This window comes from Arachis hypogaea, chromosome 20 (genome assembly GCF_003086295.3).
Source record: "Arachis hypogaea cultivar Tifrunner chromosome 20, arahy.Tifrunner.gnm2.J5K5, whole genome shotgun sequence".
In the NCBI taxonomy this organism is placed as follows: domain Eukaryota; kingdom Viridiplantae; phylum Streptophyta; class Magnoliopsida; order Fabales; family Fabaceae; genus Arachis; species Arachis hypogaea.
The window spans coordinates 10,574,673-10,643,706 of NC_092055.1; the positions used below are offsets into that span (position 1 = coordinate 10,574,673).

At 32.2% G+C, this 69,034-nt stretch overlaps 8 protein-coding genes across 9 annotated transcripts; 4 read left to right on the top strand and 4 right to left on the bottom strand.

Moving 5' to 3' along the window:
• Positions 1-1,107: 1,107 nt before the first annotated feature.
• LOC112785408 (replication protein A 70 kDa DNA-binding subunit B-like) lies at positions 1,108-3,679 on the bottom strand. Its single transcript, XM_072230918.1, has 12 exons — positions 3,530-3,679; positions 3,322-3,438; positions 3,168-3,225; positions 2,973-3,072; positions 2,630-2,839; positions 2,435-2,522; positions 2,163-2,323; positions 1,916-2,024; positions 1,639-1,827; positions 1,455-1,535; positions 1,202-1,341; positions 1,108-1,129 (listed from the first exon to the last, which is right to left on the bottom strand). The coding sequence occupies exons 1-12, from the start codon at positions 3,677-3,679 to the stop codon at positions 1,108-1,110; spliced, it is 1,425 nt and encodes a 474-aa protein (XP_072087019.1).
• Positions 3,680-16,622: 12,943 nt separating this feature from the next.
• LOC112782356 (uncharacterized) lies at positions 16,623-18,964 on the top strand. The gene is made up of 4 exons (XM_025824709.2): positions 16,623-16,919; positions 16,994-17,054; positions 17,357-17,501; positions 18,551-18,964. The coding sequence occupies exons 1-4, from the start codon at positions 16,736-16,738 to the stop codon at positions 18,809-18,811; spliced, it is 651 nt and encodes a 216-aa protein (XP_025680494.1). The 5' UTR covers positions 16,623-16,735; the 3' UTR covers positions 18,812-18,964.
• A 195-nt stretch (positions 18,965-19,159) lies between these two features.
• LOC112782355 (chlorophyll a-b binding protein CP24 10A, chloroplastic) lies at positions 19,160-20,734 on the bottom strand. Its single transcript, XM_025824708.2, has 2 exons — positions 20,157-20,734; positions 19,160-19,904 (listed from the first exon to the last, which is right to left on the bottom strand). The coding sequence occupies exons 1-2, from the start codon at positions 20,381-20,383 to the stop codon at positions 19,355-19,357; spliced, it is 777 nt and encodes a 258-aa protein (XP_025680493.1). The 5' UTR covers positions 20,384-20,734; the 3' UTR covers positions 19,160-19,354.
• A 3,555-nt stretch (positions 20,735-24,289) lies between these two features.
• LOC112783527 (uncharacterized) lies at positions 24,290-28,619 on the top strand. 2 transcript variants are annotated; one of them, XM_025826510.3, is made up of 10 exons: positions 24,290-24,818; positions 24,985-25,515; positions 25,634-26,265; positions 26,459-26,589; positions 26,952-27,018; positions 27,340-27,427; positions 27,508-27,677; positions 27,771-27,914; positions 28,001-28,155; positions 28,249-28,619. In XM_025826510.3, exons 1-10 carry the CDS (start codon positions 24,599-24,601, stop codon positions 28,253-28,255), a joined length of 2,145 nt encoding a protein of 714 aa, XP_025682295.1. In that variant the 5' UTR covers positions 24,290-24,598; the 3' UTR covers positions 28,256-28,619. The 2 variants fall into 2 exon arrangements, with proteins under 2 accessions (XP_025682295.1, XP_025682294.1); XM_025826509.3 differs by having other exon boundaries at positions 28,001-28,129.
• A 605-nt stretch (positions 28,620-29,224) lies between these two features.
• On the top strand, positions 29,225-35,355 carry LOC112786711 (non-specific lipid transfer protein-like 1). The gene is made up of 3 exons (XM_025830081.3): positions 29,225-34,498; positions 34,594-34,623; positions 35,009-35,355. The coding sequence occupies exons 1-3, from the start codon at positions 34,162-34,164 to the stop codon at positions 35,224-35,226; spliced, it is 585 nt and encodes a 194-aa protein (XP_025685866.1). The 5' UTR covers positions 29,225-34,161; the 3' UTR covers positions 35,227-35,355.
• A 7,808-nt stretch (positions 35,356-43,163) lies between these two features.
• Positions 43,164-43,640, top strand: LOC112785131 (uncharacterized). The gene has a single exon (XM_025828569.3). It carries the CDS (start codon positions 43,164-43,166, stop codon positions 43,638-43,640), a length of 477 nt encoding a protein of 158 aa, XP_025684354.1.
• LOC112785130 (high affinity sulfate transporter 1) lies at positions 43,618-47,053 on the bottom strand. The gene is made up of 13 exons (XM_025828568.2): positions 46,623-47,053; positions 46,489-46,537; positions 46,210-46,414; positions 45,931-46,108; positions 45,781-45,846; positions 45,581-45,694; positions 45,368-45,484; positions 45,161-45,287; positions 44,800-45,086; positions 44,520-44,710; positions 44,344-44,429; positions 44,090-44,166; positions 43,618-44,008 (listed from the first exon to the last, which is right to left on the bottom strand). The coding sequence occupies exons 1-13, from the start codon at positions 46,824-46,826 to the stop codon at positions 43,868-43,870; spliced, it is 1,842 nt and encodes a 613-aa protein (XP_025684353.1). The 5' UTR covers positions 46,827-47,053; the 3' UTR covers positions 43,618-43,867.
• Positions 47,054-48,116: 1,063 nt separating this feature from the next.
• Positions 48,117-52,355, bottom strand: LOC112784801 (high affinity sulfate transporter 2). Its single transcript, XM_025828129.3, has 13 exons — positions 52,182-52,355; positions 51,582-51,971; positions 51,319-51,367; positions 51,032-51,236; positions 50,737-50,911; positions 50,570-50,635; positions 50,194-50,307; positions 49,990-50,106; positions 49,453-49,866; positions 49,162-49,352; positions 48,811-48,896; positions 48,645-48,721; positions 48,117-48,539 (listed from the first exon to the last, which is right to left on the bottom strand). Exons 2-13 carry the CDS (start codon positions 51,939-51,941, stop codon positions 48,402-48,404), a joined length of 1,992 nt encoding a protein of 663 aa, XP_025683914.1. The 5' UTR covers positions 51,942-51,971; positions 52,182-52,355; the 3' UTR covers positions 48,117-48,401.
• Between the last annotated feature and the right edge of the window lie 16,679 nt (positions 52,356-69,034).

Below are 69,034 nucleotides of genomic sequence, written 5' to 3' on the forward strand. Positions count from 1 at the left end.
TCTAATTTTGAGTAATTAAATATTGTTTTAGATAAAGAAAAAATCATTTTGTACCCATTGATGTTGAAATATGGGAATGCAAAAGGAATGGATAAGTAGTAAAGCCTTCCCAGATGTCATACCAAAGAGAAGATAGGAAGCAATATGAAGGCATCTTTTGTTACAATAGAGGAAGGCTTTAAATGAAGTTACAATAAAGCTGAAAAATAATCTCATGAGATTCAGCATTAATGCTGACATGACCTGCAAGTCAGGTATAGCAGAGTATATCCACTCTCTCTTCCTTTCTTCTAATTGTTATGTATGAACAATTATCTAACTCAATGTATAACCAAAAGCTAATAAACTTTTTAAACAAAATTATCTCTTTATTCGCTGTTGTGTGACATAAAGAGCTAAGCCTTCTCTCATTGAGTAGCATGCTTCTTTAATAAATTTGTGAAGAGACTGTTTAGATATGACAATACATATTTAATAATTGATTTTAAAATCTTATTGCAGGATTCATGAATCATTACTTCTTTAATGAGACTGTTATAAATGAATATTTTAAAACTATGGAAGGTACACAAATCGCTGATTTGTGTTTAAAAAATTTTAAAAATTTGGGGTACACAAATTGGTAGGTGTTTAAAAAATTAAAAAAAATTAGAGTACACAAATCGGACGGTCCAATTTGTGTACTCCATATTTTTTTAATTTTTTAAACACAAATCGGACGGTTCCAATTTGTACTCCATAAATTAAATTATCCCACATTTTAGAAAAATATCATAGTAGATCATAATTTAGAAAAGCATCATTGTTAACCCAATATTAAAAATAAAAATGTGTAGAATATTCAGCCAAAAAAATAAGACATGTTCAGCTTTATTTTTTTTATTTTTGTAATTTTATGCCTTCCAATAAATAGACTTTGAAGTCTGCCAATACTGAAGATTACTTGTAAGATTTAAATTGTTACACATTGATAATAATAACTGCAGATGGGAACACATAGCCCTTCCATAAAATCTATTACTAATGACCACAGTTTCTAATGGTTGGTTTCCAACATCAACAGACAAAACGATGAAAGGGTAATAACATTATGCATGTAAGTGCAAACTACACTGCTTCATAATAACCCCTAATAACATTCAATTAGAAATTTCTTAATAAAAAGATCAATTACTCCATCTTTTTTTTTTTTTCAGAATACCACCTAAAGGTCTTGTTAGCCGATGCTTGTGCATCTGCAGAGACAATTGCTTCTCCTATGTATCCATCAACTGTATCAGGGGATGACCTCTTTGCTGGAGTTTGATAAGAGCTATCACCATTGATTTCCACAGCAGAGTCCTTTGGTTGACATTAACTAAACAATCAGTTTATATCCAATTTACATGATCTACCTTTCAGACCATTTTTTCCACATAACAAATATTAACAATCATTATATATATAAATCTCACCTTCGAAAGAGAAACTACCCCGTGGGCATTGCTATCATCTTGTGTCTCAGATAGAGAGGTATGACCCATTATTTGGGAAGTCTGCAAGAAAGTACATTTTCAGGTATACTCTAACTGTGGGCAATCTTTTTTGTCATCCAAGATAGTATTCGCTCTTACCAATGCTCCCAAAAATTATACTTACAGAGGCTTCAACAGAAGAGCTGGCACACCCGAAGCTCGATATGAGGAAGTCCTCATCTGAAAGCTTGGTTACACTGTATACCCCCTCAATGGCATTTATATTCTTGTATGTAATGTTCAGTTTGAATAAGAATCTTTTGTCAATAACATTATCCAAGTATTTTGGGTATGAGTTAGTCTTTTCCCACATCTTCACACATACATTAGGAATTGTTGTTAGTGGAAGATAGATAACTGACCTTGCATAACTTGGTTATAAACATGTAAAGTTGACTTACACATATCTCGTTAACTTTGTCAGCAAGCTTTCCCACCATCTGCTCTGCTTCTTTGTTCCACACAATGAGCTTTAGACACCCAGTTCCATCAGTAACAATTATTTGTAGCCTTTACCTGTAGCACCGTGGAAGCAGAATTGAATTAGCAAATTCTAACACCACTAAATAAGGCTACAGTCAAGGTACAGCATTTTTAATATTGATGTCAGGTGAGTGTCACATTTTTTTTTGTATGCTAAGCAATTACCTCAACATAGCCTTGAAGCCTACACGTCTACAATGGTCACACCAATACCTATCTTTACTTTCAACAACCTTCTTCGGGCATGTCTTACATGAAGTGTAACACCAATCATCTTTTCCCACCTCTAGAGATACAATATTGGCAATTATCCAGCATGACATCTCCTAACAAATGGCACACGAATGAGCTAAAAGATGGTTAGTCTAAGTAATGATAGAAGAACCTCACCTGTTGCATATTGAGGACCTCCTCTATAGTCTTCAATGGAACAATGCCTGCATTGATCTCATCCGTGGCAGAGTATTGAGGTTGGATCTGAAGTTGAGTAATGCGTTGTGAAGGAAAATAATATCCTTATTCAACCTATGCATAACATAAAATGTTTCGATAAATAAATTTTTCTGGTTTTTTAGATAAGAAACACAAGTAAAAATGTTAGTTAAAGATGCAGTATTAGCAAGTAATTATACCTTTGCTTGAACTCATTTATCTCAGTCAGATTTAGATTAAAGTAAACTTTGGAGACATAGTAGGCACTTTGAATATTCAGTGAATTCAAATAGACATTAGTCTTAAAAAGTTGGACCACCAATATGAAAGGTTCCCCATCATCTCGTTCAAGTTGTGGAAGCACTTGGTCAACCAATTCTCCAAACAATGTACACTTAATTTTATTCTTGCTGGGACACCAAGAGAGAACACCAATATCATACATAGTTTGAGTACTAATACTTCTCCCCACGTTGGCATGAAAATGAGAATTTCGGAACAGAATTTAAAAATGAAATCAACTCAAATATTAAATATTATTACTCTAGGTCCTCCAACTGCAGAGCAATACGCTTGCTTTGGTGACCTGTGCGTGTGATAATTCCCCTGGCCTCTTCCTTTCCCACAACCTCACCTATGTAATCTACAATGAATAATGTTGCAGTTAAAATATATTACTTGAAATCATATGAGATAACATTAAAAGCATAATATGAAGACTAAATTGATTGAACTTACCAAACAATAGATTTTCATCACTGGCACCATTTGACTCAAGCTCAGCAAAAGGACGAAACTTAAAAGGATTAAAAGCAAACGTCTCAATTGGTTAGAGCATCACTTCAGTCTTTGTATAAAAACTGAGCTTGTACTTATGTGGAGTTGTCCTAACTTTGCCATTATTAGTTGTAACAATAAAATTCTGCATTTTGTAAATAGCATGCTCCTTTATTTGGTGTCTGAATGCCTCCAACGCAGGTTTGGAGATGGTTGCATGAATCCTATCACCCTGCAAGAGATTTTCCAAACAACAGGAACAAAAAAAAATTACAATGCATAAAAATACAACTTCCAACCCATTAGAATTGCTCGTAAATTACCTTCACATCTTGTAATACCATCTCCAAGCTGAACACCTCGTTTTCATTCCACTGACTCGGGAACTCATACAATCGAACTACCCCCACAACCAATGACCAAGAAAGCTTGGTAGCATTGAGATCAGCAATAAGATCCACTGTTCCAGCCATATTTTGCCTCGAAACAATAACAACAGGATTTTGAGTAAGTAGAAATTAGGATACAAAGGATAATGATCTATAACTTATTTGTGTATATGAAGTTGACCATCCTGCTATATATAGACAATTCTCTATATCCCTATCCTTGAAATGAGCGGGAATCCACTAATGAGCTGAAAGTTGTCAATTTTCAAACACTTACCGACGGCGCCAAACTGCAAGCTAGCAACACCCTCACACGCTCAATATTCCATAAATATCTGTAACCTAAGGTCATTTCAATTCTTCTGTTATGTTGCGTCTCGAGGTGGAACTTTCTTTCAATATGCGCGGGAAGAAAGAGTGCATCACTGAACACTTCATATTGGAAGGAGTTCCACCGAGAATCCCACCAAGTTGCCCTTTTTTTGGAGGGAACACTGTTGCCGTGTCGCTAATGGAACTGCTGTATTGTAGAGAACCATTCTTGATAGAACTATTACTTGGAGAGCTCATTTAAAAAGGCATTCTAACACTTACTGGACTGGACACATGTCGTTGTGGAGGAAGCCAACCTAACAGTATGCTCTGTGGACGTGTTGGTCTGGGGAGAGTTTAGTATTGGAGGAAATAGTGTGGTGCTTTGTTTACAGGAATATTATTTGGTATAAAAAGTATATTTGGAATGTAATTTGGTATAAAAAATAAAAAAGCATTGATATTATTGTTCGAAATTTTGTATCAAAAGAAACATAATGTGTTGTGTTATATAAGAGAATCCCCCTTTCTCTGTCTCTGTCGTTTTTTTTTTAATTATCTTGGAGATAGGAATCCAAATCCGCCGAATCACTCATGTTATGATCGTCTACATCCTAGGTCTTCCTGTTCCTTCATCTGGCTTATGTTCTTCATGTAGCATTCAGACCGAATGACTCTATGAAATTACGTTAAGCAAGCAAAAAATATTACTATTAAAAAAATGCTATAAAGTATTATGTTACATTATTATTTATAAGTGATTCTATCAAAATATAAATGATGTTCTAAATTTTGTACTATTTAACTCAAATATTATAAATTAAAATAGTACTTAATCTATAGTAAATTACATTACATTATTTTCTCAAATAGTAATAGTGCTCTTTTATTTTTCACACTAATTAACAATTTAAATATAGTTTACATTCACATCATAACTGTATTTTTCCTTTGTTTCACTCACACACACGGATAAATTGCAAATGTAAATAAAAAAAGTAACACATTCAAAAAAAAATATTAAAAATAATAAAAGTAATAAAAGTGACTAATTCAACAATAATACGTTATATCTAGTATTAAAAATTTTTGCTTTAAAATAGAAAATATAGAATACTTTTTCTTTTATATTTGTATCATGAAGTATTGAGTAATTAGTAACTTCCATAAAATTTAAATAATTAAATAAAACTATAATAGACAAAATATATAAAACAAAAAACCTTATTAAATTGAAAAGGAAAGAAAAAGCCTTAGTTATTTCATTGTCAAATTGACAATTATTGTTGTTTTTGAAAATAGGATTTGGCCATGAGTAAATCAACTGCTTCCATGACCTCAAACAGATACATCATTTAGAGCATAAATTTAAATTAAAAATGATAAAAAAAATCATAGCTACTAATAAAAAAATATCTATCCATTTACATTTTTTTGTATAAAAGACCTATTTTTTGTACTATTCTTTGTATATTTTCTTTTGGCTAAACACTTCAATATTAAAAGGACATTTTTCCTTGGACTTTTTTTGAAATTATAGCCTTTGAAAAATCTCCTTTACTGAGATATAGAGGAATTACAATGCTCTTTTACAGGAATATTTGTCATTCCTATATTTGTTAATATATATTTAAGGATGAATATGTATATCTCTCTTTATTCTGCTATATCCTTCTTTACTTTTAAAAAACTTGAATCCACATGTCTATCCTTTAATTGGCTAATAACTTTCATAATTTTACTATCATGCTAAACATTGTCAAATTCAATACGCATAATTTTAAAATAAGCGAACAAATCAATAAAGAAAATGGGAATTACAAATCTTGAAACTAAAAATATATAAATTATTTTTAAATAAGCTATTAAATAGAAGCAAGTAGACAATTTAAGTACAATTTTGTTCATGAGAGCACAACCTTTTTTTTAGTATGTAAAACTCACTACATGAATCATATAATGGCATTTAGAATTTAGGTCATAGTATACAAAAAAATTTTGTTAATGAACTTTGCACTAAACAAATATTAACTTGAGAACAAAGAAAAGTGTAGACAAAGCCAATCTAGCGTAACAATTTTCCTTCACTTTTCATCTTCTTTAGAAAAAATATGTTCATATGTTACATTTTCTTCAACTAAGTCGCTCAAATATTTTCCATGCTTGACATAGATCATACTTCTAAAGTTTTTCCTTCTAAACTGTACACAATTTTCATCAGTACGTCAAAAAGAAAAAAAATGAGTTGACAATAATCTAAAATCAGCACATAAAACCCATACATTCAATGTGATTAATTAAAAAAAAAATCTTTAGCTTTCTCAAAAATATCGACAAATTTAGAAGTTCAGGAGCACAATTTCTCGCAACTATACTCTATGCCTCATTTGTTCTCATAAACAGCTAAGCATGAAGCTTGATAAGAATTAAAATCCATAGTTTAATAAGAATACATCTGTGGTAAACACTGTTAAAACAAAAATAATAAAAAGTTAAAAATTTAGTAAGATAATTAGAATTGACATAAGTTCAGGAACACAATTTCTCGCAACTATACTCTATGCCTCATTTGTTCTCATAATCAGCCAAGCATGAAGCTTAATAAGAATTAAAATCCACAGTTTAATAAGAATACATCTATGGTAAACACTGTTAAAACAAAAATAATAAAAAGTTAAAAAATTTAGTAAGATAATTAGAATTGGATATTTGTACTAAATCCTTTAATAAAATCTCTAAATGAAGCTAAAGAACTAAGAATTATTCATTCAAAAACAAAATTATATACTGATATTTACACCTGATAATCCTCTTTGCTGAGCTCTGACAATTTTAGAAAGCAAAGTATTTTTCAGCAACATCTCTTATATAAAATAATCAAAATTAGAAAAATCAACCATGGTTAGATTGAATTAAATTGGGTTTAGTGGTATGTCCTTTCATGATGGATGTCAATTAAAATAATAGTAATATAGACTTCAAAGATTAAAAAAAGCAACAAAATAATGATTTCACTAATTAGAGTATATTAAAGAATTGGTTTATGTACATAATTCACGAAAAAAATTGTAATCATCACATAAGGTCAACTATCAAATTAATCCCTCTTATCAAGTTTGACTCTGGATCTATTGTAAAAATTTACTAAAGTGTTTGAAATCGACAAAAAATATCCATTAATGTGAAGATAGTATGAGTTGCAACTAAACTCATCTTACTAATATGTCTAATGAACTACAATAGAAAATAAATGCTAGAACTCATAAATAAAATGCTAACTATTCCTACTTTGTAGATTTGGCCAAGTGAAGGTAAAATTCTGTATTTTAAAGTATATATTCTTTTGGATTATTAGTCTCTATCTTTTAATGCTTCAAATGAACATAAACACAAAGAAGGAATGGAAAAGGACAGTTTCATTCAGAAAATTAATATTGAAAAGCTTGAAAAAAAATATTCAAAAGAACATGAAAACATTATTGTGAATCATGAATTAGAGAATGCTTACCTAGTACAGCCTTGCGAACTTTATAATTTAAAATTCAAGTCAACCTCATCAAACTCTATTAATCCAATTTCAAATGTTTATCATAAAATAAAACTTACGCAAACCTTAAGACAACATTTTTAAATTTTTTTTCTAACTTTTCAATAATTTTACCACTCAAAGTGACATAAATGTAGGTTTCTAAAATGAAATGACATTGCTAGAAGAAACTTAGTAATTACAAACTTTGCTTTAATAGGAGAGGTGTAAATGATTTTCAAGTTATGCTGCTTACATTCAATTTTTAACTTTCCTGCTTTATAGTTTTGCAATAGCTTTCATTACAATAACAAATCACAACAAAGATTAAGAATATGTCCAATTTCTTTACTCTTTTCTAAAACCAAGGGCTAATACTACTTTCCACCAAACTTCACAATAAAAATGTAATTCTTGATTAGTTCTAAATTAAAATTTTTTCTATATCGCATCCTTCTAAACTAAAAAATGCAAAGAACATCCATGCAAGTATGGAGTTACTCAGAGTGTATTAATGCTAATTATTATTTTGAAAATTTTCCATAAAGTCATGTATAAATCAATTTAGAATTTACCAAGAGTGATTCCTTGCATTCCTCTGTAATAAGCACTCACCAGAGTGCTAAACCTTTCCTGTCCAGCTACAAAAGATGGATGTTATTTCAAGTCAATTTCCATCTCTTTAATTTAAAATCAACACCAAAGGATATCACGAAGTTGAAAATTATATCATTTGAAAACTTAAATCAAATTGTTTATTAATTTTATAGAGCATGCAATTTATGCGCAATTAGTTAAAATGGACTCAATCAAAAGGATCTCATCCCCTCTGTCAATAATGAATGAATGAATGAATAAAGCTATATAGCCACAGACTTATCACTTTATTTATAAAATTATGAAAATAAATCTATGTGCTAATGAATCAATCTCTCATATGAATTAAATATCTTCAAGAGAACAATATCTAACCAAAAAAAAGTCCAAAATTAATTTGAAGTTTAAGAATAAAAGGTTAATAATTCTTACAGCTTCTGGTGATGAAGATCCTTATACACTTTCTCAAGTTATTTCATCTCATCATTATTCCATCCACTTTGGTCTTCCTTAGTTGTTCCCTCGTATCCATTTTTTCCCTCTTCTCCTTGTTTCTCCTCATCCTCCTCACCATAATTATTGACATCAAAATCAATTTTTCTATGCTCCATCTGTATCACAAAAATAACTCGTCAATGTTCCACTTGCTACTCATAAAATATGGCATTTTCTATGCTCTAATTTGTTTCAGAATTCAAATTTATTAACATGTGGATCAAAAAACAAAGATCAAATTGGAACAGAAGGTGACATCTTGGACAACAACTCTGTACAGTATTTTTCAAAGGAAAGAACTAACCTTTATTTGACAAATTCATAAATGGTTATCGATTTACCATTTTCTCCATTACAATATGTCATTTTTCCCATCTAAACCACACATGCCAACATGCATTAAAGTAATAATTGAAATAATGCTAAAAGGCACCTTTAAGTCCTAATTTGTGGGTGGTATAATAATCAAAATGCAGGAAATCAAACATATGTCAAAGATGACCAGATAACCACTTCAAAAGTTTTCAATGATTTCGCAACTATCTCGTTCGTGCATCACAGGTGCTACACTTAGAACACTTTAGTACACATTATTGTTTCCTTTCCTTCTATTTTTTGTTTTGTTGCATTTGGATCTTCTCATGCTATTGTCTTTTCATGTTGGTGGTCATGTTTCAATCCTGGCCATTGATTAAAATTAAATGTTTATCTTTTAATGGTAGAGATTGAAACACAACTTAAAACATGAGAAGATTTGAATCCTTTTGCATCTTCCTAACATAGAGAAAGCATAATTTCTTAAGGAAGAGACAATACTATATCCTCTTTAAAAACAGGGAGAAACTTAGAAGATCCAATATTATTATTTATTTATAATGGAGAATTACCTTCAATGTACTTCTTTTGGAAGTAAAATTCATCGAATTCATCATCCTGTAAATTGGAAATAGAAAACGAAACCCCTCAATTAAGTTTATAGAATAACAAAAGAGAACAGGTAGTATGAATTGCTCAGGTTTTATGCTTTTGTTAAGTAATACTGAAATTGTAAACTTTTCTATTTGCATAGCTAAGTCAACCATTTTGATTAAACAAAAAAAATAGATGTAATCAGAAAATATAGGGTGCTTCAATTCATTGAATAAAGACTTGAAAACCTCTAGCTTACTATCAGTTGAAGCTCCATTTCAGAAGTAACAATACATAATGTTAGGCAAGTAAATGTTCAAACAATTTAGTTGCTAAATTACCTTAGTCATGTATTTCCATAGATACTGCACAACTTTTATTGATTACCTAATATTCCAAACAACCATATCTATAGAAAAATGTTTCAAATTGGGAAAACATAAAGATAAATTAATAAATTTGTCACAAACCTATATTTAAAGAATCCAATTGATACCACAAACAATAAATTCAACCTTACTTCATGAACAATCTTTAACAATGAAACCAAGGATTCCTTCCTTAAAGAGTACAACTATACTCGTACTTTCCACGTTTTGCGGCAATCTGAAATTTAAGCCATACTAATATCATAATAATTAATAAGAATGAGAACCACGTGAACTTCTAATTGAGACAATAATTAGTAGATCTCATAATCAATTTCAACATTCTTCTTATATCATATATCAGTAATGACTGATTTCTTTTTTACCCAAAAAAGAAAGAAAGAAAGAACTTGAAGGAATTTGATGTAACAGTGGTTTGTTTTATCTGAAGACTATTGGAAGGCGGTTTTCTTGGTACAAAAGGGTGAAAAATTATGTTGACGTGGCAAAAAAGCTTGATCGAGTCTGTATAAATAGTAGTTGGTTATCTATCTTTCCAGAGGCTTATGCAGAAGTTTTAAATAGGCTTCAGTCTGATCATTGTCCTATTCTGGTGCGTTGTAAAGGTCGTCCTCAGCCTAAAGGGAATCGACCTTTTCGATTTATTGCTGCTTGGGCTACTCATCCTGGGTATAGGGATATTGTGAATCAGTCATGGTGGTCTGGTAATAGAGGGATTCATGGCAAGCTTTCGGAAGTACAGAAGAATTCACTAGATTTTAACTCGAAGGTATTTGGTAATATTTTTGTTAAGAAATGTGAATTAGAGCAGCAGATTAATTATTTACAAAAGCGTTTGGAAGTGGTGGATAGTATTTATTTGCGCCAGAAAGAACAACAGTTACTTGATGATTATAATAATACTCTAGTACAAGAAGAGCTCCTATGGTTCCAAAAGTCCAAAGAGCAGTGGGTAAGGTTCGGGGATAGGAATACAAAATTCTTTCATATTCAAACTCTTGCGCGAAGGAAGCATAATAAGATTCATGGCCTTTTTCTCAAGGATGGAGTGTGGGAAACTGATCCAGAGGTTCTGAGTCAAGAAGCAGAGTCTTTCTATAAAAGCTTATTCTGTCATTTGGATGATGTTGATTTGGGTTGCCTGGGTGATGTGCCTCTTCCTTCTCTGAATGAGGAAGCTTGCAATAATCTTACGGCACCAGTTACTATGGAGGAAGTCAGAACAGCTGTTTTTCACATGAACTCTTTTAAAGCTCCGAGTCCTGATGGGTTTCAAGCTTTCTTCTTCAAAGAATATTGGGAGATCATTGGTCTTGATGTTTGGAAGATGGTTAAGCAGGCATTCTCCGGTGTTACTCTTGATCCGAGAATGTTGGAGACTTTACTGGTTCTTATTCCAAAGGTTGAATCACCGGTATCTATGAAAGATTTCAGGCCGATTAGCCTATGCAATGTAGTTTACAAGATCATCACAAAGGTCCTTGTTAATAGGCTTCGTCCTCATCTTGCGGAGATTGTTGGCCCGCTTCAAAGAAGATTTATTCCGGGACGAGGAACTCCTGACAACATCATTATTGCTCAAGAAGTTCTCCACTTTATGAAGAAGACTAAATCAAAGAAAGGCACACTGGCCTTTAAGATTGATCTGGAGAAAGCTTATGACAAAGTTGACTAGAGGTTTTTAGCTCATATCCTTAAGAGCTTTGGTTTTCCTATTCCTACAATTAATTTGATTATGAATTGTGTCACTGTTTCTTCCTTATCTATTCTTTGGAATGGGAATAGTCTGAATGGCTTTACTCCTAGCCGAGGTCTTAGACAAGGAGATCCTATGTCACCCTATCTTTTTGTGTTGTGTATGGAGCGATTGGCATACTTTATTAGTCATCAGGTTGATTTGGGCTTGTGGGAGCCGGTTGCTATTTCTAGAGGGGGACCAAGAATATCCCACTTAATGTTTGCAGATGACTTGCTTCTATTCTGTAAAGCTACAAAGAGACAAGTGCAAAATGTGATGTTGGTTTTAGAGACTTTTTGCAAAGCATCTGGGATGAAGATTAATGTGGAGAAGTCTAAAGCGCTTTGCTCCAAGAATGTCTCTGCAACAAGGAAAGAGGTTTTCACTGCGGTATCCTCTATCAGATTTGTCCAGGACTTGGGCATGTATCTTGGAGTTACCCTTAGCCATTCTAGGGTGACTCGTTTAGCTTTCAATGGTGTCCTAGATAAGATTCGGAGTAGGCTAGCAAGCTGGAAATGGAGTTTACTCAATCGGGCTGGTAGACTCTGCTTGGTTAATTCTATTGCAGCTGCTATTCCCACGTACCAGATGCAGGTCTCTATTTTTCCCAAAGGAATCATTAGTAAATTGGAGTCTATGATGAGAAATTTTCTTTGGAAAGGACAAGCTGATGGAAGAGGATTGAATCTTGTTAGTTGGAAGGTACTGGTTACTCCAAAAAAATATGGAGGTTTGGGGATTAGAGATCCTTATTGTGTAAATATTGCTCTTCTTGGGAAGCTAGTTTGGACTTTTTTCCAGTAGCCAAACAAGCTATGGGTCCAATTGTTGGATGCCAAATACCAATTATCTCTATATGACTGTTTTAGTTATCCTAAGAACAAGGACTCTCCCATTTGGAGGTGTCTTTGCAAGGCTTGGGAAGTGTTGAAGGATGGGTTTGCTTGGTGTATTGGAGATTTGAACCAGAATTTTTGGTTTTCTAGCTGGAGGAGAGAAGGACGGTTATCTAATGAGATGGATTATGTTCACATTTCTGATTCGAATCTCCAGACACAGGATATTTGGTCGGTTGGTAGATGGCATTTGGATACTCTTTATTCTCCTTTATCTCAAGATCTGAAAGGTAATATTCTCTCTTACAATCCAGATGAACAAGCAGGTCTGGAAGTGGGTTGGTATTGGTGTGGGTCTGCTGCCAAAGTCTATGACTCACGCAATGGTTACTTGTGGTTGTGTAAGCAGCTATTTGGTTGGGAGGAGCGGAAGAATTGGCTATGGCTTTGGCGTCAGCTTGTTCCAGAAAAGCATGAGTTTTTGGCTTGGTTGTGTCTTAAGGAGGCTCTTCCTACTGCAAGTTTTCGCTTTAGAAGAGGGATGTCGTCATCAGATAGGTGTCCAAGATGTCTTTCTAGCCAGGAATCGGTTTTACATTGTATTTGGGATTGTCCAAAAGCTCAGCTTGTCTGGCATAGGTTGGATATTTCTTGTCATCCTTTGGATTTGAAGAACTGGTTCTTGTATCATAGCAGAGAGCATCTGTTCAAGTTCTTTTCGGGACTTTGGTGGATATGGCGAGCAAGGAATAATGAAATCTTTAATCCTCATGAAACTTGGCCTCCGGAAAAAGTGATTTGTCTGACATTAACTTCAGAAAATGAGCTTAGGAATATTTTTGAATTACAATGTATGTCCCTTCCCTCTACTCTAAATGGTTTTTGGAATCCCCCATCCATTGGTACTTTTAAGATTAATTGTGATGCTAGTTATTTTGGTTCGGGTGATAGTGTTGGTTTTGCTTGTGTTATTAGAGATTGTCATAAGAGTTGGCAAAGGGGGTGTTTGGAAATGATTGAGAGTAATAGTATTCTTCAAGGAGAATTGTTTGCCATTTGGAGAGGATATCTCTTAGCTTGGGATGTGGGTCAACGAGATGTTATTTGTGAGACGGATTGTGTGGAAGCATTTAATCTTGTTACTCAAGATGGTTTTGGGTTTATTGATCCATTGGTGCTCAAAATAAGAGATATCATGCATTGGAATTGGCGTGTTAACTTTCGTTTGATTATGAGAGATGCAAACACGGTGGCAGATACTATGGCAAAGATGGCGATGAAGTTACAACTTTCACATGTGGAGCTTCTTTCACCTTGGGAGGAGTTTAAGAGTAGTCTTAAACGGGACTGTCCCTCTATTTAAGCAGTTCCTTGTTTTGTTAGTTTTATTTTTCTTTGTTTAGTTTATTTCAGTCACCAAAAAAATTTGATGTAACGATCGAACCTGAAGGGAATACTGTGGAGCTTCGTTTACTGTGGATCTGAATCTGAATCCTTTTGCATCTTCCTAACATAGAGAAAGCATAATTTCTTAAGAGAGAGACATTACTATCTCCTCTTTAAAAAGAGGGAGAAACTTAGAAGATCCAATTTTATTATTTATTTATAATGGAAAATTACCTTCAATGTACTTCTTTTGGAAGTAAAATTCATCGAATTCATCATCACCTGTAAATTGGAAACATAAAACAAAACCCCTGAATTATGTTTATAGAAAAACAAAAGAGTACAGGTAGTATGAATTGCTCAGGTTTAAGGCTTTTGTTAAGTAATATTGAAATAGTAAACTTTTCTATTTGCACAATTAAGTTAACCATTTTGATTAAACAAAAAAAATAGATGTACTCAAAAAATATATGGTGCTTCAATTCATTGAATGAAGACTGATAACTGAAGACCTCTAGCTTACTATCAGTCGAAGCTCCATTTTAAAAGTAACAATATATAATGTTAGGCAAGTAAATATTCAAACAATTTAGTTGCTAATTACGTTAGTCATATATTTTCACAGATACTACAGTACTTTTAGTGATTACCCAATATTCCAAACAACCACAACTATATAAAAATGTTTCAAATTGGGATAACATAAAGATGACTTAATAAATTGTTACAAACTCATATTTAAAGGATCCAAATGATACCACAAACAACAAATCCAACCTTACTTCATGAACAATCTTTAACAATGAAACCAAGGATTCCTTCGTTAAAAAGTTCAACTATATATGTACTTTTCATGTTTTGAGGCAATCTGAAATTTAAGCCATACCAATATCATAATAATTAATAAGAATAAAAACCACGTGAACTTCTAACTGAGACAATAATTAGTAGATCTTATAATCAATTTCAACATTCTTCTTATATCATATATCAACAATTACTGATTTCTTTTCTATCCAAAAAAGAAAGAAAGAAAGAACTTGAAGGAATTTGATGTAATGATGGAGGTGCTTGAGTTCTGCAAGAATTATATACTTACCCGTGAATTATAGAACTATTTCCGACAACACTTTAAGTTGCAACTCATTTAAATATGTCTGAAACCCTAAACTGCAAAACAAAAACAAAACAAAAAAAGTTGAATACTTGAAAAAGTCAGCAAAAGAAAAGAATTCAAATATTGAAACCTAAAGCCTAATAGTGTTAATCCCACCTTGGAATAACAGTTGAAATAGTATGCATTTGGAGGAAGAAGAAGAAGTATGGAAGAATCTTTTCATGCTTTCAAGCGCATGACATGCAGCAGATACCAACGCCATTCCACTTTTCCGATAGCCACTTCTCCAATCTCTGTTTATTGCTGCGGTGGCACGTTCTTGAATATCCTTGTTCTTCCCCATCCTGCTTCCTCCATCTCTGGGTCGGCTCTACTTCTTTGGACTTTCGAAATCTCCCTTCCCATTTACTCTGATGTTTAAGATAAAGTCCAAATCTTTAGCTACAATCTCAACCTACTGGTTGCTGGAAGGAAGAGTAGAATAAGTGAGGAGGAAGAGAAGGATCAGATGATGTGGGGGTGGTGGAGATGGTGACATGATGACAAAGATTAAGTTTCTTAATTTTTTTTAGGTTTTTAATTTTCAGTCGCTAAAAGTAAAACGGAAGAGAGCAATTTGATTTGGAGAATAGATTTGTGCGGGAAAATTCCCGCTTCGTCGCACTGGAGGGAAGACTTTTTTTCCTGCGACGTGTCGGTCTGGAGAGAGTTTAGTTTTGGAGGCAATACTGTGAAGCTTCGTTTACTGAACTACTTAACTTTTATATATTAGATAGATTCTAACATTTCTACTAGGGATTAGTATTTTTATTAAAATGTGATTAGTACTTAATCAACAAAAACAAAAGTGAATAATTTTATACTATTAGATGTAATCTCATATCATTAAAAATATTAATAATAATTAATTAATGAATACAAATCACAAAATTTACTAATTCTCTAGCATTCCTCAAAATAATTGTTGAGAGACTAAAAATGAGATAAACGTGCATAAATCAGTGTTTTGCTGTCTGAATTATTTAAATAAATATAAAAATAAAATTTTTTATAGAAGAATATATTTTTAAATGTAATCTCACACCATTAAAAATATTAATAATAATTAATTAATGACTACAAATCATAAAATTTGTTAGCTCCATAGTACTCCTTAAAATAATTGTTGAGAGGCTAAAAATGAATATAAAAATAAAATTACCTATCAGTGTTTTGCTCGCTAAATTACTTAAATGAATATAAAAATAAATTTTTTTATAGAAGAATATTAGTAGTTAATATCTTTTGTGAAAAATTGAGAATTAGTTAATATTAATTTAAATAGAATGCAAAACAGAGATATTTAAATAAAACATAAGTACATTGTACATAAAACAATGAAAAGAATAAATTACCTGACTTCATTCCAAGTTTTGGAAAAGTACAGGACCAATGGAATATTTGTATAATGTATACAATGAAGGTTTAGGGAGTATTAGAAATATAATTATTAGTATTACTTTTTTTTATTAGCATAAACTTTTAGGATGAGTGGTATCATGACATGATATTAGAGCTCTAGATTTAAAAGTCAATCCAAAATCAGCTTATTCTTTTGGGATGAATGGTTTTGTAACTCATATAGCTCATTGTACACATTGTACAAATATTCCATTAGCTCTCTAACAAGACTTTTTTTAAATTTTCATAAAAAAACATCTGGGCCGGAATGGAGTCAATTGGGCCTGGGCTGCATTACTGTTGAGTTGCTGCAGGATTGGTGAATGGTTATGTCGCCTGAGTCTCTGAGAGAGAGTGAGTGAGAGAGTGGCATTCCTTCAATTCCGACTCCAATGGCAGCCTCTGCTCTCTCCAATGCAGTCCTCTCTCCCGTTTCTCCTCCTTCTCAATCTGTTTCCTCGAAACCCAAAACCTCACTTGTAAAATTCCCTAACCCCAGATCTAAACCCTTCATAGCGCTTTGTTCCTCTGATTCCGATGCTGCTCCTAATCATGATGCTACCCCCATTGAATTAAGTATGCTTCCCTTCTCTATTTCATTATTCATATTCATCTTCCCTTTCTTCTCACTCTTCCCCCCCTTCTCGCAGGGTATCCCGCATTCCCAACCGTCATGGACATCAACCAGATTCGTGAGATTTTGCCCCACAGGTACGCTACCTACCTCTCCCTAAACTTCTTTTTAATATTTGGGATTAGGGTTTATCTAACTTTGACAAGTACAAGTTTTTGAACCTTTTACTTGATAAATGTAAAACAAATGCATTGAAAGTTTGAATTTGTATGCTTTCTATAAAAATTTCCTTTATTGGTAACCTTAAGGTCACATGTTCCTTTCTGAAATTGTGTTTCATACTTTATTCCTTGTGATGTTTGTTTCTTTGTTTCTCTTCTTGTTTATATTATAACTAACTAACTGTCTGCAATGGTATGGTGGGATGTGGGAAGTTCAGGTTTCCTTTTCTTCTAGTAGATAGAGTGATTGAGTACAACCCTGGAAAGTCTGCAGTTGCCATCAAGAATGTAACCATCAATGACAACTTCTTCCCCGGCCACTTTCCCGAAAGGCCAATCATGCCTGGTGTTCTAATGGTTGAGGTAACTAAACTGTACACTCTATTCTTCGCACTTACTTTTATTGTGAAACCTATTCCATATTTTCTTTGAAGCATAGGAGGAGTAAATGTGTAGGGTAACCAGGGTTTATGAATATTAGGCCTCATCTTTATCTCATTTGAAAAAAAAATTGGAAATACCAGTCTGTTACAAGAACCTCTTTTAGCTACTCTACAGTGACTTGCTGGTTTTACTTGGAACTTCATTTGCCTAAGCATCTTGGTTCTCAAAAATGCTCTCTTCTATTGATGTATGCTGGTGTGGTGTTTTCACCAGATATTTGCTGCAATAGAGTCACGTATATGCCTATATGGGCTGCAACAGTACCAATAAATGAGAACAACCTCCTGATTTGCCTACACATTGATGGATCAAACGCTTGTTACTAGACCAAAAGCTATAGTTGTTAGCAAGGGTGCAATTTTATTTCCTTATACTTTATTATAATTGCATCTAGCGTTACATTAAACCCTAAACAAGTGAAAAATCAAAGATTTAGGAGTTGAATTAGTTTTAGATGCTTATGAAGAGTAAATACACTCTTGCTTGCATGGCCAATAATGCAATAAGATAAATTTTAGGTCGAGTAGGGAGGAAGTAGAAGTAGCAGACCCCTTTGTGAATGTGCAGTGTCTTTGGTATTTCATTTTTCCTTATTTTTGTTGGAGTGGTTATCTTACTTTTTCAGTCATGGTATGTGCTCTTCCACTGAGGTTCCCACTTCTGAAGGTCCTTGAGAGTAGAGAATGTGATAAGAGAGGCATCTGGTGTTTGTGACTTAGAGTTATCTGCTAAGTTTCAGAAGAAGCTTCTTGTGCAAAAGCATTTCTAAATTTCTACATGACTATTCAAGGACTAAATTTCTACATTTGAATCTTGAGCAACATCTCTTCTAATTATTGGTTTGATGGCTGGGAACTAAATTGTATGAAGAGGTGTACCAAAAAGAAAAGGAAGAGCAAATCTTGTATGCTTTCTTTTATACTCTGCTTTTAAAGTTGGAGATAAATGTGAGAGATCTTTTGCTGCAGGCAATGGCACAAGTTGGTGGTTTGGTCATGTTGCAACCTGATGTGGGAGGCTCTCGTGAAAACTTCTTCTTTGCCGGAATAGACAAAGTGCGATTTCGTAAGCCTGTGATTGCAGGAGACACCTTAGTCATGAGAATGACACTTATTAAGTTGCAAAAGCGATTTGGAATAGCAAAGATGGAAGGGAAGGCATATGTTGGAGGCGAAGTTGTGTGTGAGGGTGAGTTCTTGATGGCTACTGGCTCGGGAGGGAGTGAATAGTTAGACATATCCCTTCCAACTAGAATAGAGTTGATTTTGCTGCGTGTCTTTTGAATTTTGATTAAATGCTTCTGCGTTTGAATGCAGAACTTTATGAACGCCTATTTATGTATTTTCCATGAAATCTATCTCAATATCTTGTTCTTATGATTATGTTTTGTTTTCTGTGATTCATGAGCAGCTGAAGATAGCAGCATGTAACGTTATGTTCTCTTATTCAAATTTGTTGCATTGTTTCATATTTTCCCCATTTACTTTCATGGCAATCCAAAGTTCCAAACAATCTTTGCAACTTGGACCCGCAGAGAGATGAGCAAGCTCGTATCTTTCACCACAACAGATTTGGTATAGAGAGTAAAATGCTAGTCTTTATGCAATTGCTACATTTCAAATCATACACATGGGGAATCATCTAATATTAAAAGCATATGATATGATTTGAATTTGTTGTGAGGGAGCACATTGGCTCTACACAAGGCAAAGGTTCATGTTCAACATCAATCTAGCTTCTCAATTCAACTATCTACATGAATTGTTCCAAGTTTACAAGCCAAGAGCACCAAGGGGAGTCTTCCCTTGACCAGCCTCAAAGTAGAAAATCAGCATAGCCAACATGGCAATCCTTGCATGCTTAATTTCAGCCAATTTTAGCCTTTCAAGCTTCTCTCTGTCTGGAATGTAAACGCCATCCTTGATGGTGCCAGCAAGTCCCAAAGGGTCAAAGAATTTGCCACCAGGGTAGCCTTGATCACCGGTGGCATTGGCAAAGTTCTCCGCTGTTCTTGACCATGGAGTGGCCCATTCCACTGACTGTGAATCAGGGTTGAAGAAGTCCACCCATCTCTTGCTCTCAACCCAACCCATGAGAAGCAACTGAGTGCCCAGTAGTGAACCAAAGGAGAAAGGAGCAATTGCATTGGGGTCAGCTCCAGCCTCAAACCATGGAACTCCGCTCCATGCCTGGCCAACAAAGATTCCCACAACTGCAGCCATTGCCCACCTTCCATGAATGAGTTCAGCTTCTCTGTACCATTTCAGGAATGCTGGGTCCTTCCCTAGGCCTAGTGGGTCAAAACCATAGTCACCAGGTAGCCTGCAATTGAAACATTCTATTAGATGTAGAACCAATCATGCTCATTTAATTTGTGGTTCAAGCTTTTGGAATAAATGGTTTATAATATAGTAACAAAGTCTCTATAACTAAATCTCTAAAGTTTAGTGTCTGTAATTAAAAAGTCTACCAAACAATTTAAGCTTTAGAAGAATCGGTTCATGACACATTCTGAACTGAAGATGAGAGGAGAGTAAAAGGAGAGGGAAAAAGTAAGTAGATGAGGGAACTCACGAGCCGTCAAGCCATTCAGGGTCAATGAAGTTTCCACCACCTCTAACACCAGGGACCCATGATTTCTTTGGTGCAGCAGCAGCAGCTACAACATATCTTTTAGGACTAACAGAAGCACCAGCTTTGCCTGCAATAGCATTAGCAAGTAGTGTCTGGCTCCTCTTTCCTCCACAAAGGAAAGAAGATCCCAAACCGTTTAACACAGCACCAGATGTTGCAGCTGCCATCGAGACAAGGGAGAAGAGCACACTGAGGCTGGTTTCAAGGTTTTGTTAGGAACGGGAATGCAGACTTGGAAGTGATTTAATGTGTGAATGGATGATGTGAAGTGGGAGAAAATCTAAGGGTGCTTTCATAGAAGGCCAAGTAGGACTATGAAATCTGTGGAAGAAATCTTTGAGGGTATCGTGGATAGATTACGGACCAATGAGAACTAGATCTTCATCCTCATCCCATGTTGATTCCAACCACGTGGACATTGGGACCACACACCGCTCCACCTATTTCATCTAACTTTGTTTGTGTCTTTCCTTATCTTATGCTGATGTCCATAGTATTTTGGAAGATCATTAGATCCCAACAAGACCAATTTAATGAAGTGAGATAAGTAAGGGAGCGTAAATATGTGATTCTTTCATGCCTCAGAAAATGGGAATAATGCCCTTCATTTGAAGTTCTTTTGACCCAAGTTCATGAAGAATAATATTAAGATTTAGTTTGGTAAAATATTTTAAAAAGGTATTTGTATTTTTTAAAAGCATAAGTATTTTATTTTATATTTGATAAATTTAAAAATTTTACGTATTTTATATTTGATAAATTTAAAAATTTTATATATTTATGTTTACAGTTTTTAAAAATTAGATGTACTTTTAAAAATATTAATTTTTTTTTTAAATTAGTTTATACTTATTAAAATTAAAAAATTTAATATAACATCGTATATTAATTAATATTTAAATTTAATTTTTTATATTAATATTTATTATAATATTTTTAAATTTTAAAAATTATTTTATTAAATATAATTTATTATTATTTGTGTTTATTAAAAATTATTTTTAATTTAATTTATTTATCAAATATAAATAATATAACTTTTAGAAGCTATTCTTTAAAAATTAATTTTTATAAAATACTTTTAAAAAATAAAAATTTTATCAAACACAGTCTAAGTAATTAAATGACCAAGTAATCTTTTAAATGACCAAAACTAAATGCATTGCTAGTTATTCTTCTATTAACCTGTTTTTAGTAGGTTTTTTATTTTTAATATTGTGCCAAAATTAGTGTAATCCATTAAAATGACCAAAAATTTGTGTTTGACGCCATTATGGGAATTTTTGATAGTTATAAAAAAATATTATTGCCGTTTTTTTATCTATTATTTTAAAAATATGTCTTCAAGTAAAACGTCACTGACGTTTTCTTTTGTGTCAATTTAAAAAATAATAGACATACAATACGTCGTTGACGTTTTGTACATAGTGAAATTAAAAAAAAAAATTAATACAATCCGTCGACGCCGTTTTATTTTTTCTTTTTATTAAAAAATTTTCACTCACCCACAAAACGCCTATGACTTTTTGTTCCTTTCAAGAAATTGAAACAGACTCATAACAGAGTGCCAGAGTAAAACATAATACTACTAAAATATCATTGTATATCACACACAAATTTATAATATCAAAAAAAGGGTAAAAAACTCAAATAAGCCAAAGGAAGTAAAATTTTACACAAATTTGCTAAATCAAAATCTGGTTCATAAATCCACCAATGCACATTTATATGTAGTTCGAACCAGCCTGATTCGAACTCCATTTCTACATAATTCGAACCAGGGTTCGAATTATACACAAACACACGCACACACTAATTTGAACCAGTTTGGTTCGAATTATACACTTATTAAAAAAAAAGCTAACAAAATATTTAATTACGAGACTTCTTTAAAATATTAATAAGCTATCGATTCGAATTTCATACAATATTCTTTTGTCCATTTTTAATAACTCATGAATATTTTTTAATAAATTTTTTAATAAATTTATTTAAATTATACTACAAAAAATATTTCATCCTATGCAAAATAATTTTAAAAAAATGGCTTAAAAAATGTTAGGAGTCCTATAAAAATTTGTAACGTTCTAATAACTTAGGTAAATACATACATGTACTCAAATTTTAAATAAAATACTCTACATAGTCAATAATAATTTAGAAATAAAAGAAAATATTTTATTCCATATAAAACAATTAAAAAATATTTTATTCTATACAAAATAATTTTAAAAAATGGCTTAAAAGATGTTATGAGTACTATAAAAGTTTGTAATATTTTAGTAATTTAGGTAAATACATTATAAAAATATTTTTTCTTTAATTTCTAAATTAGTATTGACTATGTAGAGTATTTTTTTAATGTCCTAAGTCATTAGAACGTTACAAATTTTTATAGTACTCTTAACATTTTTTAAGCCATTTTTTTAAAATTGTTTTGCATAGAATTAAATATTTTTTGTAGTATAATTTAAATAAATTTATTAAAAAAATTTATTAAAAAATATTCATGAGCTATTAAAAATGGACAAAAGAGTATTGTATGGAATTCGAATTGATAGCTCATTAATATTTCAAAGAAGTCTCGTGATTAAATATTTTGTTAGTTTTTTTTAATGTATAAAATAAAATATATATTTTTTTAATTTTTAAATTATTAATTTTTTTAATAAGTGTATAATTCGAACCAAGCTGGTTCGAATTAGTGTGTGCGTGTGTTTCTGTATAATTCGAACCAAACTGGTTTGAATTAGTGTGTGCGTGTGTTTGTGTATAATTCGAACCAAACTGGTTCGAATTATGTAGAAATGAAGTTCGAACCAGGCTAGTTCGAACTACATATAAATGTGTATTGGTAGATTCATGAAGCAAATTTTGGTTTGGCAGATTTGTGTAAAATTTTACTTCCCTTAATTTATTACTGTGATTTACCCTAAAAAAAAATGAGCCTTTTTAGTCATATGAAATTTTTTTTTATCGAATTTATTATTTTTAGTTATGTGCATGCGGTCTTATTTTTAGTCATATGTTTGTGCGATCTTACACGAATTTCTATAATCATCAACAATAATAATAAGAAATCAAATATGATCAAATAATATAAAAAAAATATTTTGATCTCTTACATTTAAGTCAAATTTTAATTTAATTTTTAATATTTTAAATATCTAATTTCTGTTTTAAACAATTTTAAACAATTTATTTCAATTTTAAAAAAAATTCAAGAGAGTTTATTATTATTTAATTATTAAATTTGATATAAATAATTCATATATTTAATAGTCAATGACGTTTAATTTCAGTATGTAAGTAAAATTGATTCATCAACAATCACTAATATAAAAGTTTTTTTTTTTAATTTTGGAGTGTTGATATTTAATTGCTAAGATTTTGAATTTTGTATGAAAAAAAAAATTAAGGAGAAAAAATATTAAAAAAATTTTTTTGTTATATTTCTCTAATACATGAAAGATTTTGGTTATTTTGTTCTATTAATTATTTATATCAAATTTAACATTAAGGCAATATTAAACCTATTTAAAATTTTTTAAAATAAAAATAAAACGTTTAAAACATTAGAAATTAAATTAGAGTTTATCTTAAACATTAAAGATTATTTTAACTATAAAAAATATCACAATCTGTAATTTGTCATATTTTATAATATTCTGAAATTTGGTGATATTTTTTTGAATTGATAAATAATAATGTTAAAAATATAATTATTAATGTTGTTTTTTTCTATTAATTTAAGTTTTTTGGTATAAGTAATTTTATGATATAATATTAAAATTTTAATGTCTAAAAAATATAGAATTCGATCATTAATAAATTTTTAAGATGAGTGGTTTTATAATTGATAAATAGACTAATGTCTCGAAATAGTGAAATTGAAGTTTGATTGAAAATTTATCTTACTTTTTTCATACACATAAATTAATTAATTTTGGAATAAAACCAAGGAATTTTCAACCCGTTTTATTCAATTCAAAAGCTTATGTATTATATGCCACTAGGAAAAAATTAAATTAAATTAAATCTACAACCAGTCTCCCAAAAAAAAAAAATCAAATGTACAACCTACCAATGATTATATGACTAATTTGATACTTTATCATCTTTGTTGCTCTTCCCCAATTTAATGAGGTTTTTTTCTGACGGCAATAAATGTACATCATTATCATATTCTGGATTAGTTTATGGTTCAGAATGTTCACCAGCTTATTTGCTTTGTTTATTATCCACATGTCCTTCATTTCCTCAACCATCATCTTCAATCTTCACCCTCACAGTCTCCAAATAATGCCTTAAGCTGAAAAAATTATGTTACAATATTCTTTTTAAACGAAACAAAAAAAAGCAGAAAAAAAATATTTGATGAAATGGCTGATCTCTTCTCCAGAAGCTTCCAGTGCCTCGTGGTTCCAAGCTGCAATCTTCCCCAAAAATCTTCGGAAAGGCTTCGAATTTCAGCTCCAATTCCACTTCCCAAACGATCTCTCAGAGTTATCCACCATACCCATGTGCTTGCCAATTCCACTTCAACCTCAAGCTCTTCTTCAAACTCTGTTCCTGAAGAAGTTGACATTCTCTCTTCAACTGGTATGGTTGCCGTATCTCTCAAGATATTAACTTTTTCCCTTTTCGTTACATGGGTTTATGTCAATTTTTCGTTTTGTTTACTTGGATTTTTTCCCCTTTGGTTCTTTATTTTTTATTGAGCTTTCTGAATTGTGCATTATACTTGAGCTTATTGTTATTATGGCAGAGTGTTCCGATGGTAGTGTTGTGTTCCAATTTGCCAATGCTAGTGAGGTTAGAAAAAGGATGGCTGAGTTGGAGCAAGAAAAACTAGCCAGGGAAGCTGTTGAGAAAGTTGGTGAAGCTGGTCCAGCTTTGTTGAGTGAAGGTGTTGAAAAATTAAACACTGAGGTTGATCATAATCTAGTGGAGGAAATTGAATCTTCTTCAACTGTAGTAGTTAGTCTTGCTAATCGAAATCTTCAGCTTCCCGTAAATGAAGAGGAGAGTAACGTGCTTTATAATGTCTCTAAGGCAGCTGTGATCAGTGACGAAAATGAAATTGATGGGAATTTGATGTTGGATTCAGGAGAGGATGTTCAGCATGGAATTTCAAGTAAAGATGTTGCTGCTGAGGGTAATGATGTGCCAAGCTTGTCTGAGGAAGATTCTGAAACTGACAATCAGAAAGAAGTAGTTTCTACAGTTACCCCTGAGTCAGATATCATCCCTGGTCTGAATAGTCATGCTTCTGGTGAAGTTGAAGAAGTGAAAGAAGGTGATGTCATGGCTTATTAGGTGTCTTCTTAATCAACATTATCCGTTGAAGTTTTTAATAGTTATTGTTCTCTTTGTCAGGTAGAAGCCTAACATTGAAGTTGCTCCTCTCTCTACAGTTGACAAGGGTCATGGTGTAGATAGAGCAATAAACAGCGCGACTGATGGCATTGCTGCTGATATAAATGAACCTATATCAGTATCCAGTTCTTTAGAGCTAGAGCAAGAACAAGTTGCTGACAACAAAGAAATAACTCACGAAATTGTGGAAGTAGATGAAGCAGCAAACAACCTGACTGGTGACATCGATGTGGATGCCAATTCTAGTGAGTTGATGCCAGTATCCACTTCTTTAGAGCCTGAACAAGTTGCCAATGACAAAGAAACAACTCACCACATTACGGATGTAGATAGAGAAGAAGAGAGCCTTGCTGCTGGTGTTGATACTGTTATCAGTGAATTGATGTCAGTATCCACTTCTTTAGAGCCTGAACAAGTTGTTGATGATGAAGAAACGGCTTACCATGTTGTGGACGTAGATAAAGCAGCAAACAGCCTTGCTGCAGGTGTTCATTCTGATAATGTTGATGTAGATAAAGCAGCAATCAGCCTCACTGCTGATGTTGATTCTGATATTGGTGAATTGATCCCAGTATCTTCGGAATCTGAAAAAGTTCCTGTTGATGAAGAAACAACTAACCATATTGTGGAAGAGCCATTTGATGAAAGTAAAATGGAAAAATCAGTCACGGTTAGTCTTTATCATCTTCTTTCCAAAAGCTAAATTAACATTTGCTTTGGATTTGATTTCTTTTAGTGCATTTAGCTGTCTAATGTTAGTGACCTTAATGGCTGAGAACATCCCCTCATAATTCTATTTTTGATGAGTTAATGTGCTACTGGTTCTAATATGAATATAAGATTTGTGTTTATTTTGTGTCTAGTTACATGACTCGGTTGCAACACTGGATTTGGAAAACAAAGCAGATGTGGAAAGTATGGGAAGAAATGATTATGAAAACCCATCACTTCCTACTGTACCAGAGACACATTATGTTGAGACATCTAGTCATGGGTATGCAAACTATATTCTCCCTTCAGTTTTGTAAATTAATGATGAAACTATCTTTTTGTGGTCTTCAGCATGTGATTAGTGAAATGTGTTCTCTCTGTTGAAAGCTTTCTCCTTTCTTGCTGAAAATGATCATCTCCAAACAACTGATAGTTATTGATTTTTGTCACAAAGCAAGGATTATTTATTTCTGTTATAACTGATATGTGAAAATGATATATTTCTGTTATAACTTGTAACAAATGAAACACAACGATTGTGAATGCTCGACATCTTATCACACGCATAGCCGAAAGTAGAAACCAGTATAGATGTGACTTTCTAGGTTTCATCATCATTTGTTTTGGATACTTGCATGTGAACAGGAGAAAAAGTTCCACAACAGAGTTTTGCTTAATTTCCGGTGCTGCTTGCTTGCCTCATCCCTCTAAGGTACCTTCAAGATTTTAATATCTTGTGTGTGTAATCAGTGGGGAGAAGAATGAAACATGCCAAGTTTACATGTTAAAATAAAATTTTGAGGAAAGTTATACCCAAAAATTAAGGGCTGCCCAAGCATTTGAGCTCCACCAAATGCATTATTTACATAGATCTAGAAATAATATTACCAACAATGTTCCAATCCATTGAGCCTGGTCGCCTATTAATAGGATAAGTTAACCATGTGCATATCATACATGAGATTTTAACTTTTTGTGAAACTTGAATCCTAAATGATGGACGGTAAATAAGCCAACTAATAACAATTTCCAGGCATCAACAGGTCGAGAAGATGCGTATTTTATTTCTCACTCAAATTGGCTAGGTGTGGCTGATGGAGTTAGTGATTGGTCACTTCAAGGTATACCATTCTGTCAGTTGTGACTGTGGACTCACTTGTTGGTTTTAATCTATACTTATGCACCTGAGAAAACTATGCAGGTAGTAATGCTGGACATTATATCAGGGAACTCATGGAAAAGTGCAAAAATATCGTGTCGGATCATGAAAACCTTTCAACAATGAAACCTGCAGAAGTTATCACCAGTGGTGCTGCTGAAACCCAAAAGTCAGGATCATCTGCTATTCTGGTTGCTCATTTTGATGGTCAGGTAAATAAATGATTAACCGAATCGCTAATTAACATAAAGCTCCTGCAGTATATTGTTCAACTATGTGAGTAATTCATAGAAATTTATCTGTAGGCCTTTCATGCAGCCAATGTTGGGAACACTGGATTTATGGTAATAAGAGATGGTTGCGTCTTTAAGAAATCAACTCCCATGTTCCATGAGTTCAGTTTTCCGTTACAAATAGTTACAGGGGAAGATCCATCAGAAATCATTGAGGTATGTAATCTACCTCATATTCATGGTCACCTAATGTGAGATATAGTTTGGTTTTGGAGACTTATAACTCACAATGTGTGTTTCAGGGGTACAAGATCGATGTAAATGATGGTGATGTGATTATAACTGCAAGTAATGGTCTTTTTGACAATCTTTATGATCAAGAAATAGCGTCAGTTGTATCAAAGTCACTACAAGCTAACTTGAAACCTCAGGTTGATTACCTCTGCCTTTCATTTAGGTGAAAATTCATGTGCAGTTGTCTAACATAGTATTTAACTTTGATGATTAAGTAGCTTATGTAAAAGTGTAAGTATGGTTATATAAACTGCAGGAAATAGCAGAATTGTTGGCCATGAGAGCACAGGAAGTTGGAAGATCATCTTTTGCGAGAAGTCCTTTTGGCGATGCGGCGCAGGCAGCAGGGTACGTGGGATACACCGGCGGCAAGCTTGATGATGTAACTGTTATAGTCTCGTCAGTTAAAACTACTCAGATTGATAGATAGAGATAGGTTCCTCTCTCATTACTCATTACTGCTGCTTTATTTATATTTCCTCTGTAAATAAATGCAATCATTTTTGTAAATTTATCTCTATCACCATGCTGGTGACTGGTGAGTCGTGACACCGCATATAAATTTCCTTCTATAACCATGGTCATGACATGATCCTTTTTTATTCATATTAATTTTTTTGTCTGTAACATATCTTCTCTTTTTTTTTTTTTTTTTTTGTGTGTGGGGTGCATTTATTTAAATTTATGCATACACAAAACGGCATATCACTTTGATTTAATTTATTTAATTTATTTGTATACTAAAATCTGTCACCAATATATTTGTGTATAAATATATATGTGATTTAATTTATTTTTAATGTATATTAGTATTTTAATATGTATTTTATATTGGTGGTTAATTATAGTGGCTATCAAGGACTAATTCATCGCGAATTTGAGCTCTATTTAAGGGTGAGTTGATCACTCGACCAATCCAAATTTAAGAACCGATTGATTTTTTTATATTGCTTTTTTTTCCTGTAAAAGGAAGAAACAAAAAATACAAAAAAAATATCCAAAAAATCAATAAATAAGTGAAGACCAAAAAGAATTCTATTTTTCTACCAAAAAATCAATAAATCATTTATTGGAAAGGAAGCTGCATATGAAAGAGAGTCAAGAATAGTTACTTTTTTTCTTCCTTAAATACAGCAAACAGCCACGGATTTTTTTTAATAAATAAAATAAATATAATTTTTACTAGAATATATAATTTAAAAAATATTTACTGATTTAAATTTCTCTTTCTTATCTCGTTTACTACTAGCATGACATGTGTATATCTCGTTTACACTGTAAACTGTAAATGAGATAAGGCCTGTACGCGTTTATAAGTAGAAGTTGTTTACAGTTTTATTCCGAGTCCCAATTTGACGTAGTCAACCTCTTCCTCCCCTCTTTTAAGCCTCTTCTACCCTATTTTCGACTGATACGGTGATGGCGCGCCAGGCGGAAAACGACGGAGACATCAACAGGCTGAATGAGACGTCGCATTACGCCAGGGCGGCCGACTTCAAGGTTAGTTGTGTTCTGTTTGTTTAATCTAAGTATGTGGCCATTGTTAGGGTAGTTCTTAAGTGACAAGAACGTACTTAAATGGTTTAGGGATAGGTCTCTAGGAGGAATTTAGAACTGTATTTGCTTGTGCAAGGTTGTTATGACATAATTATTAGTTTGGAACTCTGTTTTTATTGTGCTAAGTTGTTAGTATTTATAACGTTCTAATTAGGATTTCCTTAGTATGGAATATGTAATTTAGGGACATGTGTAGGCTAGAAACATGGAAGTAAGGACATAAGTAGAAGTAGTTGTAAGTTAGATAGAAATATTTGCTTAACGTCTAATTTGCTGTGTATCATGTTAAGCTGGTCTAATTACTAAACCAAAAAAAAGAGTAAGAATTTAGTAAAACAAAAATTTATGATCATCTCTTTATAAGGCTGAATTTTTTTATTCTTCAGAGGCCTCGCCTTCTACTGCCTCAACGAGTGAGTCATACCCTTCCTCCACCGGATACCATCGTCCTGTATCTGGATGAGGCGGGATTCGACGACACAATGCCCCTCAGGGACTTCACCTTTGACAATTTCCTGATTTCGGCACTCGTGGAGCGATGGCGTCCGGAGACGCACACGTTTCATCTCCCTCTGGGTGAGGTCACTATCACCCTGCAGGACGTGGCGTACCACATAGGCCTACGCGCACACGGTAATCCCGTTTGGGGTGCCTCCGTGACTTCGGTAGATGGTACCACACGGAGACGTGGGCGTTGGTGGAGCAGCTGCTTAGTGCGAGGCCTCCGGTGGCAGCGCAGCAGGCTGCACAGAGGAAGGAGTCATTCACGCTCAAGCTTGTGTGGTTGCGGGATTGTGTCCGCCAGATGCCCCTGACAGACGACCCGGAGACCCTCCGAAAATACGTCAGGTGCTATATTATGTTACTGATAAGATGGTATCTGATAACTGACAAGTCCAACAACCTGGTTCACATACGTTGGCTACCTCTTCTCCGAAACTTCGGGGAGTGTAAGGCACTTTCGTGGGGCTCAGCCGTGCTAGCCTGGACGTACCAGTCACTTTGTTCGGCGGCACAACGGGGCGTCACAGACATCTCCAGTTGCACGATGACCCACCTATCACAATGAGTGACACGCATCTTCAGAACGCCTTCTCTGTTCTTCTCAATGGCGGCCAAGAGTCGTTGGGAGAAGCGATTTTCAGCCGCCAATTGTGACTGCGCCTCCCTGCCCTTTGTGACAAACAACTTCTGCAGTCTTTCGTACGTGATGTACATAATGGTTGAAATCGGCAAGTACTGTGTCCCCTTCAACACTGCATTGATGCACTCTGACAGATTTGTGGTCATATGACTAAACCGCCGCCCACTGTCGCAATATTGTAGCCAAATCTCCTTTCTGAAACGACCCGCACAATCCGCCATAGCCGGGGAGACTCCTCTCAAGGCATCCATGTACCACTCATACCCAGCCTTTCTTGGACTGTAGGCAGCATTTATGAGGTATCTCTTTATCTCGGCTGACTTGAACCGAGTCATGAAATTTACAGTCATGTGTCTCATGCAGTAAGTATGGAAGGCTCTTGCGGGATGCCAACCACTATCATCGGAGCTTAGCGCAGCCTTGATGGCCTGAGATCTGTCGGAGATAACCAGCAAGCCATCTTATGGGGTGATGTGGCGTCTCAGATTAGTAAGGAAGAACGACCGTGACTCGGTGCTCTCGGACTCGACAATGGCAAAAGCAATAGGCAGGATGTTGTTGTTCCCGTCTTGCGCCACCGCAATAAGCAAGACTACCCTATATCTGCCATACAGATGCGTGCCATCTACAGATACAAACGGCTTGCAATGCTTGAAGGCCTCGACACATGACGGAAAAGCCCAAAAAACTTTGTCAAACATACTGCAGTCGCGTACCAGGAGGTGACCGTCGTAGAACGGTTTGACGCGTAGGTCACAAATGGTCCCAGGAAAACAGCTCTGCAGTGCCTAAAGCAGCTTGGGGACCTTGTTGTACGACTCTTCTTAATTCCCGTATATTTGTGCAATTGCATTCTGCTTTGCCATCCACACCTTTCTGTAGGATGGGTTGAAGTGATAGCTTGCCTGGACCGCACTTTGCAAAACCGACATACTCACAGAGGGGTTGGACTGAATCAACAGCAGTATAACCCTACAGATCAGACTGCTGTCTAACTAACGATGGTCTTGAGACATGGTGGGTGCTACACAACTGTGCACTCCACCAACACTCCGAACCTCCTTGAACACAACAAAACAGTATTACATTTCGAATATCTCAAGCCTACTTAATATATCATATAGAAGTACCGAAAAGCACAATTAAAGTTAAATTTACCAGTATCCGAGGTTCTGCCGAAGCGCCACACGGAGGTTCCATTGACACCTATTGTCAGCTTGACGGCACTACACATGGTACTTTAATCGGTCCGATTCGATCACCCGGTACTCCGTACTCTTGCGAAACTGTAGTTCTTCACACCCTGAAACACTGCCTCTCTGTTTCTGAACCTGTGACCAACCCGAAACTCTACCCCACCGTCTAGGTTGTAATCCTCTTCACCCGTGTCAGAAAACGAAGTCCTCTCATACATGCCGTCCAGATCCAGACTGTGATAGTGACTTGGCACTGCCGATAGTGCCGGAATTGGGTGAAGTGGAGGTAGGACATGGCGCACCACAGTCTGGGCAGGTGTCTCCGGAACAAACTCATCCTCATCCACCATCGGATGAATCACTGTCCGCCACGTAGTCATCGTTCGACTCCTCCTCACCCTCCTCTACCTCATCCACTGGAATGGCGACATGAATGGACGGTGGTGTGAAAGGTCGGTCGTCCTGTACATAAGTCGAGTGTACAGAACCACCGCGACCACTATGTCCCACCTCGGCGGAAAGCTCCATTACCTGCTCCACCATGATCCTCCCATGGATCTCAAACATCAGTCGCACATGCTCGTCCCCTTGAAGTCGGAATAGTTGAAACCGGAAGACTCCGTTACCCATGGGTGCCAGCAACCTATACGATACCCTTCCGATCTCCGTCACTTTTGTACCACCGAGCTTGCTCAATATCAAACTCTTCAAATCTGACAACGTATTCACACGCTGAGTGTGAAACAGTATCGGATTTTCACACTCAAATGTCACCTCGTTGTCGTCATTTCTCATACGACAATTGGGATAAACAAACACAACTATGTGTAGCCTGTTACTTACCATTGATGTCTTGTTTTTGTGAGAAAAACGAGACAGAAAAAGGATAGGAAATGTTTGTGGAGAATATCAAGGGTTACACATCCTTTTATAGCTGCTACCTATTTGTTTTTTTCTATCTCGTTTACAGTATACACGAATAATGCTGATGGGTCTTATATCGTTTATATTGTAAACGAAATATATGAAAAATTATCTCATTTACATTGTAAACGCGATAAGAAAAAAAATTTGAATCGATAAATATTTTTAAATTATTTATTTTGATAAAAATCACATTTATTTTATTTATTAAAAAAATCCAAACATCCACAAGGCCCCAACAAAAATTAAAATAAAATATAAATCAATTTACAACAATATAAAGTGGTTATTTTAGTTATTTTATTGAATTTATTGATTTTATTCTAATGACTTTATCTTTTTTAATTTATTTATTTTATGCACTTTCTTTAAGAATAGCGTAATGTAATGTTATGGTGACTCCTATATTCAATTTTTAATATATAAAAATTACGTACTTTTTCAAAAGAAAAAAACTATAAAAAACTGAATATCAAACAAAATATTTCAATTTAAAAATCTAATTTCGATGGATTTACAAATTTTTTCGCTCAATCGTTATTTTATCTCTATATCTTTTCTATGTTATCTTTTTTTAATAAATTGTTCTTTTATAAATTTTAAATTTTAAATTTATTTACACCAAAATATAAATTAGAAATCTAAAGTCTTTTACTGCACAATAAAATAAAATGAAGTTTAACAAACTTATGCTATTCATAATTTTTGAATAATAATATAAAAGAAAAGTCTATGAGCCAGCAACTTTATCAAGTTCTGACTAATATATAATCAGTAAAAGAAAAATGAATAATCCCACATCATTGAATAAAATCTCACACCATTAAAAACATTATTGATGACTACTTAATGAGTACAAATCACAAAAATTATTGACCTTCTAGCACTCCTCTAATATAAAAGTCATTAAATTTGTGAGAACGTTCATATTTTAAAAATGTTATCTCATATTAATTTTATCGAATAATATGTATATCTAAGAGATTCTATTTAAAAAAAAAAAAAAAACTTAAAAAGAGAGAAAAAAATCTAATTGGTTTTAATAAGCTCTACTGTGTTGAGCAGCGCATTAGTTTTTTTTTTTTTTTTTAAATGGTAAATAAAGATTTGATAGAAAGGCACAAAAACTCCGTAATGATAAATTGATAATATAACTTATTTTCCTAAAAAATAACATTTGATTTTGAAAATAATTAAGATGAGTATGAAATTTGAAATCTGAATCTATCAAATTCAAATTAGTGGCTAACAACGCTGGCATGATGACACGTATTCCATGTATGGTGGCAGAACCCTTTAAATACGAGACCTTCTCTCTCTTTTTCACAGTCATCACTCTCTACCACCAATGGCAGCCAAGCTTTCACTTTCGTTCATCATTCTGTGTGTTGTTGGTGCCGTCATGTGTGACGGCGCTCGTTCACCGTCACCTTCCGTGGACTGTTCGAATTTGGTGCTAACAATGGCGGATTGTTTGTCATTCGTCACGAATGGGAGTACCACAACGAAGCCAGAAGGAACATGCTGCTCTGGATTGAAGACTGTACTCAAAACTGCACCAGACTGTCTCTGTGAAGCTTTCAAAAGTAGCGTTCAGTTTGGTGTCGTCTTGAATGTCACCAAGGCCTTAGCTCTTCCTTCTGCTTGCGGTCTCTCTGCTTCTTCTGCCACTGACTACTGTGGATGTAAATTCTCGACTCGTAATTATTTATTTATTATTAATATTAATATTTAGATTAATTATGATAATTAACGCGGTTATGGTGTTTTTGTTTTGCAGTGAGTGGAGCGCCTGCTGCTTCTCCTGGAGGTTTCTCTTTTGCCTCGTTTTGTTATTATGTGACACGTTATATTTTGTCATGTTTCTGCAACTTTCTCATATCAATCTTAATAGTAATACTTTATCTTATGTCATGTATAAAATCTTTCTTCTTTTGTTGTTGCTAGCTGTTAATCATAATTCATATAGAGATATATTCCTTTAGTGCAATACAGATAGACATTATTAATTATTGTCTACCTAACACAATTTAAAGAAGAATTATCAATAATTTACTCCGTCTTTTATGGGATTTTGTAGTCTATCTTTATCTTTTTTTTTTAATTTTGATTAATATGATATGAGTGATTGTTTAGAATGTTACTTTTGATCCTTTAGATGTTTGTAATTTGAATGAGTTTTATTTATTCCGTAGGTGGAAGGGTTTCTCCAGGTAGTTCTCCAAGTTCAGCGTCTGGTAGTGAAACAACAGCACCTAGTTGGAATAATAATGGTCCAATAAATGAGGTATCTCCAAGATCAGCACCATCATCGCCATCTAAAGGGAAGAGCTCAGCATCAACCATGTTCCCTATTTCACCTGCATCACTCTTTCTTCCCTTATTATTGCTACCTCTCTTCTCTCTGTTTTGAATCATTCATTATTTCATCTTATAGATTTAGTCTAATTAGTTAGTTAGTTAGTTACTTGAAAAGGACTATATGATGTACATGTTTTCTGGTTGATTTATGAGTTTTTATATACCATTATATTGGATCTCATCTATGCTTGCCTATTTTTGTTTGAAAATAATGTTTTTGGCATGTGTGGGCCTCTGGGTTAATTCACCATGGACATAGAATCAGCCTATTTAACTTTTTAGGATAAAACCAATTGTTTATTGGGCTTATCTGTGATCTCTTCTACTGGACCACTTGCATGGGGGCCCAAAAGGAGAAGATACTAGCATATAGTTCCAAATCATTTGTTCAAAAAAATAAAATAATTTCTCCCATCTACTTTCTAATTGATTAGAAATGATCGATTATCTAGATTCTAGATGCATATTCTCCCATTGGCTAAGCTAGTTGATTCTCCATTGAAGGAGAAGAGTTAGAAAATGGAGTATCACAGAGACATGATCGATGTTTGGCGCAATGGCATTACAACTTGGGGCCGAAACATATAGTTATTCCAAATCACAATTATCCAAAAATTAAAGGGTCCTTTGACAGTTTGACTAGTTGCTCCATTTTGTCTTTACTACTGTTCATTCTTAATTGACAAATATATGCCGCTAATTTTATTCCTTTAATTTATTTCACTTATTATTAATTTTCTTTTTAAGGTATAGTAGTAAAGCCATCCTGTGTGATCAAGTGTAACACTTTAATTAAACTCAACTTGGCGAACATAATGTCGGCTATGGCATTATTATATTAATTTTGCTCATATCACATAATTTTTCTCATTGGTTATAGTCTTATAGATATCTACATACCTCTCCAAATTTAGCACAAAGTTTACAATAAAAGAAGTTAACTAATATTACCTATTTAAAAGTTGGTTCCTATATTTCTTTTCAACTGCTCTGCTTGTACATCATGGGCTGCAAATGTTTATTTTATTTATATCTTTATTTTTTTTATGTTTATGGAGACATGAGCTAAAATCCCAAAGGTGGCAAATAGTTTCCAATGGTTATTAGGAGCATAAATATATATCTCGATAATCCTGGCAATTCTATACACATTATTATCCAGCTGGATTTGTCTAAAATTAAAGGTTGGCTCTAAGGTTTACTGTGTGTCCTTTCTACAACATACAAGAACATGTTCTTAGGGAACCATGTCAACAATATGCATCTGAATATTTTTATAGTACATCATTATAAAATGAATATCATCATGACTTGTTACTATTAGCAGATTAGTGTTTGTCATTGATTTTTGTCCATGATAAAATACTGAAGAATGATACTATCACTAACTCCAAAATGTTATGCATGGTTTTTATGGTCAATAATTAAACTATATGTAGATCTTGTGGCCTCTAGGTTACTATATATATTATGTAATTTCACCAACCAAAGGGTCCAGGTTGTATATATATTATATATATGTATAAGGACTTGGGAAGAAACGTAACGCTTACTTAGGGTCAGTATACAGGGTAGGTCTTTGCAAGTTGCAAGAATAATGTTTTCTAATATATAAGTTGTTTGTTAGTCATTACACTTACCATGTGGGCTGTGCCATCTAGATGCATCTTCGAAATACCCTCTAGAAACGTTGAAAAAAAGTTACAAAAGTTAACCATGCTTTTGACGGGAAGAGAAATTCTTACACCATCTGACGATAACATGATATCACTAAAAGTTAAACACTATTTATTTTTTATCATTAATTAACTATTAATATTTAAAAATATGAGTTAAAATATATTGGTAGATTACTAAATTAAAAAAAATAAATTAATAGCTAAAAATAATAAATTCTAATTACAGAGGTGGCAACGGAACAGGATGGGGTGGGGATGGAGAATGCCTTCTTACGGAGATGGAAAATGCCTTCCTACTCTCTATTCTTGCCTCTGCTCCTCATCTCTATCGTGGGAGAATATTGCCCCATTTTCATTCTCTGCAAAGTCCTATTTCTTGTGGAGCCTCATTCCGCATCTTTCTAATAATTTTGATTGATCGTTAATTTCTATAGAAGTAGAGCTACAAATATCCATCTATAGGATGAGGTAAGAGACACAGCAGCAGAGAGGAGAATGACCACGACAGTAAAATTGTGGAGAGGAGAGCAATGCACTCTCAAATAGGAGAAAGAACGTTGTGAACAGAGAGAACAACACGGTAAAGGTTGACGGCGCAGTGAGGGACGACAACACGATGAGGAATGATAGTGCAATGAGAAGGACGAGTAGTAAGAAAGTAGCTGCAGAGAAGTTGGATAGAGTATGAACGACGTTAAAAATCTCTAAATTGAAGAAGGGTTATGCAAATGAGAATTAAAAATTTAGAATTTTTCTCTATATATGTAACATGTAAAATAACTAAAAAATATATATGAAAAATTAACTATTAATAACAATGAAGTAAATTTTTAAATTTTGAGAATTAGTGGAGACGGAGCGGAGCTCTCTGCTCAGGTCCCGCACCTGCCTTGGAAGAACCCCCGGATCCCCAACCATGCGAGACAAATCTCCCCTCTCCCGCATTTGGAGAGTTTTATACTTTGAGGAATGCTAGGAGATCAGCAACTTTTGTGATTTGTAGCCATCAAATAGCTATCAATGATGGTCTTAATAGTGTGAGATTTCATCCGATTGTTCATTTTTTTTTACTGGTTACATGCTGGTCAGAATTTAACAAAGTTGTTGGCTCCCTAGACTTTTCCTTATACTTTTATCATCCCTAATTCTAATAGCCTTTTAATATTCTCAAAACAAAAAACATAAAATAATTTTGATAATATATATAAATTTATATCTCTAAATAAATAAATATATAATAAATAATTATTGTAATTAAATTAAAAATTATTGTTAGCATAAAAATCACTGATGGTATCATCAATCATATATGAAATTTATGTTTGAGCCCATAAGCATGAACGATGGCTAGTGATTACTCTCTGGTTTCTTTTTCTGTAGGTTCTAGATGCAATTAGAGTTGCCATTCCATGTTTGCATATATTCCAATAGATATATAAAATTATTGAATTCATTATTCGAGAAGAATATAATTGTCACACCACAATCACACGGTTGATAATACAATGACTTGAAGACGTTGACTAGAAATACTACTGGCTCTAGATGCATGCCGGCTGATGACGACGCATTATATAGATGATACTTTTTCGTTTCTTTACGTAATTCAGTAATGAATGTGATTCTAGATGCAATTAGAGAAACTAATTCATTCTTAGCCTTGTGAGAGCAGGTGTGCTATTCCAAATTCCAATCGACAATTGATTTTTCCAGAAGAATTGTCACATCGCAACCAAAAATGGTACAATTATGACTACTTAATTACTTCTTTCTTGGGTAAGGATAACACGTGCAAATACAATGACTAAAGAGGCTAGCTTGCAAAGAATCACGTCACACAAATTAAATCTCTATTTTTTCTCTTAAAATTTGCAAATTTTTAAAAAATATTTTTAATATTTAATTTTGTTCAATTTTATTTTTAATTTGTATCAAAATTATTTTCAAACATTAACTTGATTTAAAATATTAAAGATAAAATTAAAAATATTAAGAATAACTTTGATATAAATAAAAATATTAAAAATAAAATCAAATAAATTAAAAATGTTAAAAATAAAATCAATTAAAATTAAATATTAAAAACATCTTTTTAAAAAAATCATAAATATTAAAAATAAAAATTATATTTTATCCATATTTATCATAATAGAATAAGGTATATGCCATGTGATGAGCAAATAAAATGTCTTTTCTCCAATTCCTTAATTATTTGAAGCTGCAATCAATTTCGGTTGGTTAATTTATAATCAATTTGATTATAAAAATATTATTTATACATTAAAATTAGTCATTAAAATCAGTCATTAATATATTTGTATATAAATATATGTGTAATTTAATTTAATTTTAATATATATATATATATATATATATTTTATATTAATGACTAATTTTAGTGTACACGTAGCATATATAGTCAATTTGATTAAGTGTTAGGGTTTAAATTCGTTCTTGTATATACAGTAATTTATTGATTAATGACAAATCTTTAAATAAAACTCATATGATAGATTAATTTTTGTTTTATCATACTGAAAATAGGAAAATCTAAAAAAAATAAAATATATTTTTTATCTTTGAAATTTGATAAAAATTTTAAAATTATTTTTAAATTTTATTTTATTTTAATTTTATTCTAAAAATTATTTATTTGTATTAAATATATTCTTGAGTCCTGATAACTAAAAATATGTTTGGTTTGTATTTTTATTTTCTATTTTTATTTTTAATATTTTTTATTTTTTTAATTTTATGAAAAAAAATAAAAATAAGAAGTAAAAATATAAAATAAAATTTTATTATTTTTATTTTTTTTTATAAAATCCAAAAAATATAAAAAATAATAACAACAAAACACAAACTAACCGTAAATTTTCAAAATATTTAAAATTAATTAAATAATAATGCATGACGATTATATTTAATTTATTTATATTAAAAATTATTTTTATAAAATTATTGTTAAATTAATTTTAAATTTTTAAAAAAATTAATCATCAAAAATATATTTAATACAAATAAAATTTTTTTTAAATAAAATTAAAATAAAATAAAACTTAAAAAAATTACTTGAAGCCACATTAACTACTACTGTAGTCGATGCATGCCGGCTGACAACACAGTAAAGTACATACATAACATAGGGGGTGTCAGTAGTCAAAGAGGGCTGCCATGGCCATTTGTCTTCAATTCCACAAATTCCCCATCCACCTCAATCTCAATCAATATATTGTGTCTGAAAAGAATAATAGAATCCACCAATCAAGAGATATAAAAATCGTCATGTCATAACTCATAAGTAAATATCCGCTACACACACCATGACACCAACATATATATGGCGTGGCTCATACTTTATAATCGGCTCTTAGCTTAGCCTTATGCCAATTGGGAAACATGACAAAATAAACATCTAGATTCTAACCAGTAACCACAAACAAACCGTGTAGCCTTTGAAGTTTGAACACTTCAATAAATTAATATATTTGTTTTAGGGAAAAGCTCAGTATACAAGCGATTAGGGCTTGTAACTATTACAAGTTCATTAACGCCTAATCCACTAAAATGCGTTGCAACTCCTACGTCACTTACACGCGCTATACAAAGATTTCGCGTTTGTATAACTACCAAATTTAAAAGATTTGTTTTCTTCTTTGTTTTTCTTCTTTCCAAATTTCATCGTTCTTCTTCTCGCGCGTCTTCTCCTGGTTTTTCGATCGTTCTTTTCTTCTCCTTTCTCATTGGTTTGTTCTTCGTCATTGACGTTAGTTCTTCTCTCTGTAACTCCAGCTTCGTTTTCTTTTTGATTTTCTGGTTTCTGAAATCAAAGTTTGAACTCGTTTTGAAGATAATAGATGATTCAACCTCAGATTGTCAGCTAAATCAGGACGAAGTGGAGCACAAATAGGAAGGAAAACGAGATTAAGAATCAATTGATTACATGTAGCAAAGAGAAAAAATGAAACCCTCATAGCAAAGACTCATTTGATAGGAATTGGAATGATTTTCTGCTAAATTTTGGTCTTGTGGACAACAAGTGGCTTTCAGGTAGTGTTGGGTTAAAATCTACAGCAGAGGTGTAAATTTAATTTTTTATCGGGTGTATTTATAGTCTGTGTTTGGGTGTATTATGCAGATCTCTATGCAGACCGTCATATATGGGTTCCAATCTATTTGGAATTCTGGATCACCACTTCATATTATAGTACCTGTAAATCAGACATTTTGAATACACCAGAGAGAGTTTAATTAATTTTGGTCTTGTGGACAACAAGTGGCTTTCAGGTAGTGTTGGGTTAAAATCTGCAGTAGAGGTGTAAATTTAATTTTTTATCGGGTGTATTTATAGTCTGTGTTTGGGTGTATTATGCAGATCTCTATGCAGACCGTCATATATGGGTTCCAATCTATCTGGATCACCACTTCATATTATAGTACCTATAAATCAGACATTTTGAATACACCAGAGAGAGTTTAATTAATTTTGGTCTTGTGGACAACAAGTGGCTTTCTGGTAGTGTTGGGTTAAAATCTGCAGCAGAGGTGTAAATTTAATTTTTTATCGGGTGTATTTATAGTCTGTGTTTGGGTGTATTATGCAGATCTCTATGCAGACCGTCATATATGGGTTCCAATCTATTTGGATCACCACTTCATATTATAGTACCTGTAAATCAGACATTTTGAATACACCAGAGAGAGTTTAATTAATTTTGGTCTTGTGGACAACAAGTGGCTTTCAGGTAGTGTTGGGTTAAAATCTGCAGTAGAGGTGTAAATTTAATTTTTTATCGGGTGTATTTATAGTCTGTGTTTGGGTGTATTATGCAAATCTCTATGCAGACCGTCATATATGGGTTCCAATCTATCTGGATCACCACTTCATATTATAGTACCTGTAAATCAGACATTTTGAATACACCAGAGAGAGTTTAATTATGGAAAAAAAATTTACTTATAATTGGATCAAATATATTTACACCATGTGTTCAATTTCTTACAAGAGTATATAACAGTTACATTAATCAGTGACAATATCATTAGAATCTATTTGACAAAATGGACTCAATAACAATGAGGATGGCCTGGACAGTCTTATTGCATCACTTCTCCTCGCTCATATTTATGAATTTCTCACTCAACAGATGGGTTGCACACTTTAGGTCCTTGATTTGCTGTAAACAAAGCAAAATTAGAGTTAGATATATTTCTATTATGAAAAACTGATTTGATCGAAGACATATATTTGTTCTTACATTTTTTTCAGCTTGGTTTCTGCCTGCCATTTTTTCTGAAATGAAAAATACACCCATAGATATCATATGAGTCAGATACACCCATAGATATCAGTCAGATATCACTCAAATACACCCAAATGATTACAGAAATACACCCAAAGGATTACAGAAAATACACCCAAACGGTTACAAGAATTCACCCAAACGATTATAGGAATACACCCAAAGGATTTAAGAAAATACACCCAAAATTCGTTGAAGTACATCTTATGCATAATTCAGAACTCTTTCTCTTTCTCCTCCTCATCTTCTGCTGCTTCTTCTTCTTCAAAAACGATTTTACCATGAAAAATCGAAAAAAAAGAAAAAACAGAGAGAAAAGACGTAAATGAAGAAGAAGAAAAAGAGGAAAACGAGGAAGAAGAACGTGCAGAAACGAAAGAAAAGGAGGAGAAGAAGAGTAAGAGGAAGAAGAACGTGCAGCAAGAAGAAGAAAAAGAATTTTAGAAACTATGAAAATCGAAAAAAGAACGAAGAGGAAGAGGAAGAGGAAGAGGACGAAGAAGAAGAAGAGAAGAAGAAGAAGAAGACGAAGAGGAACCGTTTGAGTGGAGCGCGTGTAGTTACGCTCCATTCAAAATGAGTTAACGCGCGTGTTAATAAAGTTTGGGCTGATAACTTGTAAAACTTGTACGGCCTTTTTACTTGTATGTGTAGCAGGTCCCTTTGTTTTATATATATTTGTATATAAATATATATATATAATTTATTTTATTTTTAATGTATATATACTAATAATTAAATTTATAATACCTAAAAGTTAGTGTTTATATGCTAAAAAATAAATATTTAATTTAAAAATATTATTATAAATAAATTAGATAAAAATTAAATATCAAATAAAAAGTTCGGTACAGTGAGAAAGTTCCGATATGATTCGTTCAAAACTATACTATATATATACTTGGCACCTCCTTGTTCCTTTAACTTAATCACACTAAGAAAGTTCGAAAACTAAAGCACCTATATATATATTTGCAACCTCATCGGCATTCATAAGAGCAAGAATAATGGACGTGTTATCGATGAGCAGTTTAAAAACAGTACCTAACCAGTGGTGTGGAGTCCCAGAGCGAAAAAGAGGGGTGGTTTCATGCAGAGCGACAAGGGTAGCAAACAGCAACAGTAACTTGTACAAGGTGCTGTCACTGAGTCCCAAGAGTGCAACAATGGATGATATCAAGAGAGCATACAGATCAATGGCTCTAAGGTACCACCCTGACGTCTGCCATGACCCTTCCAAGAAAGATGAATCCACAAGGCTTTTCGTGCAGCTCAATCAAGCTTATGAGACCTTGTCTAATCCCACCCTCAAACAAGAGTACGATCATCAATTAGGCTTGATAACCGCTCATGATGAAAACTCCAGAAAGAGGTGGAAGGAGCAACTAGCTGAGTTGAAGACAAGGTCCCATAGAAAACAGGGATCATGGGGTAGTAGAATGAGGGCCCAAAACGTTATCATCATGATGAACAACCACAACTAGTACCACTTTATTAAATTTACTTATATTATGCACTGTCGTGCAATTACATCTATTTTTTTGGATGATTATTCAGACGGTGAATGAAAATATTAGTTATTTTTGATGATGTGGTGTTGCGTGATTGGATGCATGTGTAGAGCGTGCATCAAAATTAAATTTATATTGTCTATTTGAATAGAAACTAGCTAGGTAGGTGGTTTATATATATAAGAATCAAGTTTTTTTTGTTAGAGTTCTTCCCTCTTGGGACCATAAGTAATAACAGCACCAGCAACTGAGAGGAATATTTTATCTCGTCCAATTAACTCTGTTAACTTGGATTCCTGCAACTTCTCCATTACAATCTTCCCCACGTTTGCCAACACAAGCTGTCAAAATTAACATATCACGAATTAACTACCAAAACAAGCTAATTAAGCCATTAATTAATTCCGTAATTACCTACTTACCTGGACATGTATTTTCTCAAGGCTATGATATAGCCTTTCAAATGAACGGATGCCACTCGAGTCAATATCGCTAACGGCTGCAATACAATGCAAACAATTTAGACAAACACGTCAAATCATTTAATGATTTTTTACTATCAACTTCACGTGAAGATAATTGTACACGAGTCTTCACCAAATAATATATATTAATTATTTTTAAGAACTACAATTAACCATATAGTACTAATTCGTTTCATAATAAAGAGCCTAACCTGACATGTCAACAACCACATATTCTATTTCGGCTAATTCACATTCTGCTCTCTCCTCATTTTCATAACGCAACCATCTCAGAATTCTGTGCATTATTGTTATTGTTGTTGTTGAATCATGCATTAGCCAGAATTCCTCAAATTAAAGAGATCATAAATGAAAGAAAAATGTGTACCTGTCCTTGACAAAGTTGCAGTTAGTGAAGTAGATAGGAGAATCAACCCTAAGAATCAGCATGGCAGTAATCTGGAATGCCTTAGGGTATTGCTCAATGTTCCTGTAAATAGAAGTACCTGGAATTTTACCAAGTACTACAACCTTTGGCCATGTCACTCTAAACAATATTTTCACAAAAGATATTGACACCTATAGTACAAAAGAAAGATCAGAATTAAACAAACTAGTCTATGGTTGATTATATGTATGTCAATGCTGAGGGAATATTTGAGTTTTACCGCAATTATAAGGGCATATTCAAGATTAATGAATATGACACCAAAGAAGGCTCCCATGCAAGCCATGAAGTCAAATTTGTCAATCTTCCATATCATGATAACTGCATTTATGTTCACCAAGTTTGTTGTAGCTGCTATTATGATTGAAGAAAGCACTGCATTTGGAGTGTACTTAAACACAGGTGTAAACAATGTTAGTACTAACAATACAACAATGGACAAAACTATGTTTGATGCTGCAGTTTCACAACCAGCCATGTTGTTCACTGCTGACCGAGAGAAAGATCCTGCATCCACAAGCTATGTATTATTATATATATGATTCAGTTTTGAGTTTTGATTTGATTTGTTGTGTATATACCTGTGGCCACAAAGCAGGATGTCAAAGAACCAACAATGTTCATGGTTCCCATTGCAACCATTTCCTTGTTACCATCCAGTGTATAATGTTTCATGGCTGCAAATGTTCTCCCAATTGATACAGCTTCCTGAAGAAGTAGCTTAGCTAGTTAGTTATATTCAAAAAGATTTTGGCATAACATAAGATTTTCAGTAATTTGCTTATTACCGTGAGTGCTACTATACCAGCAACAGCACCAATCCGAAAACCTCGTACAACATATTTTCCTCTAAAGAAAATTTCATTAGCAGAAACTGAGTTAAGACCTCCCTTGATGTGCTTAATCTGAAATAGCACAATTCTAGTTACAGGGCTACCTCTGTTTTTCCCTGAACTTAAATTACTTGAGTAAATATTAAATAGTAATGTGATCTATCTTACAGTTGATACGCCTTTCTCATCAGCCCTTGTAATGTAGACACAAATGGTGGAAACTATAACACAAGTCATAGGAGCAATTGCAGCTACCCAGAAGAGTTTCTTATGCTTTTTACCCTGTCCATTTTTAGAACATTACAATCAAAGTTCAAATGGAAAGAAAACAGAAAGGAAATTGTGACATTTATTATCAGGATTCTTACAATATACTTGGTTATAAGAAGGAAGATCAAGCATGATGTTCCAATGATAATTGTCTCCAAATTCCACTGTACTTAATTAATAACATACAGATTAAAACCAATTTTAAAACAAAATGAAGGTTTAATTATTTAATTAATTAGCTAGTTTACCTCATGGTGCACTATAGCGCTCTTAACTGAGCCAATGCCAGAAATAACATCAGTTTTCTTAGTAAAGTGTGGTATGCCAAGGAGGCCTTTAAGCTGTTGAAGTGAAATAATAATGGCAGCTCCACTCATGAATCCCACAATGGCAGCATCAGATAAGAAGTCTATCAAGAAACCGAGCCTGACGACGCAAACATATTCATTCAATAATGTACTAAAAAGTGATGACTAAAAACAATAAATTCTGATGACTCACTAGCATTCCTGTATAATAAATAATACCTAAGAACGCCGAGTGCGAGCTGAGTAACTCCGGCAAAGAATGTAGCAGTGAAGGCAAGACGTAGATATTCATGGCTCTTGTAGTCTCTAATGTCATGAGAAAGCATAGCTCCAAGCAAGAGTGAGACCACAGCTGCAGGTCCTATAGCAATGTCTCTTGAGCTTCCCATGGCAGCATACACAAGAGGTGTCACAAAGCTTGCGTCTGCACAACTTAATGTCATGATGAAAAATCAAATCACAAACAAAACAAAGTCATAAAAATATGAAGATACTCACATAGTGCATGGTGAGGGTCCAAATTTGCAAGCTTGGCATATGCAATATCCTGTTATTAATAAACTCTATAATTAATGATCAATGCATGTTAGTTAGTTAGTTAGTTGATTATGGAATATTAATGAATTAATGACCTGAGGAATGCAGAGACTTGCAGTGGTGAGTCCAGCAATGAAATCACCTCTCAAGTTTCGGATAGTGTAATATCTTCCCCAATCTAAGATAGGGAAGATTGATTGGAGGCATAGACACAATTTTCTTGTTTTGCTTTTCCCCTTATATTTCCTCATTAAGGAGGAGTTGTCTGAGATTGAGAATAATGTCTCTAAAGGCTTCATCTCATGCACAAAAATAAGTATATATGTTATATATTAAGATGACATGCCATGCATTATTTTCCCATAAATGATTTAATTTCAACAACGTTAGCTTAGCTTATACTAATGTCATTTAATATATTATATGCTTCTATAGTTTTTTTTTTTTTTCTTTTTTCAGTTATTAACATGTAGTCGGTGCTAATTAATACTGACACTACAGACACATATATATAAATGTTCATAGGCACACATTACACATACGTTACCCCTTGGTATATATTGGGAATTGGCAACAGGTTTCGTCTATCGTATCCCTTGAGGCACTGCAAGTGCAAGGTAATATATAACTTAGATTCCGATTATATAATATATTAATTACCTGTATAGTATGAAACGATAATAATTAATCGTCCATGTCGCATTATTTTAACTAAAGATCAAATGATGATTGACGATATGAAGGGACGTGTATAAACATTTTAAATACGTTGTGCAGATATACATGAAACTTAATTATATGTTAACCAAGGGTTAATTCCGTCCTAATTAATAATATAATTATTTTAGCATATATTGAACTGTACAAATAAATAATTGATGATCATCACGTAATTTGTTTTATAAAATAACAATTTCATTACTATTGTACCTTATATATCATTTAACTGAATATATGATACTTATTTATATTTTCTTTGTTATTGATTTACGGTTTAATTCAGTTTGCGCCTCCTAAACTATGTTTATCAAGAAATTTGATCTTAGAGTTACTTAAGCACCCTAATGTTATTATACGAGTGTAGTATTAAGGGAGAAAAAAAACATAATAATAACAGTGTAGAGTGCTTTCCAATCTAAGAAAATTATTAACTTTTCCACAATTGATGAATCAAACATTCCAACTTCAAAGGATAATGTGTGTAACATAGTACCTAAATGCTTAAGATAAAGTCATATATATAGAGCACTAATGAATATTAATATAACTTATCTGAATATAAAACAGGGTTGAAAAACAAGATAAATAATGCTCTATGCTTATAGTGTTTCAATATGATGATATCCCAATGATGGTAATTGAAGTATGTCATTTTGTTAATACAATAATTGCATTATTATGAGTATATGTTAAACAAGTATAAGCTAAGTGAACTCTTTCAACTCTCCCACATTATTTGTTTATAAAATGATATTAGCATCCATTATTGGCAAGCTCTTAAGTCTTATCCACACACCAATTATTATATCCATTATAACCCTCTCAGTCCACCAAATCATGAAGCCGATATATATTCTAATCTTCACTGGTTTTCATGCAACCTTAAAGTATATTGTATTGTAAATCACAACTACCAGTTGAAAAACAGAACATGTAATTTTGTTTCTATACATTAATTGGGACTATATGTAAAATCAAAGACAAACAAAATTAAATGAAACTACATAGAAGATAGATCAAGGTGACTAATAACTCTCTATAAGGCTATATATTACACAATATTATACTGATCCCCACCCGTTTGTATTTGTAGCATCTTAATTATAACCGTGGCTTCAATCAACACTTGAATTTGATCTTGAAACAGATATGTTTTATTTAACACCCTTTGGACCAAAAGTTGCAACAGCATCAGCCACTGTGAGAAATATTTTATCTTCTCCAATTAGATCTGTAAGCTTGGATGCATGGAGCTTCTCTATTACAACTGGCCCCGGATTCGCCAATATAAGCTGTTTATATAAACACACATGATACATGAACATGATCAATACAATCACAATTGTTTTGTACATGACATCAATATTATTATTGTTGTGATATTATTATCATTATACCTGAACTTCTCTTTTCTGAAGGGTCTTGTATAATTCTTCAAAGGCATGGATGCCACTTGTGTCAATATCAGTAACAGCTGCAACATGACAAGGTCAATTATAATCAAGTTCGTGCATCAGAATTACTATCATTAATAATGACTTGTTGGTAGAAAGAAAGTCTTACGTGACATTTCAACAATGAGATTCTGTATTCCCGGTAATTCACTTTCTGTCCTTTGAGATTCTTCTTCAATCAACCATCTCAATATTCTGCCAAAAAAAAAAAGAGAAGAATTAATTGACTTATTCATAGTGCACAATTACATTAATTAAAGTCAAACCACCCTAAAACTAATAAAACTATCATCACATTATTGATTGATACAGTCCACGATTATCATATTAGCAACTAATTTTTACCACTTTAAATTATGATACAAACAATAATAGAGCATAAGTGGACAAGATCATAACTAATTAAAGAATGATCTTTAAAAATACAACCCCATCAAGTTAAAAGTATCTATAAATTTACCTCTCCTTGATATAGTTGGAATTTGAGAAGTAGATAGCAGAGTCAATCCTGATAATGAGCATGCCAGGAATCTGTGCTGCTTTGGGGTATTGCTGGATGTTCCTATAAACAGTAGTCCCCGGAAGCTTACCAAGAACTGCAGTTCTTGGCCTTGTCACTTGTAAAAGTATCTTGGCAAATGAAATTGCCACCTTCATAAACAAAATGAGATTAGCTTAAAACACTACTGAGATGAGATGCAAGAAAGCCATAAATAGATATCTTTTGAATAGATTAGTATCTGCATTGTACCGCGATTAGAAGGCCAATCTCAACACTCTTGAAGATGACACCAAAGAATGCTCCCATGCAAGCAACAAAATCGAATTTGTCAATCTTCCAGAGCAGAACCATTGCCTCAATGTTCACCAGGTTTACAACAGCAGCTATTATAATAGAAGCAAGAACTGCATTTGGAGTGTACTTAAAAAGTGGTGTGAGGACCAACAGAGTTAGTAACACAACAATGGACATCACAATGTTTGATACAGCAGTTTGACAACCAGCCATGAAGTTCACTGCTGACCGAGAAAAAGATCCTGTTGTCACATAGCATGATGTCAAAGAACCAACAATGTTCATTGTTCCCATTGCCACCATTTCTTTGTTGCCATCAAGTGAATAATCTTTCATTGCAGCAAATGTTCTCCCAATTGCTACAGCTTCCTGAAGTAGTTTAAAGAATTCGGCATAAGTGCCTAGCAGATTTAATGCGTTCTCTAGAAACATCTTATATTAAATATAAAAAATGGTATGTGGATTGAGGAATCAGCTTCAGAATTTTCTTACCGTAAGTGCAACCATGCCAGATACAATACCAACTCTAACACCAGCGCCTAGATATTTTCCACTGAAAAAGATTTCGTTAGCTGATGATGGATTCACACCACTCTTGATATGCTTCACCTGAAGAAGTATCATATAAATACTTTGATTAAAGTTTTCAACTTCAGAGGAAGTATATTCAATCAAGATTATCATCATGGTACTTACAATTGATACGCCTCTTTTGTCTGCTCTGGTAATGTACACAAAAAATGTAGACACTACAACAGAGATCATAGGAGAAATTGCAGATACCCAAAAGAGTTTCTTGTTTCTTTTAGCCTGTTATCACAATATAACAGTTATTCAAGTTGTAAAAAGGAATAAACTATGTGCTAAGCACTGTTGTTTAATTTTAATATTTATAAAAAGTAACTTTTAGCTGCTAGTGCACTTTTATTATGGTCCCCATGACCTATTAGACATGCTATTTATGTAATACTTTTCTTTAAAAATTATTATTATAACTTTGATCAAAGTGACAATCATTTTGTATTTTGACATGGTAAATTAGAGGAAGGGAGGAAAAATATTGGATTCTTACAATATACTTCGTTATAAGAAGGAAGATTAAGAATGATAGTCCAATGAGTATAGTCTCCCAATTCCACTGTAAGCAGAAATTAAGAAAACAAATATTATTTATGAGCTTTTTCATCCTCTAAATATACTAAAACATATATAAATATAAAGCAAGATGAAAAGATTTACCCCATGGTGCACATTACTCCAAACCGAATGCAATACAGAAACAATATCAGTTTTTGTAGTGAAGTTCTTTATGCCAAGCAGACCTTTAAGCTGTTGCATTGCAATAGTAATGGCAGCTCCAGCCATGAAGCCCACAATGGCAGCATGAGATAGAAAATCTATCAAGAAACCAAGCCTACAATAACCATTCATGAATGCATAATACTTTAGGCAAAGCACCACCAAAAAGGACAATGCATATATGAATGAAAATGAACCTTTTGCATAGTTAAGTCCTATCTAGTACTGTATGTACCTGCAAACTCCAAGTGCCAATTGAGTGACTCCTGCAAAGAAGGTAGCAGTGAATGCAAGGCGCACGTAATCATGGCTTTTGGTGTCACTGATCTCACTAGAAAGCAAACTCCCAAGCAAGAGGGACACCACAGCTACAGGTCCTATCGCAATATCTCTTGAGGTTCCCATGAAAGCATACACCAGAGGTGCCACAAAACTTGAGTCTGCAAAAAAGGTAATATTAATTAGCAGAAGAAATTAATTACTTAGAAATAAGAACTTATCAATTATCATCATGATACTCACATAATCCATACCAAGGATCCAAATATGCAAGCTTCGCATATGCAAGGTCCTGTTATAATAAACACAATCAGCAACAAAGTGGTGACTACATGTTAAAAAAAATTATGTATTTAGACACGTATACCATCGTATCTGGACATACCGTATGTCTAAATACATTAGTTTTCTGGAATAAAATTAACTTCACGTGAAAATGATAGTTGAGATCCATTAAAGATGTTAATTCATCTGGCATTTCTCACCTATCATCTTGGCGTACGTACCTGAGGAATGCAAAGACTTGCAATGGTGAGTCCGGAAACGAAATCGCCTCTGAATTTCTTGAGGTTGTAATCTCTTCCCCATTCAAGAATGGGGAAGAGAGATTGGAGAGCGAGAACGAACTTTCTAGATCCAGATTGGTCCTTGAACTTGTGAAAGGGCTTGTCAGCGAAGAAAGTCTCCATGAGAGAATGCTTGATCTCTTGGAAGAGTGGCTGCTTAGGAGGAGTTCCAACTCTGTGCATATATGGCAGATCAGTAACAACAGCATCATCTCCTCCTCCATGTCTACGTGAAGAAGAATCGCTTCTTGTTTCTGCTATAACTTCCGCCATAGCATCATCACTCACACGCTGACTCATTGAATATTAATCCCCACACAACACGATAGCCTGCAAAAAAATAATTCAAAGATCCGCATACACTGCAATTATCAGCATGCAGAAAAATGGAAAAAGAAATTGCATAGTAGTAGTGCAACGCCCTATTTTAGAGTCAACAGCTCCAAAACTTAATTAAGCAAATAATAATTCATATTTTATCTAATTAATGTGGTTTATTAGCTTAATTAATTAAGGGAAAAGAGTATATATGGAATGTACCAAATGGTGTTGTGTGAATGAAGAAGGCAAGGAACGTGGTGTGTTGTGTTTGGGGGCAAAGTTTATGGTTTATATAGAGTCAGAACTCAGAAAGTAGAAGGAGGTGTTGAATGTTGATGATGGAGACTATCAACACTTCTTGAATGTGAATGTGATGTTAGGCAAATTGCTCATAAAGTCAACCATAACCTTGTTCATATATATAGATTTATAAGATCAGTTTATTATGTCTTAATTTAGAGGATGACGGTAAGAGATTCTATCGATACATAATTTAGTGAAATAAAAATAGTATTTTTTCTGTTTTAAAATTTATGTTGTTTTGACTTTTTTTAATACATTAACAATTTTATGTATTTAGATACAAAATAAGTTTAGATACATTCATTTTTTAATGTACAAAAAAATTATCACAATAATAGTTTAAAACAGAATGAATATTTTTTTTAAAATATTTTTTAGATAAATATATACTATTGTTATTTTAGAAGATCTTTATTATTCAAATTTAAATTGCATAAGCAACTCTGTGTTTTAGTTTTAAACTGTTTATTCCTCTCTATACATCCATATATAAATATTTCTATGCAGAAATTTGTATTCAGGATCAAACTATCAATTAATTATTCTTTTCCTTTTAAAGTTCTTATTTTGCATTTATCCGTAATTAATAAATATATTAATCATAGTTTAATACAATAAAAGAATATAGTTGAAACAAATTAATTTTTTTATTAAAAGTTTAGAAGATTATTATGAATGAAGAAAGTACTGGTAACAAGAATCCTCACTTAGTCAAATGACAAAAGAGAATTTTGGTTATGATATCATAAAACTAATCAACTTTGATCTTTATAGTTTATATTAAATAAAGATTTTGCATACAATAAGTGACACCTAGATAAGCTTAATTATTGTCGTTGACCAAAGTAATTAACAATTTGTGTTTATTAAAATATTAAAACATTACTCAGACACAGTTGTGTGTGGTGTGTGTTTATGTAGAAATGTTATACGTATATTAAAATTACAGCAATGCTAGGAGCAGTAATTTTAGTATTTTGTAATTATCAATTCATCATTAATAGTGTTTTTAATGGTATGAAATTATATTTAATGGTAAAAAATTACTCACTTTTTTTTTATGGTTAAGTGCTGGCCAGAAAACACAAAAATTACTGGTTCCCTAGACTTTTTCTTAAAATTAACCATTAAATTCAGTTATTAATATATTTGTATATAAATATTTGTGTGATTTAATTTATTTTTAATATATATTTATATTTTAACATATATTTTATATTAGTGACTACTTTTAGTAACTAATTTTAATGTAGTCATAACATAGTTGAAGTTTATATTTATATATTTTCTCTGGACTTTCTCATTGAAATTAGTTGTCCACTACTCTCGGAAGTTTTACTTAATAAAGCTAAGAAAGAGTTTCACTTGGCTTTCCCTATTAACTTTAAGAGTATATAGTTAATAGTTTTGTTTTTAAGACACCCAAAAAAAAAAAAAACCCAACTTTAGTCGATAAATAATTATTAAATTACAGTTATATTAATTTATTTCACAATTTTTTAAAATTATCTTTATAATATTTTTATTTTTTTTCTCCTTTTCAAAGCTGCAGTTTCTGTTATTCGGTGACAAATCCAAAAAAATTTGACAATAAAAACAAAGTTTATGTAATATGATAATTATTATGTATAGATAAAATATTAGTTATTAAATAATTTATTAATTATTATATATCTGTATATAAATATATTATTTAATTTATTTTTAATGACTTTTATATTTTAATACGTATTTTAATTTATATAAATAATTATTTTTTATGTACATATAATATAATTATTGTTATGATTATATTTTATTATTATAAAATATAATAGTCTTTAAAATATCTAATTTATACATTAAAATATTAAAATAATAATTTAAATAATAAAATATAATTTAAAAGTCTATTTCTTTAGGTTTTATATTTTAAAAAGGTTAAGCAATTTTTTTGGTAGTACCATCGAAAATTTTCTCTTTCTATATATATCGTTAAATAATTATTTAAAAATTCACTTTCTAACACAATTAGAAGATGACTCTTATTGATATTCATAATTAAAAAGTTCTTTTAATTAATATAATTGCTATAAAAAATTAAAACTAATTTTAAACGAAGATAAATAATACACTTTCGAATTAATTTATAAGAAAGAATATCAATCTCGTTTAAATTTGAGAATTGATTATTCTAAAGAACATTTAATATAAATTTCTTAAATTGACAATTAAATACCGAAAATTAAGTAAAAAATTATCGTGGTATCAAATTTAATAATTTAATAAATACAAATAAATATAACTATTATGTATTACTAAAAAAAATTTAAATTGTAGTGGGGTACTTGCCCCCACAACTACATATTTAGAACGTCCCTATCATTGGTGATACTCACTATCCTATCATTTTCTACCACTTTAAATTCTAAATTTTAATTTTCTAAATCAATATTGTCTCCCTCAACTTTTAATTAAAATATATAGGAGCGAAACAGACTAACACAACATAATCATAAGTGCATAACCTCAGACACTTGTAATTGTGATTTTGATAAAAGTTTGACCCCCAAAAAAATAGAAAAAAGTGTTGACATTCCTCTAACTGTAGTATATGTTATTATTGTTATAACATTACAAGTAGTTAATAATATAATGCTATATACATATATATAAGTATATAACCAGGAAGCGTATAAGACTATAAGCAAACTATTTATCAATAAACATATATGATGCACCATTTGAGCAATTAAATACAGTTTCATTATAATTTTCAACTCTATATTCACGCGTTGATAACGTGCAGTATAATCTATCATGTTATGTACGTATCAAAATTAATTAAAAAAAATAATTATTAATATAAAATATATATTAAAAAGAAGTTAAATAATATATATTTATATATAAATATATAATAACTAATTTTGATAATTAATTTTGATGTTTAAATAACATTTTTGCCGTACAATAATCTAACTTATATTAGAATACATAGAAATTGGAAACAATGCATAGCATGGAAATTGGCAGGGACTTAATTGAAAAAAAAAATTAAGGTACAGGGACTCAATTGAAAAAAAAAAGTATAAGAACCTAATTAAAAATTTGGTGAAACAATAAGAACATGTAGAGTAATTAAACCTTAAAATAAATATAGGTTGGGTGAAGGGGACTTGGTTTGCGTCCAAGTTCACTAATTATGGAAATTTGAAAGGGTTTGAATTTCTGTATGTTGTATAAAGGATGCAACAACTGTAATATAATGAATTATCAATTAGGAATGAAGCCAAATAATAATTAAGGAAATTAAAGTAGCCAGCAAAGGGTTGCTTGCATTGCTATTTTTACTTTAATTTATTGATGCCATAAAATAATGTTTCAAAATGCATTTACTCCTAATAATGTTATTCTGCCACTTGGATTGGGTGTAGTGTATACTTGGGGATGGTGTTATATTGAATAGTAATAATCTTTCATCATATCATAGAATCTGCTAATAACAATGAGATTAAGTTCAAGTTAAATTCATTTTGTTAAATCTTAAGATTAAATTTATTATTAGAATAAGTATAGAAACTTAATTTTTAATTAATCAATGTTAGTGAATTTTTTATTGTAAAATTATTTTTTTAATTCTCAGTTTTTTTTTTTTTTTGAAGTTTATGATATAGAGTTATATTAGAATTTAAGATTTAAACTTTAGGATTTAATACTTAGTATTTAAAATTTTAGATATATAATTTAGAATAAAAATTAATCTAAAAAAAATAACTGATATTCACTACTAAAAAAACAATTTCTTAATTAAACTCTTATTAATATTATTATTATTCATTTATATTTTTCATCTTTCTAAAATATTCTACTGTTTATATATAAAAAGTATTCTTCATGCATTAGATTTTACATCTTTTATTATCGTCAATAAATAATGAATAATTTTTCACTTTTTTGCCCCATTATTTTCTATGACTCCTGCAGCTGGTACACACAGGCTATTCTCCTCATTATATTAGTATGTTTAAATAGAGTTTGACTAGTGTTTAATTTGGTTTCATCTTCCATCTCATTCCTAATCAACTTGCAATAATGCAACATCTCATTAGGGAATATAATATAACTAATATATATATATATATATATATATAATCTTTATGTACAAATTGTACAGCTGAATAATTATATATTATCAATTCGTTAATGTTGTCACATTTTTTCGTGGCAGAAGTTACCGCCAGTAGTTGTTTAGTCGTGAATTACGAATAATGATAATTCATACAATATATAAACTTCTTTAATTTATAAGAATGGAGAAAATGTTGGAATAAATTAATTTTATTAACTCAAATCATCCATATTGAATCACCAAAATATATCATAATACAAAAGTGTACCTTTATTCATAAAAGTCAAAAATTGATGGGAAGATTTGGATCTTGTGATTCTTTCGATCTTTCTCAACCAAAGCCTTCTATATCCATAGGTGGCTGAATTGTGACTCTTTTGATAGGGAAAGAGCAACAAAGACAACTTTGGTATATTGGGGATCGAAATCTTGAAGGCACTATTTATATTTGAGTATAGTACCCATTAAACTCTAAAATCTAAATAAAATAGTATCTAAAATTTAAAAGATAATATATCTAAAATCTAAAAGATAATTATCTAAAGAACAAAAGATAATATCTGATTTTATTCTCATTTAATTCTAAATTAAAAGTAATTATGACTTATTCAATTTAGTATTTATAATAATAAATGAGATCACCATTATATAAGTCATTTCATTTAAAATTGCGTGATTTGTGATTATAATTAATATATGTATTGTACATAAACAAATTAAAAAAATAAATAATTTCCTAACAGAAAAATGTTTTAATTATTCATTAGCACATAGTTATAAAACTAACGTCACCATACGGGTGCACTATATCTAGATATAGCTAGCTCATATCAAATTCGTCATGTCTGCATGCCAAGTTTATCAATTTATAAATTATAATCATGTTTACAACAAAATTTATGTAATATTAGCTAATATTTTTAATAATATGAGATTAAATCTAATAATGTGAAATTATATATTTTTTTAATAATTAAAATACTGACTAGATTTTAATACAAGTGCTGATTCTAAAACTTTCTTATATGTAAAAATGGTTCACGATTATGTTAACCGGCAGGGACAGACTTAAGGGGACAAGTAATGGCTTCCTCCCAATAAATTTTAAACTCATATGAGATTATACTAGATGCATTATATAGAATAAAAATTAATAGTATAGTAATAATAAAAAGAGTTATTATTCATCATGTATTAAAATTTAAATTTCTCTACATACATTTATATTATTTGTATTTTTTATTTGATTTAAAAATTTTTTTACATTTATTTTTTAAAATTAATTTTACATTTATAATCATATAAAAATACTTTAATATTATTTATAATAATATTGTTTTTTTTTTAATTGTCAATTTAGTTTTTTTTTTATTATTTTTTCTATTAGCTTTTACCCCCTATTATTATATAAAAATACTTTAGTATATTTTAAATTCACACAAAAAAAATTGTTAGTGAAATTCATTTATATTATTTTATGTCATATTTTACAATGATATAAAACATAAAAATTTAACTCACTGCATATAAATACTTACTAAAGTAAATTAATTAATAAAATATTTAAAAATAAATAATTTTATATTTTGTTAGATGTAAAATCATAAAAAATTATGAAAAAAATTATAAAGACTGAGATAATTCTTTTATTTGACAAGTATTTATTAATTTTTTAATTAAAAAATTAATTATAATTATATGACATAATTATATATATGATATTATATTTGATTATACAATATTTTAATTTTTGATTCCTTCATTATTAAATTTTTAGATCCATCCCTACTAACTGGCCACATTTTTAGTTAGTCCTGTTATTGTCTTATCGTTATTATTTTTATTTTTTTCCATTCTTCTGTATAGAATGTGGAGTAGAGATTTAGAGCAACAATTGAATTACTTTCATAATTGTGATATCAAGGTCACATATTTAAGTTGCAAAATTAGTTACTAATATAATTATTAAATTAGATTGTTTATATTATACTTTTTTAGGTGTGATCATTTTCTTGAATTCGTGTTAACGGAAAATACTTTGTGAATTAGACTGCTTTTTAAACATAAATTAAAATGGAGATTTATATTGGGGTATATGTTACACACAAAACTTTGATACCTATAAACTTAATTTATATTGCAGTATATATATTTAAAAGTAAGATTGCTATTATTACATATAGTTTCTTGTAAATGCTGTAGATTAAGTTATGATGGATAAACCGTATTTATTTATTGATCGTATTTAAAATGGTAAGGGTGCGTGGATATACAGTTCTCCTAGTTGCTAATGATTTTAACGAAGAAACAAACATTGAGCATGAAATATATATGACAATTTTAACAAAATTCCACTTCATTCTAAAGTCAAGAGAAATTTTTATATGTTTTAAGAATAAATTAAGTTACTTACTCAATGTCATTTATTGTTTGATGACATATTAGCAATACAAATTGGAAAAATGTCAGAAGATCATCACTTTTAGTGTAAAAAGGAAAACTATAAGGGTCATTATTTTTAGGGTTAAAAAAAGGATATTTATTTGGGTAGTAATGTATTAAGTCAAATACAAGGTAAAAAATATTTGTAGGGCTGCACATAAATCGGATAATATCCGTATATTCGCGGTAATTATCTGCATTCGATTCGAATTTTGCGGATATTATCCGATCTACAGAGTCATCGGATCGAATCAGATCCGATCCGTACTATGATAGGATCGAATTGCGGATTTGGCAGTGATATCCGCGGATCCGATCCGCAAATCCGCATAGCCGCACATTTCATATAAATAGCATACTTTAAGAAAGTAAACTCTAATGTGATCTGAATTTTAGTGTGTTATTTTATGAATTTTACGATCTTGTTTTTAATTTTTTATGTTGTACTTCAACTTAGAATAATTAAACTTAAATCTTGTGTTATTATTTTGTTTTTGTTATTTAAGAGAACTTTTATCGATAATATTTTAGAAGTAAATAGGCTTAAACAGGTAAAAAATAAATTTTCTGATCAAATCAGATCGGATCTAACCTGAAAAAATGTGGATATCGTATCCGATCCGATCCGATGAGTGCAGTGCGGATCGGATAGAATTTTAGGCTATATCCGATCAGATCCGATCCATGTGCAGCCCTAAATATTTGTCACTAATAAATAATTTTTTTGTATATAAAAAAGGAAGAGTTGGTTAGTGTTTTTGAATTCCTTATTTTAATCTAAAGATTTATTATTTTTGTTTTCAATTTAAATGTTAAAAATGCTATAAAAATACTATAACCATGATTATTATTATTATTTAATGATATAGAAATAGAACAAATGACTTGATTTACTCTCAGAACACATAAAAATTTCTCCTAAATCAATAAGCCAAATTAAACAACACTACCAACACTCCTAAGACAAAATTATTGCTCAAGGAAGGTGCAAGGAAAAAAGATTTTCTATGATGCAAATTAAATGGAAATTAAAGGAAGAAAAATTGGTTGAAGTAGCCAACCCTAGGATAGCATCCACATTCATCCACCCACCCACAGACACCTTATACTTAATTCCATGACATTATATATTGATGAAGGCAGACACTTTTAATGTTTACCATTCATAGTGGCATAGCCTATGGACTTGTTGACCTAACTTTGACTTGATGGATATCTGAAAATAAGTGCAGCTCCAACAAAAGTGTTATATATGTTGGAGAATCTTAAGGAATAATATCAAACATGCCCAATTCCAATTCCAATCCCTCCATCTGTACTCATCATATCATCTTACTTTATATGTATACTTTATAATTTTTTTATACTTTAAAACAAAGGCAATATATAAATCATATGATTGTAAGGCTACTTTTAAAAAAGAGATTGAAATTAAGTTTTTTTATTATGTTTGGTGTAAAATGTATTGGACTAAGTTCAAATATTATATTTAATTTAAAATAAATATAAAGATCGAAAGATAAATTTAGAATTTAAAAAATTAAATAAAAATATTTTTAAGAAGAAATGTTATTAAAGTTTCAGTTTTTAATTCTAAAAATTTCAGTTTTTTCTGTTTCTACTTTTTAGAGATACTAAAAAAATCAAAATTTTATATTTCTAATGAGACTAATTTCAAATATAATATTAGATTTCAATTGCTCAATCTTAATTCTAATTTTTAAAAACAAACACTACCTAATATATCATAGCAAAATTCGGCTAAAAATTTTTATTATAGAAGATAAATGTGTGCTATTCAATTCTGTTGGTGTGTGCATGTGTTTTATTTTAATACGGGAATCAGTAATCGGACCTACCGATTATTTTGTAACTTGATTTTTAAATTTTTTTAAATATCAAATCAGAGAGTCTGATTTGTTTATTATGATTTTTTTTTTAAAAATTTACAAATCGGAGGGTCCAACTTTTTGTTCTTTATAAATCGGATGGTTCGATTTTTATTTCCAAACAAATCGAAAGGTCCGATTTCCACATTTTAAATAAAAAAAATTCTACGTTTGAGAATAACACTTTTATTATCCATAATCCTAAAAAACATCATTTCCACCCCCAATATAAAAAATAATTTGCGGCAAAATTCCACTACCTAATATATTTGCGTTTCTAAGTACTTTCCAGTTACATAAAGTTGAAGATATCGTGAACTCTAATATCAGATGCAATTTTTTTTTTTTGGATGGCCCAAATTTAATGTATTATCTTTAAATATATTATATTTACAATAAAGAATTACACTGCTTTTATTATAGATTTTAAATATTTTTTGTGTGTCTACAAATAAATTTAGGATTATTCTTTGCCTCACCTTTTTGTCTCTCCTATGATGAAATCCTGATTCAACTTTTTACTTTTTGGTTAGTTGCCTTTTCTTTTCTATTTACCTTTTAATTGCTTTTCTCATTTTAATATTTTTCATTTTTTTTCTTTAACGTAAAGATTTAAAAGGTACACTTTTTCGTTTATTTGAATTTATCGTTTTCTTTCAATAAAATTTGTTTCCTCAAAGTTAAATTTTGGGAGCTAGCAAAGAATATTCAGAAGATCAGTTAATTAATTAACCAATTATCTTTCTAATTTGTTATTTTCATTTTTGTTTACAACACCCTAATTTATGTGACTGAATATGTCGTAGCTACTTTATCAAAATTAAGTGTTGTAATGATTTATTTTAAATTTAATTATTCTATTGGTTCTTATAATTTTGTCAAAATTATAATCAATTTTTTATTTTTTTTTCAATTGGGTCCTTACATACAATGCTTTGAATTTTGTAATTAAATTTTTTTATATAAAAAATATTAAAATTAATAGAATATTTATCTCAAAAAATATGTAATCAAAGATTTAATTATATTCTTAATTCTAATACTTTTAATTTATAAAAAATATTTAATTAACTTTAATATTTATTATACTAATAAAATCTAATTACAAAATTAAAAATAATATAAAAATATAATTAAAATATATATGTAAAAACTTAATTAAAAATTTAATAAAATTAAAAAAAAAACAAAGTAATTAAATCTTTATTTTATTAGACCTCGTAATATTCCCACACCAAAAAAAAAGGACCTCTTAATATTCATGAAAAAAAACTGCGAAACTAATCATCTTTGCCAAACAAATAGTCATCACTTTCTTTTCCAGAAATTTAGCTAGAGATTCTTCGTATAAACCGTAGATTCTTTGTCATCGCTGAAAGCAGAGCGCATTTCAATTTCTCAACAACCCACTGTCACCGATCTTTAGAATCTCAGTCAGTGAATCTCAGCTGATATTTGCATTATTTGTCAGAATTTTAAGTCATAGTAAATTGTTGAATTTTTTTTTTGTATCACAATATATAATTAAATATTTTTTCCATTGATAATCCATATGAAATAAATCCGAGTATTTACATTTATAATGCTATAAAATATTTGTTATATTAATTAATTTTAAAGAAATAAAATTTGCCTCAAGTTAAAATTTTTTGAACTATTGAGTTGATGTGAAACTAATTTTAATCTTTAAGAATTAAATGGGCGCGTTAGAATATTAAAATGCAACTATGTTATAAATACTAAAAATTAATTATTCTTATAAAATATATATTAAAAAATATAAAATAATACCATACATAATTATTGATCTAGTAATATTAAAATATTGTTTGATTCACGTAAGGAGTTTAGAATTGTTTTATGCAAATGGGTAGATGAAGTTACACGTAGAATAAAATACACGAAGGGATTAAAGTCCACGAAACGGTTTTTTAATCAGACACTGCAAAAATATAAGTTGAGATTATGTCCAGATTCATTGAATCAAGTGTGATAGCGTTGGTCAAAGTTTTGTATAATCCTGATAGCATATAAAGTAACATTATAAAATTATATTTGTTTAAGGGGAAGGAGAAAGGTTATGTTTAAGAGTTTATCAATCTCAATTTGGATTGAGAGTGTTGTTAGATTTGAATTTATGTTATGTTTGTTTATGTCCACTTAAATAGTTAAATTGCAATTTTGCATCACTATTGTGATTGTTAACGTTGTTACAATGTTTTTGAGATTGAGATATGATTTTATGTTTGTTTTTCTAATTTTAAATTTTTCTATAAAATTCGTCAATTAAAAGATTTTTTTATATTATCTTTTAGTTTTGCATACCAAGAATTAATTTGTCTGAATTTAAACTTTATTTAAGAATTTGCTGTTTGTTAATAGATGCTACATATACAAGGTATGATTTGAACCGTTGACACGGACTAACTTAAATTGGTTAATTAGCCTACTCTTTTTTTTTTTTTTGGAAAGACTAGCCAACTTTTTATTTTCTAGCATGTTTTTCTTGGGATTTTAAAATTCTTTTGTTTTTGGGCATTGCGATCCATAACAATAAAATTTTATTTTGACTTTTTGAGTCCGATTTGGTGATTTGCTTAGTCCATTTAATCATTTATCAGTATTTTTTTCGGAAGGAGAGCTAATTTCTCTAGATAGCTAGAGCAACTACTTCAACAGGAAACTTGTTTATCTTCGATAACGGAGCTCTGTTAAAGAAAGAAGGAGAAAATCATAACATCATCAACCAAGGTATAATCACAAATCTCTGAATCTAATTTCTCAGTCTAGCTAGTTAACATTTTAAGCTCATGGCAGCATTGGGTGAAGAAGTTCTTTACCTTGATAGAGACCAGGTTGTCGATGAACATCAGATCAGGAAGAAGCTGGTCGGAAGAATTTTGACAGAAAAAAATGTAAACAAGATCACTGTGAAAAAATCAATAAAGAGAATGTGGGGAGAGCCCCAAGGTTTGATCATCTCAAGCATGGGCACAAATACATATTTGTTCAACTTCAAACACGAAGAAGATGCCATAAGAATTCATGGAGAAGGGCCATGGAGGGTGGACGGACATATGCTTAGTTTGAAATGGTGGAGTTCGGAGCTTTCATTTGAAGAGGTATGTTATAACTCCATCGCTATTTGGGTTCAAATTCATGCCTTGCCCTTGGAAAAGTTGAATAAAAGTAATGCTGAAAAGATAGGAACTTCTCTGGGGAAACTAATAGAAGTAGAAGATCCTTACGTTGACAGAAATTTGCTTAGAAATTTTCTGAGAGTCAAAGTGGAGGTGAATGCGTTAGAGCAATTGAAAACAGGATTTCAATACAAGAGAAATAATAGTAGATATTCTTGGGCTTCATTTAAATATGAAAGATTATATGATTATTGCTATAATTGTGGAAGGATAGGTCATGACAGGAGAAGCTGCAGAAAGGAGAAGGCAATGGCTATTGATAAATCAAACTTACTAAGATATGGGCCAGATCTTTCAGCTCCGGGACTCAGGTCGATTTCTTCATTGGCTGAAAAAGCTGGAATCGAGCAAAAAAGCAACGGAATTAAAATTTTAGAAACGAACTCATGGGTGGCGTGTGGAAAAAACTCATGGAATAGAGAGTGGGTAACAGAAGAAGAAAGAGAATGCAGGCCTATCCAAGAGCAGGTAGATACTGTAGAAGCTGGAGGCACAGGAGCAGACCTACATGCAACTAGAAGGTTCCAACAACAGATGGGAATAGAAGATATGAGCAGGGAAAAAGATACCCAATATCTTGGAAATGGTGCTGGTCAAAATATGGAGAAAGAAACAAAAAAAGATAAAGATAGAATTGTTGGAATAACTGAAGGGGAACAAAATATACCAACAATGATGGGGATAAGAGAAAAAGAAGTGCAATTAACTATTGAAAATTTTTTGAAGACAACCACGGGAGGAGATAAACGGGATAAGGAAGAAAAGAATGAATTGAAAAAAAGAGTGCAGAGGGAGAACAACCCAGACCAAAGGGATGTATGGTGGAATTACAGAGAGCGAGCAAAGACCGTTAGTAATTATCTACAAGCAGGACAACAAATTTACAACTCAGATGACGGAGGTCTATACATCGTGGAATTAGCAAATGAAGAGGATGAGAAAGAGGAAGTAGCAAAACAAGCAGAATCTATAGCTAAAATGTGGGAGATAGAGTTGGCTAGGCACATTAATAACAGTCTAAAATTAAAAAGAAGAAGGGACGATGAGACACCAATGATGATTGAAGGTGCTGAGAATGAAGAAGAGGAGGCAGAAAGAGCTGGTCTATACTTGGAAGGAAGAAAAAAGTGTAGAAAAGAGGCAATATATGAGGAACAGGAGGGGCAAAGGATGCAGATCCAAGAGAAAACAGGAAAGATCTTAATGGCTGGGGAGGCGGGCTTTAACATACCCCCAACCAAGCCACGAGTATTGTAAGTTGGAATTGTCGCGGGCTGGCGGCTCTCGCAACAGTTTCAAAACTTATAAATATATGTAAAAAAATAAAGCCAGCCATAGTATTTCTCATATAGACCAGGGCAAAAGAAAAAAGTGTTAGTAGAATTAAAAGAAGATTACATTTTGATAACATATTTTGTGTAGAACTCCGGGATTTGTCCGGTGGTCTATCTTTGTTTTGGAATGAAAAATATGATGTTGAGGTCTACTTTTGGAATAATAATCTAATTAAAACCTATGTTGATGATAGAAAAGGTAATAGATGGATTGGTAATTTTGTGTATGGCTGCCCAAACTATAATCAAAGAAGAGAACAGTGGAGAAATATCACTGCTGCCAATACCAATGTAGGACAGGCGCAGCTGTACATAGGTGATTTTAATGATATTTTGAGTCAAGATGAAAAGTTCGACATGCATCCAAAACCTCAAGCACAGGTGAGAATTTAGAAATTTTGTGGATGCTAATTTTTTGATAGATTTAGATTTAAAAGGCAGCAGGTGTACTTGGTTTAGCAATCCAAGGAACGGATTTGTAACCAGAGAAAGAATAGATCGAGTTATGGCTAATTGGGAGTGGTGGAGTTTAAACCAACAAGGCTTCCCTTTCAGCTTTACTGGCTGTGAGTTCAGACCATTGTCTAGGGATGTCAATGGGGCGAGGGATGCCTCCCTGCTCCCCATCCCCGCCCCCAGAATTGATCCCCATCCCCATTTCCCGCGTTCCCCGCGGGGCCCCATTCCCCATCTCCCTATATTGAACATTTATATAAAAATTATAGTAAAAAAAAAACAAACTACAAAAACATTATTACAAACATATCTTATCCAAGATTATAAGTCAAGAAATACAACATAACAAATCATAGTCCATAAAGAGGTAAGCACTGAGCAGGAAGAGTGGCCAGTAGCGACTGGCACTGCTATGACTATGACTGTGGACACAACTATGGGATTGGGAGTTTTGAACTTTTCTGGAGAGTTGGAGTTTTCTGGAGAGTTGGGGCTTCGAAACGGCGCTAAGTGGAGTAGTAGGAGAGAATGGAAGACATTCAATAAAGTAGGGTTAGGGTTTTCAATAGGTGAAATTACTAAAAAGTCCCTATATTAGAAATAAATTCAAGGTATTTAAATAAACTCGAGAATTTGGGGAATTATCGGGGACAGGGCGGGGATCCCCGCTCGGATCTCCGTGCCTGACTCGGGGGATTTTAGTCCCCATCCCCATCTCCACAGGAAAAATTCTCCGCCTTCAGATCCCATTCGGGGTAGTCTCCGCAGGAATTCCCGCGCTTCGAGGAATTTTGACACCCCTACCACTGTCCATTGGTGCTGAAGCTGGAGCAGAATATTAGAATTCAAAAATCATTCAAATTTGAGGTATAATTGGACAGATCATAAGGAGTGCAAAGAAATTGTTAAAAAGGGATGGAATAAAGGAGGAGAGACAAATAGTGAAGGAGCTGGAGTAGGATTGAGGATAAAAAAATTGCAAGGAGAAATTAAAAAAATGGAGTAGAAGCACCTTTAAGAGAGCGGATAGAGAAATACAGAGCAAGAAGGAAGAATTGCGCAGATTGTAGAATTCTGAGTTCACGGCGGATCAGCAAGAAAGGATACAAGCTTTAAAGGAAAGTATTAGGCTCTTATGAAGACAAGAGGAGAAATTTTGGGGACAAAGATCAAGGCTAAAATGGCTAAAATGGGGTGACAAAAATACTACTTTCTTTCATGCAACAACCATTCAAAAGCGAAACAAAAATAAAATAGAGAAGCTTAAGAACACAACAGGACAGGGGTAAGTGGGAACAAGGAACTCGTATATAGGGGTGTGCATGGGTCGGGTGAAACCGGGTTTGATGTGACCCAGACCCGGCCCGAAATATGTACCGGGCCCATTTATGAGACCCGAACCCGACCCTAGACCCGATGAAACCTATACCCTTTCGGGCCACAACTATACCGGGTGAAAACCGGGCCGTTAACATTATATTACCTTGATACCTTCTTGTAAGTTAGCATGTAAAAATATCCAAATTTGCAAGACTCCAACCATTATTTGACATGGTAAAATTCACTTAGAAAAATATAACAAGAACCAACTCTTCTCTAAAATTAAAGCATAACCATAATCAATACTAATATTGCCTAATAACACCAAATATTTAAATAAATACAAATAACACAATATTATGCATTAGTCTAAAGTCTTATGCATTTTAAATATAAAATATTAACTTATAGTCTTATATATAATGACTAATAACACAAAATATTAAAGTTTACAATACTTAAATTCTACAGAATAATAGCCATCATCCATCACTAATAATACAAAATATTTATTGTGTATGGTGACCGGGCCACCGGGCCGATTTCGGGTGACCCGAGCTATGGCCCGGACCCAACCCGAAATAATGACCGGGTCTATTTTTGAGACCCTTACCCGGCCCTAGACCCGATGAAATCACACCAAATTAGCCCCTAAAGTGTTCGGGACCGGACCGGGCCTTCGGGCCGGGCCGGGCCATGCACACCCCTACTCGTATATCTGATTAAAAATCATTTCTCTAATCTATTCTCTTCAACAAAGAGGCTGAACTGGAAGGATTGCATCAACAAAATTTCAAGGAGAGTCATAGAAGAGATGAACCAGAACTTGCTACAAAAAGTCACAGAAAAGGAGGTAAAAGATGCGATTTTTAGCACGGGAGGCCTAAAAGCACCTGGTCCGGACGGACTAAATAGCTTATTTTATCAAGAACATTGGGAAATCATAAGTAAGAAAGTGTATAGTGCAGTCAAAGAATTTTTCAATGAAGGGAGCTTACCTCAGGAATTTGGGAAAACGGTGGTGGTTTTAATTCCTAAAACTAAAAATTCAGAATGCTTAAATCAACTTAGGCCTATCAGCTGTTGCAATTTTATTTATTAAATCATTGCAAAAGTGATGGTGATGAGACTTAAGAAAATACTAGAAGACATAATCTCTCCAATGCAAAGTGTATTTGTGAGTGGCAGGCTAATTTAAGATAATGTTATTATAGTACAAGAAGTTTATCATAGTTTAAAGAGCAAAAGAAATGGAGGATCACAAAATGTGGCTATAAAATTGGATATGAATAAGGCCTATGATCGGCTAGAATGGGATTTTCTTGAAAAGGTTCTAAGAGCATTCGGGTTTCATGAAATATGGGTTAAGCGCTTGATGGCTTGTGTTAAGAGCACTCGCTATCGATTCAAGATTAACAGGGAACTTTCCAAAAAGATAATACCACAGAGAGGATTAAGACAGGGCGATCCATTATCACCGTACTTGTTTATCATCGCAGCTGAGGTCTTTACAATACTTATGAACGAAGCACAAGATAAAAAGCTCATATCGGGATTTAAAATTGCTCCCACTGCACTTACACTTACTCACTTATTATTTGCCGATGACTGCATAATCTTGGCTTAGGCATGTGAAGAAGAGATTTTCCAAATCATTTCAATCTTAAACAAATACACAGAGGCATCAAGACAAAGAATAAATTTGGAGAAATCGGGAATCACTTTTGGATCTCAAGTCCCATATAAACGAGAGTCAATATCGAAAAGATTTTAGGAATGACTACGTGGGACTCACCAGGAAAATATTTAGGATTGCTAGCATATTAGGGAAGACCAAAGTCCGGAGTTCTTACATGGATCGAAGAAAAAGTTTTAAACAAGCTAGAAGGGTGGAAGGAAAAGCTTCTCAATCAGGCAGGTAAAGAAGTTTTAATTAAAGCAGTCATACAGGCCATACCAGCGTATGCAATGAGTGTGATTAAGCTCTCAAAATGTTTCTGTCAAAGACTTAGTTCCA

What these genes read in the sequence shown, in the direction of transcription:
- LOC112785408 (XM_072230918.1), bottom strand. Translation starts at nt 3,679, where the DNA reads ATGGCTGGAACAGTGGATCTTATTGCTGATCTCAATGCTACCAAGCTT. An exon ending in TGGTATTACAAGATGTGAAG is followed by an intron (nt 3,439 to 3,529) that starts GTAATTTACGAG and finishes AATCTCTTGCAG; the next exon opens with GGTGATAGGATTCATGCAAC. An exon ending in ACAAAGTTAACGAGATATGT is followed by an intron (nt 1,828 to 1,915) that starts GTAAGTCAACTT and finishes GTATGTGTGAAG; the next exon opens with ATGTGGGAAAAGACTAACTC.
- LOC112782356 (XM_025824709.2), top strand. Translation starts at nt 16,736, where the DNA reads ATGGCAGCCTCTGCTCTCTCCAATGCAGTCCTCTCTCCCGTTTCTCCT. An exon ending in CGTGAGATTTTGCCCCACAG is followed by an intron (nt 17,055 to 17,356) that starts GTACGCTACCTA and finishes TGGGAAGTTCAG; the next exon opens with GTTTCCTTTTCTTCTAGTAG. An exon ending in CTGGTGTTCTAATGGTTGAG is followed by an intron (nt 17,502 to 18,550) that starts GTAACTAAACTG and finishes CTTTTGCTGCAG; the next exon opens with GCAATGGCACAAGTTGGTGG.
- LOC112782355 (XM_025824708.2), bottom strand. Translation starts at nt 20,383, where the DNA reads ATGGCAGCTGCAACATCTGGTGCTGTGTTAAACGGTTTGGGATCTTCT. An exon ending in CCTGAATGGCTTGACGGCTC is followed by an intron (nt 19,905 to 20,156) that starts GTGAGTTCCCTC and finishes TTTCAATTGCAG; the next exon opens with GCTACCTGGTGACTATGGTT.
- LOC112783527 (XM_025826509.3), top strand. Translation starts at nt 24,599, where the DNA reads ATGGCTGATCTCTTCTCCAGAAGCTTCCAGTGCCTCGTGGTTCCAAGC. An exon ending in GTTGAGACATCTAGTCATGG is followed by an intron (nt 26,590 to 26,951) that starts GTATGCAAACTA and finishes GCATGTGAACAG; the next exon opens with GAGAAAAAGTTCCACAACAG. An exon ending in TTGCTCATTTTGATGGTCAG is followed by an intron (nt 27,678 to 27,770) that starts GTAAATAAATGA and finishes ATTTATCTGTAG; the next exon opens with GCCTTTCATGCAGCCAATGT.
- LOC112786711 (XM_025830081.3), top strand. Translation starts at nt 34,162, where the DNA reads ATGGCAGCCAAGCTTTCACTTTCGTTCATCATTCTGTGTGTTGTTGGT. An exon ending in TGCCACTGACTACTGTGGAT is followed by an intron (nt 34,499 to 34,593) that starts GTAAATTCTCGA and finishes TTTGTTTTGCAG; the next exon opens with TGAGTGGAGCGCCTGCTGCT. An exon ending in GCCTGCTGCTTCTCCTGGAG is followed by an intron (nt 34,624 to 35,008) that starts GTTTCTCTTTTG and finishes TTTATTCCGTAG; the next exon opens with GTGGAAGGGTTTCTCCAGGT.
- LOC112785131 (XM_025828569.3), top strand. Translation starts at nt 43,164, where the DNA reads ATGGACGTGTTATCGATGAGCAGTTTAAAAACAGTACCTAACCAGTGG.
- LOC112785130 (XM_025828568.2), bottom strand. Translation starts at nt 46,826, where the DNA reads ATGAAGCCTTTAGAGACATTATTCTCAATCTCAGACAACTCCTCCTTA. An exon ending in GCGCTATAGTGCACCATGAG is followed by an intron (nt 45,847 to 45,930) that starts GTAAACTAGCTA and finishes AATTAAGTACAG; the next exon opens with TGGAATTTGGAGACAATTAT. An exon ending in TGCAACTTTGTCAAGGACAG is followed by an intron (nt 44,430 to 44,519) that starts GTACACATTTTT and finishes AATAATGCACAG; the next exon opens with AATTCTGAGATGGTTGCGTT.
- LOC112784801 (XM_025828129.3), bottom strand. Translation starts at nt 51,941, where the DNA reads ATGAGTCAGCGTGTGAGTGATGATGCTATGGCGGAAGTTATAGCAGAA. An exon ending in GGAGTAATGTGCACCATGGG is followed by an intron (nt 50,636 to 50,736) that starts GTAAATCTTTTC and finishes TTCTGCTTACAG; the next exon opens with TGGAATTGGGAGACTATACT. An exon ending in TCTCATTGTTGAAATGTCAC is followed by an intron (nt 48,722 to 48,810) that starts GTAAGACTTTCT and finishes GTCATGTTGCAG; the next exon opens with CTGTTACTGATATTGACACA.